The 72,089-nt window shown below is 52.0% G+C and overlaps 1 protein-coding gene across 1 annotated transcript; it reads left to right on the top strand.

Moving 5' to 3' along the window:
- The first annotated feature begins 2,343 nt into the window (after window positions 1-2,343).
- LOC120921670 (immunoglobulin superfamily member 2-like) lies at window positions 2,344-50,657 on the top strand. Its single transcript, XM_040334195.1, has 10 exons — window positions 2,344-2,386; window positions 4,458-4,835; window positions 10,364-10,771; window positions 13,906-14,271; window positions 16,355-16,753; window positions 23,885-24,280; window positions 25,892-26,284; window positions 42,519-42,899; window positions 46,565-46,957; window positions 50,000-50,657. The coding sequence occupies exons 1-10, from the start codon at window positions 2,344-2,346 to the stop codon at window positions 50,203-50,205; spliced, it is 3,363 nt and encodes a 1,120-aa protein (XP_040190129.1). The 3' UTR covers window positions 50,206-50,657.
- The last annotated feature ends 21,432 nt before the right edge of the window (window positions 50,658-72,089 follow it).

Below are 72,089 nucleotides of genomic sequence, written 5' to 3' on the forward strand. Positions count from 1 at the left end.
GGGTGATGGGTTGGGATCTATACTGGTATGGACTGGGTGATGGGTTGGGATCTATACTGGTATGGACTGGGTGATATGCTGGGATCTATACTGGTATGGACTGGGTGATATGCTGGGATCTATACTGGTATGGACTGGGTGATGTGTTAGGATCTACACTGGTATGGACTGGGTGATGTGTTAGGATCTATACTGGTATGGACTGGGTGATGTGTTAGGATCTATACTGGTATGGACTGGGTGATGTGTTAGGATCTATACTGGTATGGACTGGGAAACATGTTAGGATCTATACTGTATGGACTGGGTGATGTGTTAGGATCTATACTGGTATGGACTGGGTGATGTGTTGGGATCTATACTGGTATGGACTGGGTGATGTGTTGGGATCTATACTGGTATGGACTGGGTAATGTGTTAGGATCTATACTGTATGGACTGGGTGATGTGTTAGGATCTATACTGGTATGGACTGGGAAACGTGTTAGGATCTATACTGGTATGGACTGGGTGATGTGCTGGGATCTATACTGGTATGGACTGGGTAATGTGTTAGGATCTATACTGGTATGGACTGGGTGATGTGCTGGGATCTATACTGGTATGGACTGGGTGATGTGCTGGGATCTATACTGGTATGGACTGGGTGATGTGTTGGGATCTATACTGGTATGGACTGGGTAATGTGTTAGGATCTATACTGGTATGGACTGGGTGATGTGTTGGGATCTATACTGGTATGGACTGGGTGACGTGTTGCATGTGGGTTCACAAGAAGCCCCCACACTGCGGGACTATTATCCCGGGAGGGTGTCAGGTGACGTCTTCCCTCTCATGCATGTCCTAGGGAAGGGATCTGCAATTAGCGGACCTACAGCTGTTGCAAAACTACAAGTCCCATCATGCCTCTGTCTCTGGGTGTCATGCTTGTGGTTGTCAGAGTCTTGCTATGCCTCATGGGACTTGTAGTTCTGCAGCAGCTGGAGGTCTGCTGAATGCATATCCCTGTCCTAGGGAGCTGCGCAGCGACGCGATCTGTGATACACTGTGTCCACTGACAGATCATAGTACCAGGCCGGATCGCTGTGACCAATCACATGTCGGTTGTACACACTGGCCCGGATTCAGAGAGCAATTGCGCCTGCGTAACCATAGTTACGCAGCGCAATTGCTTACTTGCGCCGGCGTAACGAATGCTCCTGATTCAGGAACCTTGTTACGCCGACTGCAGCCTAAGATATGCGCAGCATAAGGCTCTTATGCCCTCATATCTTAGGCTGCATTCTTGCGATGGCCGCTAGGTGGCGTTCCCGTTGTGCTCAGCGTATAGTATGCAAATTGCATACTAACGCCGATTCACAACGTTACGCGAGCCCTGCGTACGCAGTTTACATCGTTTGCGTACGGTGGTTTTCGCGTATTGGCTGCCCCTATTAGCAGGGGCAGCCAATGTTACGTATACCCGTCGTTCCCGCGTCGCGAAATTTAAAATTTACGTAGTTTGCGTAAGTGAATCGTGAATGGCGCTGGACGCCTTTCACGTTCACTTTGAAGCAAATGACGTCCTTGCGACATCATTTACCGCAATGCATGTCGGGAAAGTTTCCCGTCGGAGCATGCGCTCTACGCTCGGCGCGGGAACGCGCCTAATTTAAATGATTCCCACCCCCTACGGGATCATTTAAATTGCGCGCGCTTTGCCGGAGTGCCCACGCAATTTACGGAGCTACTGCTCCGTGAATCGCGGGTAGCGCAGAAAATTTGCGGGGGCGCAGGGCAAAAACGTTGCCCTGCGCCTCCGTAAAAAAAAGCGCAAAGGGTACCTGAATCTAGCCCAATGGCTTTCATTCATGGTGTACTTTTTGTGATCTCTGTGATTGGTCACAGTGTTTCATGATACAAGGCCGATCACAGTGGACCTGTACCATGTGATAGCTGTGGCCAATCACAGCGATCACAATTGTATACAATGGCACGTGAATGGATGATTGCTTATAACAGGGATCATCAATCCCCCCCCCAGAACAGTAAAGTGTCATTTCTTCAGTGTTGTCACATGGAAGGATAGAAGAAAATATTGACACAAATGTGAGAGAGGAGGTGTACTTACTTTTGTGAGATCTGTTATATATAATGTTACATGGCGGGGGGGGGGGGGGACTGATCTATGGCGGGGGGGGCCGATCTATGGCGGGGGGGCGGGGCTGACACTGATCTGGCCAAGTTCTGCTTTGTGATCTGTGAGTTGTGAGTGAGGAGACAGTCTGCGGTTTCCTGTACACGGCGGGGGAGAGATAAGACGTGACAAGTTCTGTGCCAGACAACGCTGAGTGACATCGCACCATGCTGTCTCTTCACGGGGGGCTCCTGTGGCTCGCCATCTTAGGTAAGTGCCCGCTGCCCCCTGGTGATGCCCAGGCCTGGAGTGAGAGGTGACACCCGTCACATGGGCTTTGCAGTCTCTTTGCTCAGAGGGGGACCTCGTTCCTATAAAGCCTCCTATGATCTCCTCTACAATCAGCTGTTATATGTCCCCCCCCCCCAAGACTTCTGCCATTATTTACAGGCATTATAGTGCCAAACACCCGAGACTTCATCAGTGGGGGTCCACTTATTAGAGACTTCATCAGTTGGGGTCCACTTACCTGAGACTTCATCAGTTGGGGTCCACTTACCTGAGACTTCATCAGTTGGGGTCCACTTACCTGAGACTTCATCAGTTGGGGTCCACTTACCTGAGACTTCATCAGTTGGGGTCCACTTACCTGAGACTTCATCAGTTGGGGTCCACTTATTAGAGACTTCATCAGTGGGGGTCCTCTGACCCGAGACTTCATCAGTGGGGGTCCACTTATTAGAGACTTCATCAGTTGGGGGCCACTTACCTGAGACTTCTTCAGTTGGGGTCCACTTGTCTGAGACTTCATCAGTTGGGGTCCACTTACCTGAGACTTCATCAGTTGGGGTCCACTTATTAGAGACTTCATCAGTGGGGGTCCACTTACCAGAGACTTCATCAGTGGGGGTCCTCTGACCTGAGACTTCATCAGTGGGTGTCCACTTATTAGAGACTTCATCAGTGGGTGTCCACTTATTAGAGACTTCATCAGTGGGGGTCCACTTATTAGAGACTTCATCAGTGGGGGTCCACTTACCAGAGACTTCATCAGTGGGGGTCCTCTGACCTGAGACTTCATCAGTGGGTGTCCACTTATTAGAGACTTCATCAGTGGGGGTCCACTTACCAGAGACTTCATCAGTGGGGGTCCTCTGACCTGAGACTTCATCAGTGGGTGTCCACTTATTAGAGACTTCATCAGTGGGGGTCCACTTATTAGAGACTTCATCAGTGGGGGTCCTCTGACCTGAGACTTCATCAGTGGGGGTCATGTTACATAAGAGTGTCAGAGATTGGGGATGTGTTACATGAGAGTGTCAGAGATCGGAGACGTGTTACATGAGAGTGTCAGAGATCAGGGACGTGATACATGAGAGTGTCAGAGATCAGGGACGTGTTACATGAGAGTGTCAGAGATCAGGGACGTGTTACATGAGAGTGTCAGAGATCGGGGACGTGATACATGAGAGTGTCAGAGATCGGGGACGTGATACATGAGAGTGTCAGAGATCGGGGACGTGATACATGAGAGTGTCAGAGATCAGGGACGTGTTACATGAGAGTGTCAGAGATCGGGGACGTGATACATGAGAGTGTCAGAGATCGGGGACGTGATACATGAGAGTGTCAGAGATCGGGGACGTGTCACATGAGAGTGTCAGAGATCGGGGACGTGTTACATGAGAGTGTCAGAGATTGGGGACGTGTTACATGAGAGTGTCAGAGATCGGGGACGTGATACATGAGAGTGTCAGAGATCGGGGACGTGTTACATGAGAGTGTCAGAGATCGGGGACGTGTTACATGAGAGTGTCAGAGATCGGGGACGTGTTACATGAGAGTGTCAGAGATCGGGGACGTGTTACATGAGAGTGTCAGAGATCGGGGACGTGTTACATGAGAGTGTCAGAGATTGGGGACGTGTCACATGAGAGTGTCAGAGATCGGGGACGTGTTACATGAGAGTGTCAGAGATTGGGGACGTGTCACATGAGAGTGTCAGAGATCGGGGGCGTGTTACATGAGAGTGTCAGAGATCGGAGACGTGTCACATGAGAGTGTCAGAGATCGGGGACGTGTCACATGAGAGTGTCAGAGATCGGGGACGTGTTACATGAGAGTGTCAGAGATCGGGGACGTGTTACATGAGAGTGTCAGAGATCGGGGACGTGTTACATGAGAGTGTCAGAGATCAGGGACGTGTTACATGAGAGTGTCAGAGATCAGGGACGTGTTACATGAGAGTGTCAGAGATCGGGGACGTGTTACATGAGAGTGTCAGAGACCTCCATACACAAGTACAGAGATGATGACTCTCAGCCGTTGTCTCTCCTCACAGGTTTGTCTCGGGCTCAGCATGAGGTCACCATAGAGGAGGGGCCCCTCTTCCGCACCGTGCGCTCTCACGCCACCATCTGGTGTGAGGTTTCGGGGAACATGGGGGCCTCCAACCAGGAATTTGAGTTCTCCGTCCGTCTGCCGTCAGATCCAGAGAAGGAGATAAAGGTGGTGAGCACCAGTGACCCCCATTTCCCATATTCAGCCTACGCTGGGCGTGTCCGGAGCCGAGACATCTACATAGAGAAGGTCTCCAGGGGCCACACCGTCCTCCACATCATCAATCTGCAGGAGAAGGACACGGGCGAGTACGAATGTTACACACCCAATACCATCGCCACCTACCTTGGTACCTACAGTGCCAGGACCAACCTGACAGGTGAGAAAAGCCACCCTCGGTGCTTCTCTGCAACTCAACCAACCAGCAGCACCAACACGCCAATCTAATGCCTGTGCCCATCAAACGCAGCCACTGTGCCCATCAATATCCACCAGTTTTCCCCATCAATAGCCGCCAGTATGCCCCATTAATCGCCGCCAGTTTGCCCCATCAAACGCCACCAGTTTGCCCCATCAATAGCCACCAGTTTGCCCCATCAAATGCTACCATTTTGCCCCATCTATAGCCGCCAGTTTGCCCCATCAATAGCCGCAAGTTTTCCCCATCAATAGCCGCCAGTTTGCCCCATCAATAGCCGCCAGTTTGCCCCATCAAATGCCGCCAGTTTGCCCCATCAAATGCCGCCAGTTTGCCCCATCAAATGCCGCCAGTTTGCCCCATCAAATGCTGCCAGTTTGCCCCATCAAATGCTGCCAGTTTGCCCCATCAATAGCCGCCAGTTTGCCCCATCAAATGCCGCCAGTTACCCCCATCAATTGCAGCCAGTTTGCCCCATCAAATGCCGCCAGTTTGCCCCATCAAATGCCGCCAGTTTGCCCCATCAATTGCAGCCAGTTTGCCCCATCAAATGCCGCCAGTTTGCCCCATCAATTGCAGCCAGTTTGCCCCATCAATTGCAGCCAGTTTGCCCCATGAAATGCCACCAGTTTTCCCCATCAATTGCAGCCAGTTTGCCCCATCAATTGCAGCCAGTTTGCCCCATCAAATGCCGCCAGTTTGCCCCATCAAATGCCGCCAGTTTGCCCCATCAAATGCTGCCAGTTTGCCCCATCAAATGCTGCCAGTTTTCCCCATCAATTGCAGCCAGTTTGCCCCATCATTAGCCGCCAGTTTGCCCCATCATTAGCCGCCAGTTTGCCCCATCGAATGCCGCCAGTTTGCCCCATCAATAGCCACCAGTTTGCCCCATCAATTGCAGCCAGTTTGCCCCATCAAATGCCGCCAGTTTGCCCCATCAATTGCAGCCAGTTTGCCCCATCAATTGCAGCCAGTTTGCCCCATGAAATGCCACCAGTTTTCCCCATCAATTGCAGCCAGTTTGCCCCATCAATTGCAGCCAGTTTGCCCCATCAATTGCAGCCAGTTTGCCCCATCAAATGCCGCCAGTTTGCCCCATCAATTGCAGCCAGTTTGCCCCATCAATTGCAGCCAGTTTGCCCCATCAATCGCCGCCAGTTTGCCCCATCATTAGCCGCCAGTTTGCCCCATCAAATGCCGCCAGTTTGCCCCATCAATAGCCACCAGTTTGCCCCATCAATTGCAGCCAGTTTGCCCCATCAAATGCCGCCAGTTTGCCCCATCAATTGCAGCCAGTTTGCCCCATCAATTGCAGCCAGTTTGCCCCATGAAATGCTACCAGTTTTCCCCATCAATTGCAGCCAGTTTGCCCCATCAATTGCAGCCAGTTTGCCCCATCAATAGCCACCAGTTTGCCCCATCAATTGCAGCCAGTTTGCCCCATGAAATGCCACCAGTTTTCCCCATCAATTGCAGCCAGTTTGCCCCATCAATTGCAGCCAGTTTGCCCCATCAATCGCCGCCAGTTTGCCCCATCATTAGCCACCAGTTTGCCCCATCAAACGCCACCAGTTTGCCCCATCAATTGCCACCAGTTTGCCCCATCAATTGCCACCAGTTTGCCCCATCAATAACCGCCAGTTTGCCCCATTAATAGCCGCCAGTTAGCCCCATCAAATGCCGCCAGTTTGCCCCATTAATAGCCGCCAGTTAGCCCCATCAAATGCCACCAGTTTTCCCCATCAAATGCCGCCAGTTTGCCCCATCAAATGCCGCCAGTTTGCCCCATCAAATGCCGCCAGTTTGCCCCATCAAATGCTGCCAGTTTGCCCCATCAAATGCTGCCAGTTTTCCCCATCAATTGCAGCCAGTTTGCCCCATCATTAGCCGCCAGTTTGCCCCATCAATTGCAGCCAGTTTGCCCCATCAATTGCAGCCAGTTTGCCCCATCAAATGCCGCCAGTTTGCCCCATCAATTGCAGCCAGTTTGCCCCATCAATTGCAGCCAGTTTGCCCCATGAAATGCCACCAGTTTTCCCCATCAATTGCAGCCAGTTTGCCCCATCAATTGCAGCCAGTTTGCCCCATCAAATGCCGCCAGTTTGCCCCATCAATTGCAGCCAGTTTGCCCCATCAATTGCAGCCAGTTTGCCCCATGAAATGCCACCAGTTTTCCCCATCAATTGCAGCCAGTTTGCCCCATCAATTGCAGCCAGTTTGCCCCATCAAATGCCGCCAGTTTGCCCCATCAAATGCCGCCAGTTTGCCCCATCAAATGCTGCCAGTTTGCCCCATCAAATGCTGCCAGTTTTCCCCATCAAATGCTGCCAGTTTTCCCCATCAAATGCTGCCAGTTTTCCCCATCAATTGCAGCCAGTTTGCCCCATCATTAGCCGCCAGTTTGCCCCATCATTAGCCGCCAGTTTGCCCCATCGAATGCCGCCAGTTTGCCCCATCAATAGCCACCAGTTTGCCCCATCAATTGCAGCCAGTTTGCCCCATCAAATGCCGCCAGTTTGCCCCATCAATTGCAGCCAGTTTGCCCCATCAATTGCAGCCAGTTTGCCCCATGAAATGCCACCAGTTTTCCCCATCAATTGCAGCCAGTTTGCCCCATCAATTGCAGCCAGTTTGCCCCATCAATAGCCACCAGTTTGCCCCATCAATTGCAGCCAGTTTGCCCCATCAAATGCCGCCAGTTTGCCCCATCAATTGCAGCCAGTTTGCCCCATCAATTGCAGCCAGTTTGCCCCATCAATCGCCGCCAGTTTGCCCCATCATTAGCCGCCAGTTTGCCCCATCAAATGCCGCCAGTTTGCCCCATCAATAGCCACCAGTTTGCCCCATCAATTGCAGCCAGTTTGCCCCATCAAATGCCGCCAGTTTGCCCCATCAATTGCAGCCAGTTTGCCCCATCAATTGCAGCCAGTTTGCCCCATGAAATGCTACCAGTTTTCCCCATCAATTGCAGCCAGTTTGCCCCATCAATTGCAGCCAGTTTGCCCCATCAATAGCCACCAGTTTGCCCCATCAATTGCAGCCAGTTTGCCCCATGAAATGCCACCAGTTTTCCCCATCAATTGCAGCCAGTTTGCCCCATCAATTGCAGCCAGTTTGCCCCATCAATCGCCGCCAGTTTGCCCCATCATTAGCCACCAGTTTGCCCCATCAAACGCCACCAGTTTGCCCCATCAATTGCCACCAGTTTGCCCCATCAATTGCCACCAGTTTGCCCCATCAATAACCGCCAGTTTGCCCCATTAATAGCCGCCAGTTAGCCCCATCAAATGCCGCCAGTTTGCCCCATTAATAGCCGCCAGTTAGCCCCATCAAATGCCACCAGTTTTCCCCATCAAATGCCGCCAGTTTGCCCCATCAAATGCCGCCAGTTTGCCCCATCAAATGCCGCCAGTTTGCCCCATCAAATGCTGCCAGTTTGCCCCATCAAATGCTGCCAGTTTTCCCCATCAATTGCAGCCAGTTTGCCCCATCAATTGCAGCCAGTTTGCCCCATCATTAGCCGCCAGTTTGCCCCATCAATTGCAGCCAGTTTGCCCCATCAATTGCAGCCAGTTTGCCCCATCAAATGCCGCCAGTTTGCCCCATCAATTGCAGCCAGTTTGCCCCATCAATTGCAGCCAGTTTGCCCCATGAAATGCCACCAGTTTTCCCCATCAATTGCAGCCAGTTTGCCCCATCAATTGCCGCCAGTTTGCCCCATCAATAGCCACCAGTTTGCCCCATCAATTGCAGCCAGTTTGCCCCATCAATTGCAGCCAGTTTGCCCCATCAATTGCAGCCAGTTTGCCCCATCAATAGCCGCCAGTTTGCCCCATCAATCGCCGCCAGTTTGCCCCATCAATCGCCGCCAGTTTGCCCCATCAATTGCCGCAGTTTGCCCCATCAAATGCCGCCAGTTTGCCCCATCAAATGCCGCCAGTTTGCCCCATCAAATGCTGCCAGTTTGCCCCATCAAATGCTGCCAGTTTTCCCCATCAATTGCAGCCAGTTTGCCCCATCATTAGCCGCCAGTTTGCCCCATCAATTGCAGCCAGTTTGCCCCATCAATTGCAGCCAGTTTGCCCCATCAAATGCCGCCAGTTTTCCCCATCAATTGCAGCCAGTTTGCCCCATCAATTGCAGCCAGTTTGCCCCATGAAATGCCACCAGTTTTCCCCATCAATTGCAGCCAGTTTGCCCCATCAATTGCCGCCAGTTTGCCCCATCAATAGCCACCAGTTTGCCCCATCAATTGCAGCCAGTTTGCCCCATCAATTGCAGCCAGTTTGCCCCATCAATTGCAGCCAGTTTGCCCCATCAATAGCCGCCAGTTTGCCCCATCAATCGCCGCCAGTTTGCCCCATCAATCGCCGCCAGTTTGCCCCATCAATTGCCGCAGTTTGCCCCATCAATTGCCGCAGTTTGCCCCATCAATAGCCGCCAGTTTGCCCCATCAAATGCCACCAGTTTGCCCCATCAATTGCAGCCATTTTGCCCCATCAATTGCAGCCAGTTTGCCCCATCAATCACTGCCAGTTTGCCCCATCAATAGCCGCCAGTTTGCCCCATCAAATGCTGCCAGTTTGCCCATCAAATGCTGCCAGTTTGCCCATCAAATGCTGCCAGTTTGCCCATCAAATGCTGCCAGTTTGCCCCATTAAATTCCGCCAGTTTGCCCCATCAAATGCCGCCAGTTTGCCCCATCAAATGCCACCAGTTTGCCCCATCAATAGCCGCCAGTTTGCCCCATCAATAGCCGCCAGTTTGCCCATCAAATGCTACCATTTTGCCCATAAAATTCTGCCAGTTTGCCCCATCAATAGCCGCCAGTTTGCCCATCAAATGCTGCCAGTTTGCCCCATCAATAGCCGCAAGTTTGCCCCATCAATAGCCGCCAGTTTGCCCCATCAATAGCCGCCAGTTTGCCCCATCAATAGCCGCCAGTTTGCCCCATCAAATGCTGCCAGTTTGCCCCATCAAATGCCGCCAGTTTGCCCCATCAATAGCCACCAGTTTGCCCCATCAAACGCCACCAGTTTGCCCCATCAAATGACGCCAGTTTTCCCCATCAAATGACGCCAGTTTTCCCCATCAATTGCCGCCAGTTTGCCCCATCAAACGCCACCAGTTTGCCCCATCAAATGACGCCAGTTTTCCCCATCAAATGACGCCAGTTTTCCCCATCAATTGCCGCCAGTTTGCCCCATCAATAGCCGCCAGTTTGCCCCATCAAATGACGCCAGTTTTCCCCATCAATAGCCGCCAGTTTGCCCCATCAAATGACGCCAGTTTTCCCCATCAATAGCCGCCAGTTTGCCCCATCAAATGCCACCAGTTCTGGTCCTGATCCCTCTCCACCACGTTGTTCATCGACTGGTCACTAAATACTTGGAATTCATGAAAGTGTGTATATTATTATTATATCTGTCCCGGTTGTCGGGTGATTCGGATATTTTAGGTGATCGTATTGGATTCTCTCTTCCCTCCAGTCATACCAAACACTCTGCGGGTTCTGATGCCTCTCGGGGCCGTGGAGACGTCAGAGGGATCTTCCCTGGATCTGACCTGCCAGGTCTCTATGGCCTCCTCCCAGCACACCCACCTGTCCGTCTCCTGGATCCTCTCCACTGACCGGGAATCCGAGATCCTGACCTTGTCCCGGGACTTTGTCCTCCACCCTGGTGGGGCATTCCCTGAGAGAGTCACAGCTGGAGAGGTACGTATGGACAAGCTGAGCGAGACCACCTACAGGCTGACCATTGGGGCCCTCCGCCAGTCAGACCAAGGCGAGATCTTCTGCCGGGGATCCGAGTGGATCCAGGATCCCAGCGGAGTGTGGACGAAGATCGCCGAGAAGGACTCGGAGAAGACCACCGTGAAGGTGGCAACAGTGCAGGGTAAGAACCTCAAGTCTACTTCACATGAACCCAACATGTCCAGAGAGGGCAATCGTACACTGCAAGGTCCATGACACTCTTCAATACCGGACACTTTCACCCCCTTCCTGCCCCCGACAATACCGGACACTTTCACCCCCTTCCTGCCCCCGACAATACTGGTCAGTGGTCACTTCCACCCCCTTCCTGCCCCGACAATACTGGACACTTTCACCCCCTTCATGCCCCCCCAATACTGGTCACTTCCACCCCCTTTCTGCCCCCGACAATACTGGACACTTTCACCCCCTTCCTGCCCCCGACAATACTGGACACTTCCACAACCTTCCTGCCCCCCTAATACCAGACACTTTCACCCCCTTCCCCCCCCCCCCCCAATACTGGACACTTCCACCCCCTTCCTGCCCCTGACAATACTGGACACTTTCACCCCCTTCCTGCCCCCGACAATACCGGACACTTCCACCCCCTTCCTGCCCCCCCCAATACTTCACACTTTCACCCCCTTCCTGCCCCCCACAATACTGGACACTTTCACCCCCTTCCTGCCCCCGACAATACTGGACACTTGCATCCCCTTCCTGCCCCCCCCCAATACTGGACACTTTCACCCCCTTCCTGCCCCCGACAATACTGGACACTTTCACCCCCTTCCTGCCCCCAACAATACCGGACACTTCCACCCCCTTCCTGCCCCCCCAATACTTCACACTTTCACCCCCTTCCTGCCCCCCACAATACTGGACACTTTCACCCCCTTCCTGCCCCCGACAATACTGGACACTTGCATCCCCTTCCTGCCCCCCCCAATACTGGACACTTTCACCCCCTTCCTGCCCCCGACAATACTGGACACTTTCACCCCCTTCCTGCCCCCAACAATACTGGACACTTCCACCCCCTTCCTGCCCCCGACAATACTGGACACTTTCATCCCCTTCCTGCCCCCAACAATACTGGACACTTCCACCCCCTTCCTGCCCCCGACAATACTAGACACTTACACCCCCTTCCTCCCCCCCCCCCCCCCCAATTATGGATACTTTCACCCCCTTCCTGCGCCCCACAATACCAGACACTTTCACCCCCTTCCTGCCCCCACAATACCGGACACTTCCACCCCCTTTCTGCCCCCAATACTGGACACTTTCACCCCCTTCCTGCCCCCCAATACTAGACATTTTCACCCCCTTCCCCCCCCCCCCCCCAATACTGGACACATTCACCCCCTTCCTGCCCCCCAATCCTGGACACTTTCACTCCCTTCCTGCCCCCCTAATACCAGACACATTCAACCCCTTCCTGCCCCTCCCAATACTGGACACTTTCACCCCCTTCCTGCTCCCAATACTGGACACTTTCACCCCCTTCCTGCCCCCCTAATACCAGACACTTTCACCCCCTTCCTGCCCCCCTAATACCAGACACTTTCACCCCCTTCATGCCCCTCCCAATACTGGACACTTTCACCCCCTTCCTGCCCCTCCCAATACTGGACACTTTCACCCCTTCCTGCCCCCAATACTGGACACTTTCACCCCCTTCCTGCCCTCAATACTGGACACTTTCACCCCCTTCCTGGCAGGATCACCAGGTGAAAATAAAGGAAGGAAAGCCTTTGGTTCTTGGGTTTAATCAGTGGTGGCCAACTCAGTGTATATACAGGGCATCAGCTGTGGCCCCCAACATATCTGAAGGGCCACGCAATAACTTTTCTTTTTGTAAACTGACACACCCACAGGGGGTGTGTCCATGACAGCCTGGGCCCACGGGAAGTGGATTGGGTGATGATGGAAGTCAAGCAGCATTGGACATTGGAGCTCTAGCACTGTGTGGGGTATGGGGGGGGGGGGGACACAGTGAATAAGGTGGCAGCCCTCTACATCGATGACTCCTCCCCTTCCCACCGTCTAAAATGCTGTGACTCCACCTCCCTACCACCTTCCCTCCCTTCTCGAGTTCAGAGGCGGAGTTATGTAGATTCAATCAGAAAGAGACAGTCTGAAGGTAAACAGCTCATGCTCCAGTTTCTCTCCCTCCCCCCGGGGGTCCCGTGTTATGGTGCCCCCGGCTACATGCTGTGAAAACAGAATTTGTATGTGTAGTAACTCCATAGTAACTACACTATAATAAAACAACAAACACAAATGAGATGTGGTGTCCCTTAGTGGACGATGCGGTCCGGGGACTGTGGTGTGGCGTGTGGTCAGTTGGTTGAACTCGATGGACTTGTCTTTTTTTTTAATCAGACTAACAATGTAACTATGTACACTGGCCCAGATTCAGTAAGAATTGCGCATAAATTACGGGGGCACAGGGCAACGATTTTGCCCTGCGCCCCCGCAAATTTGCGCCGCTGCCCTCGATTCACGGAGCAGTAGCTCTGTAAATTGCGAGGGCGCGCCGGCAAAATTTCCCGGCATAAGCGCGCGCAATTTAAATGATCCCGCAGGGGGCGGGAATCATTTAAATTAGGCGCGTTCCCGCGCCGATCGTAAAGCGCATGCGCCGTCGGGAAACTTTCCCGACGTGCATTGCGGCAAATGACGTCGCAAGGACGTCATTTGCTTCAAAGTGAACGTGAATGGCGTCCAGCTTACGCTGGCGTCACTTACGCAAACGACGTGAAATTCAAATTTCACGACGCGGGAACGGCGGGTATACTTTAGCATTGGCTGCCTTTACGCTAAAGACGCCGTACGGAAACTCCGTAACTTGCGTACGCAGGGCTCGCGCAACATTGTGAATCGGCGTTAGTATGCAATTTGCATACTATACGCTGAGCACAATGGGAGCGCCCCCTAGCGGTCATCGCAAGAATGCAGCCTAAAATCTGCGTGGCATAAGAGCCTTATGCCACGCAGATTTTAGGCCGCAGTCGGCGTTACGATGTTCCTGAATCAGGAGCATTCGTAACGCCGGCGCAAGCAAGCAATTGCGCCTGCGTAACTATGGTTACGCAGGTGCAATTGCTCTCTGAATCCGGGCCAGTGTGTGTGAGTTCTATACCAGGACGAGGTCTCACCTCAGGACCTATAATAAGCTTCGGCACCCGGCCAGACGGCGTTTCCGGGGGGTTAGGTATGCGCTGATTTGTGTCTCTACAGTGGCTGATCAATGCAATCTCATTTCAGGTGGAGATTTTGGAGTCCAGCTGGAGGCGCCGGCCACGGTTCTCACCCCAGGACACCCCCTGGAGGTCATCTGCTCCATCACTAACACGAGTCCCGGGGGCGGGCAGTTCCGCGTTGTCTGGCTGCTCGGTGGAACCAAAACGGCCACCTGGGAGTCATCTGGAGTGGTCACATTCAGAAAGGAGTCTGGCTCCGCAGGGGCGGAGGGACGGCTGGTTGTGCACAGGCGGGACCTGACTACCTGGGTGCTCAGGATCAGTCAGGTGCGGATTGAAGATGGCGGCTCATACGTCTGCGAGGTCACCGACGAGCGGAGCAAGAAGACCCAGATCTCCAAACTGATGTCTGTGGAGGTGAAACGACCAGGTGGGCCCCACAACAAATATAATACATTGAATCTAATAATATTAAGGATGATGGGGGCTGGGCTCAGACATGTGTGGTCTCATTATATCATTTATATTTAATATTTACATTTATTTATGTAGATATTTATATTAATATTACTATTATAGTGCTATTAATTATTATTTAATATTAAATATTATTTTTATTATTTATATACTATTTATAAATACGATTTACTTATTTATTTATTTATGTATTTATATATTTAGATTTCTACTATTTTATTCATTTATATTTAAAATGTATATTAATGTATTTATATAGTTATATTATCATTATTATTATTGTTATTATTATTATTATTATTATTAATAATATTTTTTTTATTTATAAATTATATATATATATATATATATATATATATATATATATATATTATTCATTTATATTTATATTTATATTATTCATTTATATTTAATATTTATATTTATATTATTATTATTATTTATATATTTATAAATATTATTTATGCATTTATTAATATTTCTAATATTTTATTTATATTTATTCATGTATTTATTTATATTATTATTCATTTTATTATTATTTATATATTTATAAATATTAAGGGCCAGATTCACAGAAGAAATACGCCGGAGTATCTACTGATACTCCAGCGTATTTTCAAATTTGCCGCATCGTATCTTAATTTGTGATTCACAAACAAGATACGACGGCTTTTGGCTAAGATCCGACAGGCTTACGGCTTCGTACGCCTTCGGATCTTAGGCTGCAATACTTCGGCCGCCGCTGGGTGGAGTTCGCGTCGTTTTCCAGCGTCGGGTATGCAAATTAGCATTTACGGCGATCCACGAACCTACTCGCGTGCGTTACGTCGTCGCTCGTCATTTTTTCCGGTCGCAAAGGTAAGCCTGCTTTTTCATGGCTTAACTTTAGACGAGCCATGTTAAAGTATGGCCGTCGTTCCCGCGTCGAATTTGAATTTTTTTTTTTGCGTAAGTACGTTACGCACGTCGCCATTCACAAACACATCGGGGCGCCGTAATTTCACGCAAAGCACGACGGGAAATTTCCAAACGGAGCATGCGCAGAACGTTCGGCGTGGGAACGTGCCTAATTTAAATGGTACAAGCCCCATTTGAATTAGGCGGGCTTGCGCCAGACGGCTTTACGCTACGCCGCCGAAAGTTTACACGCAAGTGCTTGGTGAATCAGTCACTTGCGCTGAAAACTTGCGGCGGTGTAACGTATAGACGATATGTTATGCCGCCGCATTTGTACTTGAATCTGGCCCTTCGATTTCTACTATTTTATTCATTTATATTTAATATTTATATTAATGTATTTATATAGTTATATTATCATTATTATTATTGTTATTATTAATTATTTATTTATTTATAAATATTATTTATGTATGTATGTGTATATATATATATATATTATTTATTTATATTTAATATTTATATTATTATTATTATTATTATTATTATTATTTATATATTTATAAATATTATTTATGCATTTATTTATATTTCTAATATTTTATTTATATTTATTCATGTATTTATTTATATTATTATTAATTTTATTATTATTTATATTTATATATTTATAAATATTATGTATGCATGCATGTAGTCATTTATATTTCAAATATTTTATTAATATTTATATTTATTTATTTATATTATTATTGTTGTTATTATTATTATTATTATGTATATATTTACAGTATAAATAGTATTTAGTTATATTTCTAATATTTTATTTAAATTTTAATATTTATTATTATTATTATTATTATTATTATCATTATTTATAAATATTATTTATGTATGTATTTATTTATATTTCTAATATTTTATTAATTTATATTTAATATTTATGTATTTATTTATATTTCTAATATTTTATTTAAATTTTAATATTTATTATTATTATTATTATTATTATTATTATTACATTTATTTATATTTCTAATATTTTTATAATTTTATATTTATTTACTGTATCTGTTATTTAGATAACATTTGTATATCATTATATTATAATATATTGTGAGTTTGTTGCGTTGCAGAGTCGCGCGCTCCGCAGGTCTCGCTCACGGCGGTCACGTCTCAGCTCTATGAAGGGGATTCGTTGGGGTTTCGCTGTCTGGTCTCCTCCTCATCCTCCTCCTCGGCTTCTCTCGGTTGGTTCCGGAAGGCGGCATCGGGCGACTTGACGCAAATCGCGACCATACTGCCGGACGGTCGGCTGGTGATTGGTACAGATTATAAGAGCAAACATGATGAGGGTCACCTGGTGGTGGAGAAGGGAGATTCCGGGCTCTTTATTCTCAGGTTGGATGATCTGACGCAAAGCGACAAAGGAGACTATGTCTGCCGCTATACCGAGGGGACGCAGGGCGAGGGCAGAGCCTGGATAGATGTCACCACGGACAGTAACGGTGTCCAGATAGATGTCCAGCATCTGAGTAAGAGTCTCTGAGATAATGAATCAAAAATGTATGCCCCTGAAAACACCCGCTGTGCCCATTATGAGGGGTTCCCACCATCCCTGTGCTGAGTTCCCGGGTCTGTACACCCGCTGTGCCCATTATGAGGGGTTCCCACCATCCCTGTGCTGAGTTCCCAGATCTGTACACCCGCTGTGCCCATTATGAGGGGTTCCCACCATCCCTGTGCTGAGTTCCCGGGTCTGTACACCCGCTGTGCCCATTATGAGGGGTTCCCACCATCCCTGTGCTGAGTTCCCGGGTCTGTACACCCGCTGTGCCCATTATGAGGGGTTCCCACCATCCCTGTGCTGAGTTCCCGGGTCTGTACACCCGCTGTGCCCATTATGAGGAGTTCCCACCATCCCTGTGCCCATTATCAGGGGTTCCCACCATCCCTGTGCTGAGTTCCCGGGTCTGTACACCCGCTGTGCCCATTAGGAGGGGTTCCCACCATCCCTGTACTGAGTTCACGGGTCTGTACACCCGCTGTGCCCATTATGAGGGGTTCCCACCACCCCTGTGCTGAGTTCCCGGGTCTGTACACCCGCTGTGCCCATTATGAGGGGTTCCCACCATCCCTGTGCTGAGTTCTCGGGTCTGTACACCCGCTGTGCCCATTATGAGGGGTTCCCACCATCCCTGTGCTGAGTTCCCGGGTCTGTACACCCGCTGTGCCCATTATGAGGGGTTAATTTTGTTTATTGAAAAAATCTTACAAACAACAACTTATATCCAATAAAACCATTATAAATAAAACATATTTACAAAACAATTGAATATGACTATACAAAACAGAAACAAACACAAAAACATAATAAACGGTGCAAACCAAATTGCGCACAACATAATCCCTACGGGAGAGCCAGACTAAAGAGCATCACCATGCATGTCACCTTTTATATAAAGTGAGTGGGAACTGCCATTAAGGTGGCTGAGGCTGTTTCTCAGCCTGGCTACTCCCTCTCCCTGGAGAACCAGCGCGCTTCGTGGCACCCTGGCACTCTTCATCCATAGAGGATGCAGAACTGAACGAGTCCCATTCATAGTCATCCTCAGACAGTACCGTAAATGTAAAAGGCAAAACCTCAGGACTTAAGGTAACTGTACCTCCTTTTTTCCCCTTCTTTTTGCCTCTCCTCCTTTTATCCTCCAACCACTCCATATCATCCTTGGACAACCCGGAGTCAGCAGCCTCCCCACACCCTTCACCCCCCTCCCCCCCATACTCCCTTCCCTTATCTACCCCCAGGCCAGCCTCTTCACCATCCTCCCCACTCCTCTGCACCCCACGATCCTTAACAGGAACCCTGCAGCATCGAGGGAGGGGGACTGGCACCGCACCTGATGCACCAGCACCTCTTGCTGCCTCTGCGATTTTAGAAGACACAGAAGGATTGGACACATTCTCTGCAACTGACACCTTACTTACAGACTGGGAAGACACTGACACATTGGGAATTGGCACAGTCTGGGGCACCACGGACACTAGGGTGACCACATTTCCAAACTGCCATTCAGGGACACCCCCCCCCCCCCCCATTTTTTTGCAGATTTTTGGGGCAGGGGCGTATGAAATCAGCGGGCCCATGTGCGAGATCAAAAGTGGGCCCTAGGCATCAAGAAAAACAACTGAGTGGTCGGGGCACAGAGTAGTCAGAGGGGCAGTGGGATGGATAGAGGCACACCTCCCAACTTTCTGAGATGGAAATGAAGGACACCTATTAGCAAAAATATGTAGGAGAATTATAAACAAAGAAAAACTGGTTAAACCCACAGGTGCTTTTTTACCACTACTATTCTTTTATATTGGCTCCTTGAGGGACAAACAAGGAGGAAAGAGGAACAAAGGGGTAGAGGGACAATGCTCTAAATGAGGGACAGTTCCTCCAAATCAGGAACAGCACAGGAGGGGGGGGGGTGAAGAACAGCACAGGTGGGACCAGAGGACAGCACAGGAGGGGGGGACTGATGAACTGCAGGGGTGGGGGACTGAAGAACAGCACAGGTGGGACCAGAGGACAGCACAGGAGGGGGGGACTGATGAACTGCACCGGGTGGGGGACTGGAGAACAGCACAGGTGGGGGACTGGAGAACAGCACAGGTGGGGGACTGGAGAACAGCACAGGTGGGGGACTGGAGAACAGCACAGGTGGGGGACTGGAGGACTGCACAGGTGGGACCAGAGGACTGCACAGGTGGGACCAGAGGACAGCACAGGAGGAGGGACTGAAGAACAGCACAGGGTGGGACTGAAGAACAGCACAGGGTGGGACTGAAGAACAGCACAGGGTGGGAGCAGAGGACAGCACAGGAGGGGGGGACTGACGAACAGCACAGGAGGGGGGGGGGGACTGAAGAACAGCACAGGGTGGGACCAGAGGACAGCACAGGAGGGGGGGACTGAAGAACAGCACAGGAGGGGGGACTGAAGAACAGCACAGGTGGGACAGCACAGGAGGGGGGGGACTGAAGAATAGCACAGGTGGGACCAGAGGACAGCACAGGAGGGGGGACTGAAGAACAGCACAGGTGGGACCAGAGGACAGCACAGGAGGGGGGACTGAAGAACAGCACAGGTGGGACTAGAGGACAGCACAGGAGGGGGGACTGAAGAACAGCACAGGTGGGACCAGAGGACAGCACAGGAGGGGGGACTGAAGAACAGCACAGGTGGGACTAGAGGACAGCACAGGAGGGGGGACTGAAGAACAGCACAGGTGGGACCAGAGCACAGCAGGGGGTTGGTGAATGGAGGGTGAGGTGGGAGAGAGCAGAGAAGTTACTAGGGAAGATCAGCCAGGAGAGTGTTGAGGGACCTGTGGGCAGCAGAAGGAAACTGGATAGGAGGGGTGGCATATAGAGAAACTGATGCCCCCCATGTTCTTCTTGCAGCCACTGAATGCCCGCTTTTCCTCCTTTACCTTCTGCAGGCATTCAGTGGCTGCAAGAAGAATATGGGGGGCATCAGTTCCTCTATATGCCGCCCCTCCTATCCAGGTTTAGAGGGAAGCTGCATGGACCATCCTGGAGTATGAGGCTGGGTTGCAATGGCGCCCCCTGTAGTTACACCGCTGCAGTGGAGTAACTAAAACATTTCTGTCAGTTTGAAGGAGCAATGAATGGAATGCTGGCAGGATTCTGAGGTTGTGATAGTCGCTGATGAGCCACTACTGAGAGGATTGCTTGGTATACAGAGGGGGTAACAAGACTAGTAGGTGAAAAGGTGGCAGAACATGAAAGGCTGAAGGTGAGGGGGGAGGGGGGGCAGTGAGAGGCAAACAAGTAGTGGGAGAGAAGAGACATTGAGCAGCTGGACAGGACTGGCTGTGAGGAGTTATCATGTGTGCAGGGATGCAGGAAACATCTTCAGCTCTGAGGAGTTCATGCTGGGATCTGTAGTTCTTCACTTTTTTGGGGGGGGGGGTCACATCCCCAAAAGTGAAGGATTACAAGTCCCAGCATGAACCCTGCCCTGATATCTAAGGATGTTTCCTCCTTCCATCCAGGGTGTCATGTGTCATTGTCTTCTCCTGCCGACCCTTATCTGCCTTATCTTACTCAGCCTGGAGCAAGCCTCTGAGTGTCCTGTGCAGACACACACTCCAGCTTCTTACAAGTGCTGAACTCTGACTGCTGAGGGAGAGCCGACAGGATTATAACACGGATGGATCTGCTGGTCAGTGCTTTGCAATGTTACTTGCCTTAGTTTGTACCATCTCTCATCTGTACACTGCAGTCTGTCTCAGAGTCTGATGTTTCTTCTGGCTGCTGGCTGGACTCCAGAACATACACGAGGAGGTGGGTGGAGCTGAACAGAAGGCGCGGAGGAGGAAGTTAAACTCTCCTCCGCTGTGATAGGTCTCTGCCTCTCTCCTGCTCTGACGTCACTGGTTGCTACACGCCAAGCGGGAGGCAGCCAGGTAGCAACCAGTTTGGGCACTGAGCCAGGGGCGGTGAATAAAGAAAAAGGGGTCTCACTCTCTGTCAGCTAGGGGTCCACCACAGGCTGAGACAGAGATGATGTATACAAAGGCTATTTTAGGGGGCATTAGATCTGCCCAGGCCAATTCCGGGACTCTGTATTGTCCCGTAATGAGTGTGTCCGGGACACGGGACACAAGCATTAATTAAGGGACAGTCCCAGGCAATCCGGGACACGTGGTCACCCTAACGGACACATTGGGAATTGGCACAGTCTGGGGCACCACGGACACATTGGGAATTGGCACAGTCTGGGGCACCACTGACTGGGGCACCACGGACACATTGGGAATTGGCACAGTCTGGGGCACCACGGACACATTGGGAATTGGCACAGTCTGGGGCACCACGGACACATTGGGAATTGGCACAGTCTGGGGCACCACGGACACATTGGGAATTGGCACAGACTCAGATGGACTCACAGGCCCTCCAGCTGTTGAGCTCCGAGCATCCTCCATGTCCAGGCGGAAGAACTCCCTCATGAGCTCAGGCTTATTGTGCATTGCCTCAGGACACTGACTGTAAGGATGTCCCACCGCATTGCACAGATTGCACCTTATGAGGTTACAATCCTTAGCCAGATGTCCTATACCCTGGCACAGAGAGCACTTCATCACTGGACAGGAGGATGCAAGGTGACTCTTGTCTCCACATTTATTGCACAGCTTTGGCTGGCCCGGATAGAAGATGGTCAGCCTGTCCCTCCCCAGGAAAGCCGAGGATGGCAGATGCTGGACGACATGGTCAATGACTTTTAGTTTCAACTGAGCAGACCATCCCCCCGTCCATATTCCCCGGTCATCCAGAATCTTCTTTAGGGGGCCCAGGACGTCTCCATACCTCCTCAGCCATATACATAGATCCCCCGGTGGTATGGACTCATTACGGACCAGAATTGTGACAACTTTAATGAGTGGCTGGCGGGAGACAAGTTTGGGCATGAGCCCCTTCCAGTCCGGCAGGCCCCTACACACGTGTTCATATTTCTCCCAAAAAATGTCCAAAGACTCCGGGCGGAGAAAGGACAAATCATACTCATAGGAGCCTGCCGGACTGATCAGGGCGAAGATATCTGCGGGCGTGAACCCCATCTGTAGGATCTTATCCACCACCGCCCTCCTATGTGGGGGGATTCCACCACCGCCCTCCTATGTGGGGGGATTCCACCGCCTTCCCACCTCAGCTGCACAACATTCCTCCTTTTAAACAGGGAGGAAGACAACCCATTCCCATGCTCCTTCCCTGCTTGTTCCCCCTTCCCAGATCCTGCAGCAGCAACACCAGCATAGGATTTCCTTCCACCCCCAGTACTTGCAGTCCTGTCCTTAGACACATTCAAACCTGCCGGCAAAGCGTCTGATTCAGCTGGGATTGTATTAGCAGAGGCAGGACCCACCCCCTCCCCCCGCTCTGTACACACAGCTCCAGTCCTGTCCAATGCAGACTTCTGCTGAGTTGTGGCACCACTGCACCCAGCATCTCCTCCATCATTCATAGTTACAGCCGCTGTGCCTGGTCCAGGCAAAGTCACTGTATTGTCCATGGACCTTTCCGCAGACTGGCAGTTTTTATCAGGTGTAGGCTGTACATTGTCCATGGGCTGACTGCCTGCAGCACTACAACCCTCAGCAAGCTTATTGTCATTAATAAAGTTCCCACCACCATCCTGCACACACACTGTACCTGCTTGCTGGGTTGTCACCTGTGCGACTTTATGGCTGGGATCAGAGCTTCCCTCAGCTGCTGCAGACTCCGTGGTGGATCTTGCTCTCTCCACAGGACTAGAAACGGCGTCCATCTTGACATCACCATCCGGGGAAGCCGCATCTGGAGGGGATTCCAACTTGGTTATGAAATCCAGCATGGCAGGACCTTCACCCTCCTGAGACATTCCACATTGCTGGGGTGTGAAGGGGGCAGAAGGCTCAGCGAATGTCAGAGGTGCCTGTACCTGCATCTCCTCACTGGCTTCCCCATCCTCCATGCATGAAGCGGCTCCACTTCTCATGCGATTAAATCGCTCCTCATTCTTATATATTTTTTTAAATATTCCGCTCTTCTCCTTCAGAGAATACAGCAAATCCTTCTGTTTCCTCACAGCTTGTTCCAGGTCCTTCAGCTCAGGCCTCAGAGCTGGTCTTTTCTTACTGTATACTTTAGCACAGATCTGTTTTTTCTTTCTGAACTCGGCCATCAAAACCATCAATTTCTCCTCCTCCTTCTCAATCCGCTTCAACTTACTGACAGTCCTCTGTCTGAAGGCTGACAGGGACTCATCTTTCCTTTGGGTAGGCCCAGAATCTTCCACAGGCCTATCCAGGGGGGCCCCGCCCGGCTCTTCCCCAGGATCCAGCATCCCTCCTGGGGCAGAGAAGCCACTCTAGCCCCTGGTCTCTGGAGCACAGGAGCAAAGGAACCAGCAACCACACCCTTCACTGACAAGGAGTGGAATGGCAGTTTCCCACCATCCCTGTGCTGAGTTCCCGGGTCTGTACACCCGCTGTGCCCATTATGAGGAGTTCCCACCATCCCTGTGCTGAGTTCTCGGGTCTGTACCCCCCGCTGTGCCCATTATGAGGGGTTCCCACCATCCCTGTGCCCATTAAGAGGGGTTCCCATCATCCCTGTACCCATTATGAGGGGTTCCCACCATCCCTGTACCCATTATGAGGGGTTCACACCATCCCTGTACCCATTATGAGGGGTTCACACCATCCCTGTACCCATTATGAGGGGTTCACACCATCCCTGTGCCCATTATGAGGGGTTCACACCATCCCTGTGCCCATTATGAGGGGTTCCCACCATCCCTGTGCCCATTATGAGGGGTTCCCACCATCCCTGTACCCATTATGAGGGGTTCCCACCATCCCTGTGCCCATTATGAGGGGTTCCCACCATCCCTGTGCCCATTATGAGGGGTTCCCACCATCCCTGTGCCCATTATGAGGGGTTCCCACCATCCCTGTGCCCATTATGAGGGGTTCCCACCATCCCTGTGCTGAGTTCCCGGGTCCCTCCAATGGAAGAATCCAGGAAAAGTATTGATATTACAAGATGGACCTTCTATAAATTGTATCATTTTATTTTCCGCATGATAAGTGTCTCTCCTCTCTCCGCAGACTCCGCCCTCCAAGTCTCACTCATGACGCGGGACTCGAAGGCCATCTTGGGTCACACGGCCACCCTCTACTGCAGCGCCAAAGCCAGTTTCAGCCTGAGCGGTCGGCGCCTCGTCTGGTCCTGGTTCTTCCAGCCTAAACAGCGGGGGCCCTTCGAGAGCCTGGTGCGGGGGTCCGGGAATGGGGAGCTGGTGTGGGGAGAATCGTATCCCGACTTCAACGGAAAAACTCAGATCTCGCTAAATGCCGACAAATCCGTCCTGAGCGTCCATCGAGTCCAGAGATCGCGGCAGAGCGGAGCCTATCAGTGCAGAGTCACCATACCGACCACCCAGAGCGCGGCGACACCGGCTACCATCTCCTCCAATACTGTCTCTATACACGTCCAACTTCCAGGTACGTCATTATCCTTCCAGGTACATCATAACCCTTCCAGGTACATCATAACCCTTCCGGGTACCTCATTATCCTTCCAGGTACGTCATTATCCTTCCAGGTACATCATAACCCTTCCAGGTACATCATAACCCTTCTGGGTACCTCATAACCCTTCCGGGTACGTCACATCCCTTTTGGGTACGTCATTATCCTTCCAGGTACCTCATAACCCTTCCGGGTACCTCATAACCCTTCCGGGTACATCATAACCCTTTTGAGTATGTCATAACCCTCCCTGGTACATTATAACCCTTCCAGGTACGTCATAACCCTTCCAGGTACGTCATAACGCTTCCTGGTATGTCATAACCCTTCCAGGTACATTATAACCCTTCCGGGTACCTCATAACCCTCCCGGGTACATTATAACCCTTCCTGGTACATCATAACCCTTCCAGCTACGTCATAACCCTTCCAGGTACGTCATAACGCTTCCGGGTATGTCATTACTCTTCCAGGTACGTCATAACCCTTCTGGGTACATCATAACCCTTCCTGGTACGTCATAACCCTTCTGGGTACGACGTAACCCTTCCAGGTACATAATAACCCTTCCAGGTACATAATAACCCTTCCAGGTATGTTATTACCCTTCCAGATACGTCATAACACTTCTGGGTACATCATGACTCTTTGGGGTACGTCATAATGCTTCCAAGTACATCATAACCCTCCCGGGTACGTCATAACCCTTCCAGATGCACCATAACCCTTCCAGGTTAGTCATAACCCTTCTGGGTACGTCATAACCCTTCCGGATACACCATAACCCTTCCAGGTACCTCATAACCCTTCCACGTACGTCATAACCCTTCTAGGTACCTCATAACCCTTCCAGGTTAGTCATAACCCTTCCAGGTACATCATAACCCTTCCGGATACACCATAACCCTTCCTGGTACCTCATAACCCTTCCACGTACGTCACAACACTTCCAGGTACATCATAACCCTTCTGGGTACGTCATAACCCTTCCGGATACACCATAACCCTTCCTGGTACCTCATAACCCTTCTGGGTACCTCATAACCCTTCCAGGTACATAATAACTCTTCCAGGTACGTCATAACCCTTCCAGGTACATCATAACCCTTCTGGGTACCTCATAACCCTTCCACGTACGTCATAATCCTTCCAGGTACCTCATAACCCTTCCAGGTACCTCATAACCCTTCCAGGGGGTGTCTATGAATAGGTGGGTGTCAGTCTAGTAGGGTTGCCACATGTCCGGACAGTCCGGGTTTTGAATCATGTGTCTGGGTTTCAGGCGGACTGAAACCCGGAAGCATTATTCTGACTGGGCTGTGGCTCCCCGAGTAACCAAGATAGTCACACACAAATCTGTTGCCATCCATGAGCTGTGGGCAGCCATCTGGGGGCAGGTTCAGCATCACTGTTCGCTGTGGCACGCTACGCGCACCGCATTACTACTCTCTTTGGAGCCCCCAAAGGTGTCCCAGGCCCAAGTGTTCGGGTTAGTTCCCGCCATTACCAGAGTGATAATACACCAGATACAGACGTGTTATAGAATTATAATGACCGACACTGACCGCTGTCTCTCTCTCCCAGAAATGAAGCTGAGGCTAGGCTCCGCCCCTGGCGCACTGGCACTGACCGCAGGACAGGACGAGGCTGAGGTCACCTGTAGGATCCTGGAGCGCACCCCCAACGCTAAACTCAGCATCGTTTGGTTCTTTCGCCCGCCATCATCCGCTTCTTCAGTGGAGATCCTTAGAGTGGACCTCGAGGGCGTGACCAGCCAAGATCCATCACCCCGCCCCCGCTTCATCTCTGGACGCTCCTCCGCGGACTTCTTCCTCCTACGGATCCTCAGACCGGGCCTCCGGGAGGTGGGGTCCTACCACTGCATGGCGCAGGAATGGCTACTGGAGGAGACGGGCAACTGGACCCAACTGGGGGAGAAAAAATCCGGAGACACCCAGATCACCTTCATTGCCTCTGGTGAGATAACAACGCCACGGTCTATGTTGTCACTTCATTTATATGTCTTCTATAACCCGCCATACATCATAACTGACATCACATATACACTACTGGGGGGAGAACACCGCTGACCACCCATGGACATTCCCGGTGTTCTGTCAAGAATTGCCCCCCCATCAAATAGTGCCCGGGACAAACTGCGCATGCGCCATACGGAACAGCACAACAGCTGATTTGCCGCTCAGCTGGGCTGACGTAACCATGGCGCATGCGCACATTGTAAGAGGGTATCTCTTTATGGGAGATACAATTTCACAGCCACAATTTATAACCGGACCATCGGCACACTGTAAAGCCGCCCCGCAACAGCGAGGCGCAATGTGAGAACTACCCCCCCCCCCGCTGTTTGTATAGGTTTCAATTGTGCCCATGAAATGATATCTCCCATCAACAGATACCTCCTACGATGTGCGCATGCGCCCTGTTCACGTCACTTGGAGTGCAGTTCAGTCCTGCGCATGCGCGGGCACTAGTCGATGAGGGGGCACTTCTCGACAGAACACTGGAGCTCAGGATAATCTATGTTCTTGTGGGAGAGATTTGTCATCACTGATCCTGACGTGAAGTGAGGGAAAGTCTCCTGTGCAGAAAGACAATAAAAACCTGACAGCGGCTCCAACCCCACGCTGCTCCTTCCAAGATCAAATACCAGGAGGTTGAAGTCGGGTTTTAGGGCACAAAATGTATTTATCCCTTCTCATGGAAACAGAGAAAGGTCAGTGAGCCCCCCGGGGGGGTCCTTTCTCTGGTGATGTGTGTCCTCAGCTTCTCCAGCAGGGGGCGATGCGTCTATATGCAGCCATGTACAGTGGAACCTCGGATTGCGAGTAACGCAGTTAACAAGCGTTTCACAATATGCCATTAAAACATTTTTTTTCCTTCAGTTTAGGGCGATACGTATTCTTCTACCTATTTTTGGTAAAAAAAAAAAATCGCAATAAGCGTTATAAGTTATAGGGCGAGATTCAGGTAGGGGGACGTAAGGTTATGCGGGCGTAGCGTATCCTATTTACGCTACACCTCTGCAACTTAGACGGGCAAGTGCTCCGTAAGTTGCGGCGGCGTAGTGTAAATCTGCCGGCGTAAGTGCGCTGAATTCAAATTGTCAGGAGGTGGGCGTGTTTTATGTAAATAAAACATGACCCCCACGTAAATGACGTTTCTCACGAACGGTGCATGCGCCGGCCGTGAACGTATCCCAGTGCGCATGCTCCTAATCACGTCGCAAATAGTCAATGCTTTCGTGGGTCATTTACGTGGGTTCATGTTTTATTTACATAAAACACGCCCGCCTCCTGACAATTTGAATTCAGCGCGCTTACGCTGGCAGATTTACGCTACGCCACCGCAACTTACGGAGCAAGTGCTTTGTGAATAATGCACTTGCCCGTCTAAGTTGCGGAGGTGTAGCGCAAAGCCCTATTCGCTAACGACTTGCGCAAACGACATAACATTTTTAAAATTTGGCGCGGGAACGACGTCCATACTTAACATTAGCTACGCCTCATATAGCAGGAGTAACGTTACGCCGGAAAAAGCCTTACACAAACGATGTAAAAAAATCCGCTGGGCGCACGTACATTTCTGAATCGGCGTATCCAGCTCATTTGCATATTCTACGCTGAAATCGACGGAAGCGCCACCTAGCGGCCAGCGTAAATATGCACCCTAACATACGACGGCGTAAGAGACTTACGCCAGTCTGATCTTAGCCTAATTTCGGCGTATCTTGCTTTCTGAATACAGAAAGAAGATACGCCGGCGCAGCTTTGAATTTACGCGGCGTATCAATAGATACGCCGGCGTAAATTCTTTCTGAATCTAGCCCATAGCGTCTACAAAATAGGGGATAGTTTTATGGCATTTTTATTTTAATTTTTTACTAGTAATGATCAGCGATTTTTATCGTGACTGCGACATTATGGCGGACACATCGGACACTTTTTTGGGGACCATTGTCATTTATACAGCGATCAGTGCTATAAAAATGCACTGATTACTGTGAAAATGTCACTGGCAGTGAAGGGGTTAACCACTAGGGGGCTCAAGGGGGTAAGTGTGTCCTAGGGAGTGATTCTAACTGTGGGGGGGGGGGGGGCTGGGAATGTTGTACGTAGTGTGAACAACAGATCGCTCTCCTCACCCCTGACGGCATGAAGATCTGTCTGTTTACATTGATAGATCTCCATTCTGTCTCTGTGTGGAGCGATCGCGGGTGCCTGGCGGTTTAGCGACCGCCGGGCACGCGCAACTGCTCTGGCATCGCGGGGGCGCACCCCCTAGTGGTCAAAAGGCTAACCGATGTACAGCTATGTAGGTTCGCCCAGGGGAGCCAACCTGCCGCAGTATAACTGCGGCGGCTGGTCGGGTAAGTGTTAAATGTAACCATATTGCTACACTTAGAGGCGTCTCTCTTCTATTATATACTCAGTGGTGATATGACGCTACTTGTATATCAAGACATCGCTTGTATATCAAGACATCGCTTGTATATCAAGGCAACATTTATTAAAAAATGTTTCTTGTCTTGCAAAACGCTCTCCAACCAAGGTTTTACTGTATTATTATATGGCGTGGGTCTTCAGCTCGTCCAGCAGGGGGCGATGTGTGTCTATGGCCCAGATTCAGGTACGACTTGCGCTTTATTTGCGGAGGCACAGGGCAACAATTTTGCCCTGCGCCCACGCAAACATTTTGCGCTGCCCTCGATTCACGGAGCAGCAGCTCCGTAAATTGCGAGGGCGCGCCGGCAAAATTGCCCGGCGTAAGCGCGCGCAATGTAAATGATCCCGCCGGGGGGCGGGAATCATTTAAATTAGGCGCGTTCCCGCGCCGATCGTAAAGCGCATGCTCCGTCGGGAAACTTTCCCGACGTGCATTGCGGCAAATGACGTCGCAAGGACGTCATTTGCTTCAAAGTGAACGTGAATGGCGTCCAGCGCCATTCACGATTCACTTACGCAAACGACGTAGATTTTAAAGATCGCGACGCGGGAACGTGGGGTATCCTATAGCATTGGCTGCGCCTGCTATTAGGATGTGTAACCTTACGCGAAACCCGACGTACGCAAACTACGTAATTTGCGTACGCAGGGCTCGCGCAACGTTGTGAATTGGCGTAAGTATGCAATTTGCATACTATACACTGAGCACAACGGGAACGCCACCTAGCGGCCAACGCAAGAATGCAGCCTAAGATATGCGGGCATAAGAGCCTTATGCCACGCATATCTTAGGCTGCAGTCGGCGTAACGAGTTCTCTGAATCAGGAGAACTCGTTACGCCGACGCAAGTCAGCAATTGCGCTGCGTAACTATGGTTACGCAGGCGCAATTGCTACCTGAATCTGGGCCTATGTGTATATATATATATATTTACACATTATGATAGCAGTATTATTATATGGTGTGGGTCTTCAGCTCCTCCAGCAGGGGGCGATGTGTCTATATGAAGTCATATTTACAGACGCATCTTTTGATAGCGGGATTATCACATGGTGTCAGTCCTCAGCTCTTCCAGCAGGGGGCGATGTGTGTCTGTGTGCAGCCATATCTATTATTATTATTATACAAGATTTATGTAGCGCCAACAGATTTTTTGTTTTTGTTTTTACAATCAGGTTGTGTTCATTACCGGGCACTTAAACCCCCTTCGTGCCCAGACCAATTTTCAGCTTTCAGCGCTGACGCATTTTGAATGACAACACTGTACCCAAATTATATTTTCCCACAAATAGAGCTTTCTTTTGGTGGTATTTGATCACTTCTGCGTTTTTTATTTTTTGCGCTATATACAAAAAAAGACAGAAAAAAATAAAAACACAGGGCCAGATTCATAAAGAATCGCGGCGGCGTAACATATCGTCTTTACGTTACACCGCCGCAAGTTTTCAGCGCAAGTGCCTGATTCACCAAGCACTTGCGTGTAAACTTACGGCGGTGTAACGTAAAGCCGTCCCGGCGCAAGCCCCACCTAATTCAAATGGGGCGTGTACCATTTAAATTAGGCGCGCTCCCGCGCCGAACGTTCTGCGCACGCTCCGTGCGAAAATTTCGCCGCCGTGCTTTGCGCGAAATGACGTCGCCCCCGACGTAATGTTTTGAACGGCGACGTGCGTTACGTCGTTTCGTATTCCCGGACGTCTTGCGCAAAAAAAAAAAAAAATTTGAAATTCGACGCGGGAACGACGGGCATACTTTAACATGGATGGTCTAAAAGCAAGCCGTGAAAAAACAGGCTTATCTATGCGACGGGAAAAACCGACTAGCGACGACGTAACGAACGCGCGTACCTTCGTGGATCGCCGTAAAAGCTAATTTGCATACCCGACGCAGGAAAACGACGCGAACTCCACCCAGCGGGCGCCGAAGTATTGCATCCTAAGATCGGAAGGCGTACGAAGGCGTACTCGCTTTGTGGATCTGGCCCACAATGTTTTACTTTTTGTTATAATAATATCCCAAGTTTTTTTTAAAAGATTTTTTCCCTCGGTTTAGGCCGATACGTATTCTTCTACATATTTTTGTTAAAAAAAAAATCGCAATAAGCGTATAGTGATTGGTTTGCGCAAAAGTTATAGCGCCTACAAAATGGGGGATAGTTTTATGATTTAATTTTTATTTTTTACTAGTAATGGCGGCGATCTGCGTTTTTTGTCAGGCCTGCGATATTGCGGCGGACGTTTCGGACACTTTTGGCACAAATTTGGGGCCATTCACATTTATACAGCGATCAGTGCTATAAAAATGCACTAATTACTGTATAAATGTGACTGGCAGGGAAGGGGTTAACACTAGGGGGTGAGGAAGGGGTTAAATGTGTAGCCTGGGTGTGTTCTAACTGTGTGGGGGGAGGGGACTGACTGGGGGAGGTGACCGATCTGTGTTCCTATGTACAAGGGACACAGATCGGTCTCCTCTCTCCTCTGACAGGATGTGGAGCTCTGTGTTTACACCCCATCATTACACACAGAGCTCCACGTATCTGCTGTGTAACCGACGATCGCGGGTACCTGGCGGACATTGCAGCCGCCAGGCACGCGCATCGGCTTCCCAGCGGTGCGCCGGACACAGTGGCCCAGATTCTCAAAGGGCTTACGACGGCGCAACGCCATGTACGCCGTCGTAAGTCCTGATCTGGGCCGTCGTATCTATGCGCCTGATTCTTATAATCAGTTACGCATAGATAACCATTAGATCCGACAGGCGTAAGGCTCTTACGCTGTCGGATCTTAAATGCATTTTATTTTTCGCCGCTAGGTGTCGCCTCCGTCGTTTTCCCAGTCGAGTATTGCAAATTAGCAAAATACGCGAATTCCCGAACGTACGCGCGGTCGACGCAGTGAAGTTACGACGTTTACGTTAGATTTGCGACACGTAAAGTTGCCCCTGGGTATATGAGGAGCAACCAATGGTAAGTATGGCCGTCGTTCCCGCGTCGAAATTTTAAAATTTACGTCGTTTGCGTAAGTCGTACGTGAATGGGGCTGGACGCCATTTATGTTCACGTCGAAACCAATGACGTCCTTGCGACGTCATTTGGAGCAATGCACCCTGGGATATTTTCCGGACGGCGCATGCGCAGTACGTTCGGCGCGGGAACGCGCCTAATTTAAATGCTCCACGCCCCCTACCCGGCTAATTTGAATTAGGCGGGCTTGCGCCTGGTGATTTACGCTACGCCGCCGCAACTTTACAGGCAAGTTCTTTGTGAATAAAGCAAATACGTTACGCCCGCACAGTTTTACGCCCATATACGAGAATCTGGGCCAGTGTTTCCCCGCTGCGCGCCTTCAGCGACGCGCACGGGGAATGTAAACAAAAGGACGTCCAAAAACGTCCATTCGGCACTTGAGAGGCGCGCTGTGGACGTCTTTCGCCTGCAGCGCGGGTCCCAAGTGGTAAAGCAATTATGTATACAGTAACATAAAAACAGAGAACTCGGCTGACATAGCGACTGTCCTGACAAGACAACGGAGGGGCGCACAATTCCAACAACACAGCAGGCAGGGGCGGACTGACAACTCATGGGGCCCCTGGGCAATAGAAGATTATGGGGCCCCTCTGGCTTACAGATGACCACCACGCCAGGAGGTAGTGCAGAGGCGGGCAGCTGAAATCTTGGGATATTCACATTAAAAGCATGTCAGTTTTGGACATATCAGGGACAGATCTAAAAAAAACACAGATTTTTACATACTGTCCCTGGTTTTACTGAGCCTGGCAACCCGGATGGGGCCCCCTAGTGGCATGGGGCCCTCGGGCGGTGCCCGAGTGACTCAATGGTCAGTCCGCCCCTGACAGCAGGTTACAGTCACAAGGGACACATTGGAAGGGTGCCATGAGAGGGGTCCCAGGCCGGATCCAGAAATTATTAACAAAAAGTAAACTGAAATTTCCCTATATCCAAGGAGGTCCATGGGGTCAGTGGACCCACCAAACATAACCGTGGGGGGGGTGGCTCCAGGTCAGCCCTTCCAAGAAGGATCGGGTAGGTGGCATCGCAGCATCGATCATAGCCAGCCAGGAGGACTAGGAGATGACCACTTAGCCTTCTTCGCAGTTTGCAGTGGTGGGCCCGCTGCTCATCATCCGGTGCTCACCAAAAAGGGCCAGCTCTGGTGACGGGGGGAGTGCCAAATCCAGCCTGAGACTTCCTTCCAAAAGGCCTGTGTCTTAGGGCAGTCCCAATGCATGTGTATGAGGGGGGTACCCAGTTGGGTCCGGCCATGGCAGGGCTGGACTGGGACAGAAATTTGGCCCTGGACTTCATCCAGACTGGCCCACTTTGACAGGTCTCCCCCATGGCGGCCGGACAACTCCCGCACCCCCCCCCCCACGACCACCTGCACCCTCTCCCCCTTCACTAGCCACTAGTCATTCTACTTTATTAGAGTAGAACGGCTGGTACCGGTCCTCTTATAGGCAGTACCAGTGGGGAAGGTAGACATTTCACCCGGGGCAAAGGATCAGTTTGGTGCCCCCCTTATGGGACAAGATTAGGCAGAAGTGAGAAACTCCCAGGCCATAGCTGTTGAGTCAACTGTCTGTCCCCTCCCCCATGCTCCTCTATTGCCCCCCTGCACCTCTGGTCCTCCCCCTGCTTCTCTGTTCCCCCCCAGGTGAGCGATGCGTGGAGGGAGAGGAGGTGAGCGCTGCGGGAAGAGAGAGACAGAGGAGTGGGGGCGGCGGGGCCGGCTTCAGTGACAGCGGACCGCCGCCCCCCAAAAGGCTAACCGATGTACAGCTATGTAGGTTCGCCCAGGGGAGCCAACCTGCCGCAGTATAACTGCCGCGGCTGGTCGGGTAGGTATTAAATGTAACCATATTGCTACACTTAGAGGCGTCTCTCTTCTATTATATACTCCGTTGTGACATGACGCTACTCTTATATCAAGTCAACAAAAAAAAATGTTTCTTGTCTTGCAAAACATTCTCCAACCAAGGTTTTACTGTATTATTATATGGCGTGGGTCTTCAGCTCGTCCAGCAGGGGGCGATGTGTTGGAGGACGGGGGCGGCGGTCCGCTGTCACTGAAGCCGGCCCACCGAGCCATCGGCCCACCGGGAAACTCCCTGTAGTCCCAATGGCCAGTCCATCCCTGGGCAACGGGAGCAGTAGGGGTCCCTTTCTGGGTCGATCCTGTGGAACAATTTAACTTGGTAGAAGTTTATCCCGGGAAGAAATGACCAACTTAGGGCAGTTCTCTAACACAAGTCCTCCCAGTCCAGAGATGAGACAGTCTCTCTAGTTTCAGTGAGTCGGTCCTGAGCGGGGTCCCATACGGGACAGAGAGCGTTTTTTTTGGAGGTCTTCCAGCGATAAGACCGGCTCAACAGGATTTAGCTTAAAGCGGGAGTTCACCCTAAAAACTATTTTTAACTTTAGATTGAGGCTCATTTTGTCGAAGCCGTACTTACCGTTTTAGAGAGCGATCTTCTCCGCCGCTTCCGGGTATGGGCTGCGGGACTGGGCGTTCCTATTTAATGGACAGGCTTCCGACGGTCGCATCCATCGCGTCACGAGTAGCCGAAAGAAGCCGAACGTCGGTGCGCAGGCGCAGTATAGAGCTGCACCGACGTTCGGCTTCTTTCGGCTGCTCGTGACGCGATGTATGCCACCGTCGGAAGCCTGTCAATCAAATAGGAACGCAAAGTCCCGAAGACCATACCCGGAAGCGGCGGAGAAGATCGCTCTCTACAACGGTAAGTACAGCTTCGATTTAAAAAAAACACCCGATTCCCCTTCACAAATTGAGCCTCAATCTAATCTTCAATTTCTTTTGCGGGTGAACTTCCACTTTAAGCAAGGGGCCTAGTAGGAAATTGTGCTCTGGCCGCATGCCGAAGTTGAAGGTACCGAACGAGCATCCACCCCGGCAGCTGAAACTTATGACTGAGTTGAGCATACGGCAACGGCCCACCATCCATCCGCCATGATATCCCGCAGAGTCCTAACACCACATCCGGCCCAAACCTGTGGGTCAGGAATGGTTCTAAACTGGGGTAGATTGGGATTCCCCCGTAGAGGCTGGACCGGGCACCACCTATTTACTTGGGAGAAGCGTTTCCTAGCAGCACCCCAAACCCTAAGGGTAGGGGCCGGAACCCTTGTATACGCCCTTGCCCCCCTGTAAACCAGATTGCGTAGGTCCATCAACGAACCCAGACAGGCAGCCTTGAGGCGAGCGCCCTCAAACCACCAGTATGCCGTTACCAGGACAGCCGCCCAGAGGTATACCATGAGGTTGGGTAAAGCAGGAACCCCCCAGCAGCGTCAACAGATTTTTAGATGTATCTTATGTTCTCAGCTGCTCCAGCAGGGGGCGATGTGTGTCTATGTGTATATATATATATTTACACATTATGGGCCAGATTCACAGAGAGATACGACGGTGTATTATCTCCTGATATCTCCTGATACGCCGTCGTATCTCTGACTTAGGCCCGTCGTATCTATGCGCCTGATTCATAGAATTACGCATAGATATCCCTAAGATCCGACAGGTGTAACTGTGTTACACCGTCGGATCTTAACTGCAATTTAAAAATGGCTGCGGGGGGCGTTCTCGCTGATTTACGATGAGAAATATGTAAATCAGCGAGATACGGCAATTCACGAACGTACGCGGACCCCGACGCAGTGTTGTTACGACGTTTACGTAGCGGTTTTCCCGGCGTATACTTACCCCTGCTTCTATGAGGCGCAGCCAATGATAAGTATAGCCGTCGTTCCCGCGTCGATTTTTTTTACGTCGTTTGCGTAAGTCGGTCGCGAATACGGATGGCCGTAATTTACGTTAACGCCGAAAACAATGACGTCCTAGCGACGTCATTTGGAGCATGCGCACTGGGAAATTTCGCCGGCGGCGCATGCGCAGTTAAATCGGCGCCGGGGACGCGCCTGATTTAAATTGTACACTCCACCTAGCCGCGGAATTTGAATTCCGCCGGGGGATTTACGATCCGCCGCCGCAAGTTTGGAGGTAAGTGTTTTGTGAATTACCCACTTGCCACTCAAACTTGCGGCAGCGGATCTTAAATCGCATAGATCACGCGGATCTATGTGAATCTAGCCCAATATCAGTATTATTATATGGTGTGGGTCTTCAGCTCCTCCAGCAGGGGGCGATGTGTCTATATGAAGTCATATTTACAGATGTATCTTTTGATAGCGGGATTATCACATGGTGTCAGTCCTCAGCTCTTCCAGCAGGGGGCGGTGTGTGTCTGTGTACAGCCATATTTTTATAGGTATCCCGTGATAGAAGAATTATTATATGGTGTGTATACTCCGCTCTTCCAGCAGGGGGCGATGTGTGTCTGTGTGGGAGATACATTGGGGTAGATTCACGTAGCTGCGCGCCTAGTTACGGCGGCGCAGTGTATTGTATTTACGCTACGCCGACGCAACTTACAGGAGCAAGTGCTGTATTCACAAAGCACTTGCTCCGTAAGTTGCGGCGGCGTAGCGTAAATGGGGCCGGCGTAAGCCCGCGTAATTCAAATGTGGATGAGGGGGCGTGTTTATGCTAATGTGTGATGACCTGACGTGATTGACGTGTTTTACGAACGGCGCATGCGCCGTCCGTGGACATATCCCAGAGTGCATTGCTCTCAAGTACGCTGCAACGACGTATTGGTTTTCGACGTGAACGTAAATTACGTCCAGCCCTATTCGCGAACGACTTACGCAAAGGACGTAAAAAATTCAAATTTCGAGGCGGGAACGACGGCCATACTTAACATTGGCTGCGCCTTCTAATAGCAGGAGCAACGTTACGCCGAAAAAGCCTTAACGCAAACGACGTAAAAAACTACCGCCGGGCGCACGTACGATTGTGAATTGGCGTAATTAGGTAATTTGCATAACCTACGCCGAAAACAACGGGAGCGCCACCTAGCGGCCAGCGTGAGAATGCACCCTAAGATACGACGGCGTAAGAGACTTATGCGAGTCGTATCTTAGGCTAATGTCGCCGTATCTTGCTTTCTGAATACAGGAAGAAGATACGCCGGCGCAGCTTTGAATTTATGCGGCGTATCTATGGATACGCCGCGTAAATTCTCTCTGAATCTAGCCCTTTCTATCATATTCTGAGGATGCAATTATATATATATCTTTTTTTTTGCATGAACTCTATGGTAGTGCTGGGATAAGGATAGAAGAAGCCCTCAAAGGTTTTTATTTTGGTGCTACAGAAAATGTAAAAAACAAATAAATAAATATATACAGGGGAACCTCGGATTGCGCCCCCCCCCCCCCGCCTCTGGCCGCATGCTGTATTGCATGACATTGAAGTCAATGTGGAACACGTCGGGCAGCCGGTTGATTCCCATATCGCCCCCTGCTGGCGGAGATGAGGACGGGCATGATGTGGCAGCACGGTGAAGCCATGTACCGTGTCTGTCACTGGATGTTGTAGGGAGCAGGGCCACTGTTAAAAATCATGGGGCCCCATACAGCCCTCCTGATGGGGCCCCCAACCATGCCTACACCCCACCTACCCCCCCCAACCATGCCTACACCCCACATACCCCCCAACCATGCCTACACCCCACCTACCCCCCCCAACCATCCCTACACCCCACCTACCCCCCAACCATGCCTACACCCCACCTACCCCCCCAACCATGCCTACACCTCACCTACCCCCCCCCAACCATGCCTACACCCCGCCTACCCCCCAACCATGCCTACACCCCGCCTACCCCCCAACCATGCCTACACCCTACCTACCCCCCAACCATGCCTATACCCCAATTCCCCCCCAACCATGCCTAAACCCCCCAACCATGCCTACACCCCACCTACCCCCGAACAATGCCTACACCCCACCTACCCCCCCAACCATGCCTACACCCCACCTACCCCAAACCAAGCCTATACCCCACCTACCTCCCAACCATGCCTACACCCCCACCTACCCCCCCAACCATGCCCACACCCCACCTACCCCCCCAACCATGCCTACACCTCACCTACCCCCAACCATGCTGTGACGGTATCGGTATGATATCCCCGTCAACGTTCCCTTCTTCCCATAACGAAAATCACCCCAATATTCCACGAGGAGGGATATCCCTGGAATCGCCCAGAAAGCCACACATGAGACCAGCTTACTGCTTGAACAACACATACTTTAATGTTATAACACACAGCTTATATGTCATTTCCAAAACTGTTACAATGACAAATCTCCGCCCCCCTCACACTGGGGCTTCCATACAGATGGCTAGGTAGACACGACGGGGCCGATGCTGAAACACATTTTCTTTAGACAATGACATCAATGACGCTGAGCACTAGCTGTACTGAATACATCAACCAGACCGCTCGACCCCGCATATAATGAGATAATTACCACAATGAAGCAATCAGAATAATTAACCCAAGCCACTTAAACCCAGCTCTCCTTCACACAACACAATAGATCAATTAACCTTTAGAAATAGTGAGGGGACATTAGCACATCAATAACCTGGCTAGCAGGGAGCAGTAAACTGAGACATATAGGCAAATGTATCACAATGGCCCCCCTTTTGCTCCCTGCTCCGGCAAACCCGGTTGGACCTTCCCTGGTCCAGTAGGGTTGACGGGTTCAGAGCTATTAGTCAGAGGTTAACTCTGTTTGGCATGACTGACCTCCCTTGGCAACTGCTTCAGACTCAGGTATGTCACCGGGTCGTCAGATCACACGCCGGTCAGTCCCCAAGTCTTTGTGCGATCTGCAAAGTCACCAGAAGTCAGTGTGAAGACAGCGAATGGGTCTGTGCGCCGCCGTCTAGGTGTCCCGCTATGGGAGGGGCAGGTTATGGCTCTGAAGTGACAATCCCAGGAGATTCATAAAAAGAAAAAGTTATATTTGTTGAAATGCTGTAGCACTGGTGCTCAGAGTCCGGGGGGGGGGGGGGGGAGGGGAATCGGAGCCCCATAAGGTCAGCCACCCCCTGCTCCCTCCGCAGCCGCCGGTTCTCCTCTTGGAGCTTCTCCAGCTCCATCTCCAGTTCATGCTGCTGTGACCTCAGGTGGTTGTTCTCCTCCTCCATGCGGCTTATGCACTCCTCCAGCTCTATGTACTCACGGATCAGCTCCTGCTTGCTCATGTCCTGCAGGCTCTCCACGTGGTCCTTCATCATCAGGAACTGGGTGGTGGTGTAAGGGGCCACCGGTGGGCCCTTGGCGAACATCTCGGCACGCATCTGGGACGCCCGCTGCGACTCCCTCTCCTCCAGTCGCTTCTTCTCCTCCCAGGTCAGCTTGTTATATGGCTTCCAGGACCTCTTCTTCTTGAAGGGTGGCCGGCGGTGCCTCTTTCTGCCCAGCTCCCTCCAGGGCCCCTCCGGCTCAGGGCTGTCGCCCATGACCAGCTGACAATGGTGTTCCCTGTTGTCCGTAATAACAGATTGTACCATGAGGGCTTCGTAAGGGGTGCCCAATGGTTCTTCCTGACCCAGCTCCTTTGGATCCCAAGCCGAGTCTACACAATGGGCTGCTGCTGGTGGGCGGTACCCAGGTTGAGACCAATTTGACCTGGTGTTGTCATTCATGGGGCAATTCTGCTTGAAGTGACCCAGCTGTTTGCACCGGAAGCAGCGTTGTTCGTTGCCCTCCTGGCGATGATAGCGAGGGCTAGATGTCACCGGTCTGTTAGGAGGTTGGTATCTAGCGGTTGGTGGGTGTGAGGGCACCGTTTGTGGTGGAGGTTGTTCCTGTGGTGTGACCTGGTTCGTCTTGCGAGTATCTGCATATTCATCCGCCAACTTAGCGGCCTCTGGTAGAGTCATGGGCCTGCGATCTCTCACCCAATCTTTGACGTCCGTCTGGATGTGATTGTAAAATTGCTCCAGGAGCATTAGTTGCAAAATGTCCTCTGCGGTGGTGGCCTGGCTGCTGTTAGCCCAGTTAGAGGCCGACCGGGACAATTGGCATGCCCATTCCGCATAAGAGTCTTTCGTGGTTTTGCGTGAGTCCCTGAACTTCTGTCGGTGGGACTCTGGGGTTACTGCATAACGAGCCAGGAGCACTTCTTTAACCCGGGCGTAGCTATGAATATCCTGATCTGGCACGGTCCGGAAAGCATCAGAAGCTTTGCCTGACAGTTTGCCTGACAATATTGCAACCCAGTCTCCTCTAGCTATTCGGTGCAGGTTACATTGTCGCTCAAAATCTGCCAGGAAGTTATCAATCTCACAGTCCTTTTCATCAAAAGCTTTAAAAGCGCTAAACGGAATCTTCCTTGCGTCTGCTGTGCTGTACTCACTGTTCGTAGAAGGTGCGGCTGCTTGTTGGACTGCTGCCAGTTTTAACTGTAGTTCTGCGTCTCTTATTTGTTTATCCTTCTGTAGCTCTGCGTCCCTTATTTGTTTAGCCTTCTGTAGCTCCGCGTCTCTTATTTCTTTAGCCTCCTTCGCTAACAGGTCCATCACTTTCAGTACCACATCTGGCGTTGGGTTCGGGCCGAACCACGCTAGCTTCTCTCTCATTAGCTTGTTGGCTGGCGATTCCTCCTCCTGAATCACTGGTGTCTCCATCTCTTGTACTGCTGGCGTTGCTGCAATCCCGTCCTCCTGGTCTAGCTCCATTGATTCTGCCATGATGACCCGCTTGGTTTTGTTGCTAGCAATCCTTCCACGAACTTCCAGTAGTTCTTCCAGTGTCTGCTTGGAATCCGGGTGTGAAGGGGAATAGAAGGGAAAAATCCCACTGCTGCCACCAATTGTGACGGTATTACAATGATATCCCCGTCAACGTTCCCTTCTTCCCATAACGAAAATCACCCCAATATTCCACGAGGAGGGATATCCCTGGAATCGCCCAGAAAGCCACACATGAGACCAGCTTACTGCTTGAACAACACAGACTTTAATGTTATAACACACACAGCTTATATGTCATTTCCAAAACTGTTACAATGACAAATCTCCGCCCCCCTCACACTGGGGCTTCCATACAGATGAGTAGGTAGACACGACGGGGCCGATGCTGAAACACATTTTCTTTAGACAATGACATCAATGACGCTGAGCACTAGCTGTACTGAATACATCAACCAGACCGCTCGACCCCGCGCATGCCTAAACCCCACCTACCCCCCCAACCATGCCTACACCCCACCTACCCCCAACCATGCCTACACCCCACCTACCCCCCCAACCATGCCTACACCCCCACCTACCCCCAACCATGACTACACCCCACCTACCCCCCCAACCATGCCTACACCCCACCTACCCCCCCAACCATGCCTACACCCCACCTACCCCCAAACCAAGCCTATACCCCACCTACCTCCCAACCATGCCTACACCCCACCTACCCCCCCAACCATGACTACACCCCACCTACCCCCCCAACCATGCCTACACCCCACCTACCCCCAAACCATGCCTACACCCCACCTACCCCCCCAACCATGCCTACACCCCACCTACCCCCCAACCATGCCTACACCCCACCTACCCCCCCAACCATGCCTACACCCCACCTACCCCCCCACCATGCCTACACCCCACCTACCCCCCAACCATGCCTACACCCCACCTACCCCCCCAACCATGCCTACACCCCACCTACCCCCCCAACCATGCCTACACCCCACCTACCCCCCCCAACCATGCCTACACCCCACCTACCCCCCCAACCATGCCTACACCCCACCTACCCCCCCACCATGCCTACACCCCACCTACCCCCCCAACCATGCCTATACCCCACCTACCTCCCAACCATGCCTACACCCCACCTACCCCCCCCCCAACCATGCCTACACCCCACCTATCCCCCCAAACCATGCCTACACCCCACCTACCCCCCCAACCATGCCTACACCCCACCTACCCCCCAACCATGCCTACACCCCACCTACCCCCCCAACCATGCCTACACCCCACCTACCCCCCCACCATGCCTACACCCCACCTACCCCCCAACCATGCCTACACCCCACCTACCCCCCCAACCATGCCTACACCCCACCTACCCCCCAACCATGCCTACACCCCACCTACCCCCCCAACCATGCCTACACCCCACCTACCCCCCCAACCATGCCTACACCCCACCTACCCCCCCAACCATGCCTACACCCCACCTACCCCCCCACCATGCCTACACCCCACCTACCCCCCCAACCATGCCTATACCCCACCTACCTCCCAACCATGCCTACACCCCACCTACCCCCCCCCCCCCCAACCATGCCTACACCCCACCTATCCCCCCAAACCATGCCTACACCCCACCTACCCCCACACAAATGCCTACACCCCACCTACCCCCCGCACAGGGTGCAAAGGAAAAGCAGCACTGACTTTATCCGCCAAAACCTCAAAATAGAAAAAAAAGTCCCTCGTCTGCTCCCATCTCCTGGGGTCCCTCTGTTAACCTGATGGGGCCTGGGGGGATTTAATTTCAGCAAGTAGGAGTGGGGGGTGTGGTCTAGTAAAAGCCCCCCCTGTTTAGCTGGTGGGCGGGGCCCAGTACAACAGGACTGGCTGTACTGCCTTATCAGCGGCCTTGGTATGGAGCATGCTCAGTTGCACACCCCCAGCTTTGTGACCACAGAGAGCTCCTAGTCGCAGAGAAGCTACCAAAAAATAAATATATACAGTGTATAAAAAGACTTTGATAGGCAGGATCCCACATTTCTTGAACCCTCCCCCATTTTCATTTCTCGTTTTCTTCCTTCCAGATCAGACCCTGAGGCTCCCTAAGCAGAATGTCAGCTCTTCCGTCAAGCAGGGAGAGGATTTGGCGCTGCGCTGCACCCTGGAGGCGGGACTTAGTTCTTCATCACTCCTCTCCATCTCCTGGTATCTGCAGGGGTGGGACTTCCGTCCTCCCCGCCTCCTGTGCCGGACTGATCGGGAAGGGGTGACGGAGTACGAGGACAGCCGCCTGCGTATGGTGGCCCCCGGGCGGGGGGATTACCGCCTGGTGCTCCAGAGGGCGGAGCAGGAGGACTCGGGGAGGTACTTCTGCCAGGTGGAGGAATGGAGAATGCAGGAGGGGGAATGGAAGATGGCCGCCTCTGACCAATCCGGATTCCTGAAGATCAGCGTCACCCCGCCTGGTATGTAGTTATTACCCCCGGGGGTCTCTTCTCTCACCATCTCTGGGGGTAACTCTTGGGGGGCTCTGATTGGCTGCTATGGGAGAAGTAGACTGCCTGGGACCAGAACAGCTCCACTCTAATCTGCCTAGATTTGAAGAATTCGGAAATTCGTATTATTGGGGGAGTGGCTAATGAACACCCCCCCCCCCCCTATACCTGACACACTGGGGTGGATTCAGTAAGCAATTGCGTCTGCGTATCCATAGATACGCAGCGTAATTGCTTAGTTGCGCCGGCGTATCGACTTTTCTGTATTCAGAAAGCTCGTTACGCCGACTGCAGCCTAAGATATGACTGGCATAAGGCTCTTATGCCGTCGTATCGTAGGCTGCATTCTTATAATGGCCGCTAGGTGGCGTTCCCGTAGTGGTCAGCGTAGAGTATGCAAATTGCATACTCACGCCGATTCACAACCGTACGCGCGCCCTGCGTTCGCATTTTACGTCATTTGCGTTCGTCGGTTTTTGCGTAAGGCTGCTCCTGCTATTAGCAGGGGCAGCCAATGTTACGTATACCCGTCGTTCCCGCGTCGCGATTTAAAAAAATTACGTTGTTTGCATAAGTGAATCGTGAATGGCGCTGGGCGCCATTTACGTTCACGTTGAAGTAAATGACGTCCTTGCGACGTCATTTACCGCAATGCACATCGGGAAAGTTTCCCGACGGAGCATGCGCACTACGTTCGGCGCGGGAACGCGGCTAATTTAAATGATCCACGCCCCCTACGGGATCATTTAAATTACGCGCGCTTACGCCGGGCAGTTTTCCGGAGCGCACACGCAAATTACGGAGCTACTGCTTCGTGAATGAAGCGTAGCGCAGGCAATTTACGGAGGCATAGCGTAAAAACGGTACGCTGCGCCTCCGTAGTAGTGCGCGCCCCTACCTGAATCCACCCCCCTGTGTGCTCCCTGCATCACACTGATCGATGGCAGAGCTCATGCAGGAGCAGAGCAAGATCCCGCTGCATCATGGGAGGTAGACATGTTCAATTTGTTTAGTTCCGATTTGTTTTTTAACAAATTTTGTCAAATTCGTTAATTCCGAACTTTCCGAGTTTTTCAATTACCGAATTTTCAGATTTCCGAAATTTCAACCTTCCCGAATTTCCAAAATGTTGAATTTGCGAATTTCCAAAATTACGAATTTTGAAATTTCTGAAATTTTGAAATTCAAAAATTTGAAATCAGGTTAATACAAAATTTCGAAAAATTCGAAATAATCGGAGATAAGAAAATAAAAAAATAGAAAATCAGAAATTCAAAATATCCCAAAATTCGAAATCCCGAAATTCGAAAAATTCAAAAATTCTAAATGTCGAAATTTCGACAATTCGGAAATTCGGAAATTCAAAATGAGTAAAATTGGAGATAAGAAAATCAGAGCATAGAAAATCAGAAATTCTAAAATTCTATATTCGGAAATTCAAAATTAGGTAATTAAACATTTCGAAAATTCTAAATTCCAAAATCGGAGAATAGAAAATCAGAAATTCGAAAATTCGAAAATTCTAAATTCCGAAAAATTTCGAAATTCCGTAAATAAGAAAATTCAGAAATTTGAAAATCGGAAAAATTGGGATTTTCGAATTTCCAAATTTCCGAATTTTCAAATTTCCGCATTTTCAAATTTCCGAAAAAAGAGAAAAAAATGTAATGAAAATGAACGAATTTTTCGGCAGTGCACATGTCTAAGGAAGGTGAGCTCTTCATGTCCTGCTCCAGGAGCTGAAATGTAAATGTACCCGGAGACCAGTACAATGGGGGCAGAGGGGGGTTGTAGCAGGGCCGATCCTAGGGTCACAGACGCCTGGGTGCAGAAATATTTCTGGCGCCCCCACATGGGTAAGTTCATCTTACTAACTCCTCCCCTTTACACATGTTTCTATGGCTACAACTCAAACACAGAGCTGCTCCCCTAAAAAGTCTTCATTAGTGTCCCCCATCAGAGCCCCCCCACAGCAGGTGTCCCCCATTAGAGCCCCCCCCCCCACAGCAGATGTCCCCTATCAGAGCCCCCCCACAGCAGATGTCCCCTATCAGAGCCCCCCCACAGCAGGTGTCCCCCATCAGAGCCCCCGCAGCAGGTGTCCCCCATCAGAGCCCCGCTACAGCAGTTGCCCCCCATCAGAGACCCCCGCAGCAGGTGTCCCCCATCAGAGCCCCCCCACAGCAGGTGTCCCCCATCAGAGCCCCCCACAGCAGGTGTCCCCCGTCAGAGCCCCCCACAGCAGGTGTCCCCCATCAGAGCCCCCCCACAGCAGGTGTCCCCCATCTGAGCCCCCCCCACAGCAGGTGTCCCCCATCAGAGTCCCCCCACAGCAGTTGCCCCCCATCAGAGACCCCCGCAGCAGGTGTCCCCCATCAGAGCCCCGCTACAGCAGTTGCCCCCCATCAGAGACCCCCACAGCAGGTGTCCCCCATCAGAGCCCCCCACATCAGGTGTCCCCCATCAGAGCCCCCCACAGCAGGTGTCCCCCGTCAGAGCCCCCCACAGCAGGTGTCCCCCATCAGAGCCCCCCCACAGCAGGTGTCCCCCATCTGAGCCCCCCCCACAGCAGTTGACCCCCATCAGAGACCCCCGCAGCAGGTGTCCCCCATCAGAGCCCCCCCACAGCAGGTGTCCCCCATCAGAGCCCCCCACAGCAGGTGTCCCCCATCAGAGCCCCCCACAGCAGGTGTCCCCCATCAGAGCCCCCCACAGCAGGTGTCCCCCATCAGCGCCCCCCCACAGCAGGTGTCCCCCATCTGAGCCCCCCCCACAGCAGTTGCCCCCCATCAGAGACCCCCGCAGCAGGTGTCCCCCATCAGAGCCCCCCCACAGCAGGTGTCCCCCATCAGAGCCCCCCCACAGCAGGTGTCCCCCATCAGAGCCCCCCCACAGCAGGTGTCCCCCATCAGAGCCCCCCCACAGCAGGTGTCCCCCATCAGAGCCCCCCCCACATCAGGTGTCCCCCATCAGAGCCCCCCCACAGCAGGTGTCCCCCATCAGAGCCCCCCACATCAGGTGTCCCCATAGATCAGTACCTGTCCAATAGATCCCTGTAGCTCGGGCGCGCTAGGAGCAGAAGCACATTACAGGGGGGCGGTGCATACGTGGCATCTTTGGTCACTAGGAGGGTGGCACTCGGAGAGCATTTCTGGGAGTGCACGGGATGATTGACAGCAGCTCCGGCCAACCCAGAAGCCTCTCATCACACCGCCTATGGGAGATGAGCCGACACATGTAGAGGGGGCGGGGCATACGGGAGGCTGCTCCACGTGCACCGGACAGAGTTAGTTAGTGGAGCCTGGTTCCCGCAACGTGTTTCGGTACTAGGCTCCGCTGTGGTACCCGACCCAGATTCCAGGGACAGCGGGAGGTGTGCGCTCTTGTCAGTTGCCAGCGGAGAGAACAAGCGGGATAGGGAACCACAGCGCCCGCTACATACGCTCCGCCTCTGGACACAGAAAAGGAGGAGGGAGGGGAGCACTTTGGAGCTTCGACGCCCCCACCTCTGCGGCGCCTGGGTGCGGAGCACCCCATGCACCCTGCCTAGGATCGGCCCTGGGTTGTAGTTTGGAGAACGGGGTTGTTTTAGGCGGAGTTCTTCATTATCACGATTTTGTGTCTCTCCTCTACAGAAGATCACCTGAGTTTGAATCTCACCGAATTAACCCTTGTGGTGGCAGAACAGTCCACTATCACCCTCCCCTGCCAGGTTTTGGCGGTGTCCATGGCCAGCTCTCGCCTGTCGGTCTCCTGGTGGAAGGCGGAGGGCCCCGGGGCCCCACACATGCTCCTGTTTGGAGTCAACCACACGGGTGAGTTTCTTTATTCCCAGGAGAAGAGAGACCGGCTCCAGTATGAGCGTCCATCAGAGCTGACCTTCCATCTGAGGATCCACGGGGGTCACATGACTGACAGAGGCACCTATTACTGCCGGGTCCAGGAGTGGCTGCTGAGCCCCCGCGGAGTCTGGGAGCCAATAGGAGAGCACCAATCCAAAAACATCTCTGTCTACATCCAGACTGCAGGTACAGATGGGTCAATGATGTCCAGTTTCACCTGTAGAGATTTGTGGTCGGGGGACCTCTGAGGGCCAGGAAGATGGGGGTGGAGGCTGGAAAGGGGTCCATGTGAGAGCCGAACCCTGAGGAGGGGAGTGAATAATAAACATTGGGGGGGTGACGGAGGAAATGTGTGGGCCAAACAACTGGGATGGTAGAGAATTTGCAGTTTGAAGATGGGTGGAGGGGTATAATGTTTATAGGAAGAATAAGGGGGAGGAGTAAAGAGGTGTGGGGTGAGAATGGGGTAGTTTAGGTTAAATATGGGGGGAGGGAGTGAAAGTTTGTAAGTTGAACATGTAGAGTGTACAGATTGGATATGGGGGGTGGGGGGGGGGGCAGAGTGTGCAGGTTGGATATGGATGGGGGAGAGTGTGTGGGTTGGATATGGGTGGTGGGGGGCAGAGTGTGTGGGTTGGATATGGATGGGGGGGCAGAGTGTGTGGGTTGGATATGGATGGAGGGGGGCAGAGTGTGTGGGTTGGATATGGTTGGAAGGGGGGCAGAGTGTGCGGTTTGGATATGGGAGGGTGGAGGAGGGGTAGAGTATATAAGTTGGATATGGATGGAGGGGGCCAGAGTGTGTGGGTTGGATATGGATGGAGGGGGCAGAGTGTGTGGGTTGGATATGGTTGTAAGGGGGGCAGAGTGTGCGGGTTGGATATGGAAGGGGGCAGAGTGTGTGGGTTGGATATGGGTGGAGGGGGGCAGAGTGTGCAGGTTAGATATGGGTGGAGGGGGGCAGAGTGTGCAGGTTGGATATGGGTGGAGGGGGGTAGAATGTACAGACTGGATATGGGTGGAGGGGGGCATAGTGTGCAGGTTGGATATGGGGGGTGGGGGGGGGCAGAGTGTGCAGGTTGGATATGGATGGGGGAGAGTGTACAGGTTGGATATGGGTGGTGGGGGGCAGAGTGTGTGGGTTGGATATGGTTGGAAGGGGGGGCAGAGTGTGTGGTTTGTATATGTGAGGGTGGAGGAGGGGCAGAGTGTGTGGGTTGGATATGGATTGAGGGGGCAGAGTGTGTGGGTTGGATATGGATGGAGGGGGCAGAGTGTGTGGGTTGGATATGGATGGAGGGGGCAGAGTGTGTGGGTTGGATATGGATGGAGGGGGCAGAGTGTGTGGGTTGGATATGGTTGGAAGAGGGGCAGAGTGTGCGGTTTGGATATGGGAGGGTGGAGGAGGGGCAGAGTGTGTGGGTTGGATATGGATGGAGAGGGCAGAGTGTGTGGGTTGCATATGGATAGAGAAGGGGAAAGGTGTGTGGGTTGGATATGGGTGGAAGGGAGGGCAGAGTGTTCAGGTTGGATATAGGTGGGGGGCAGAGTGTGTGGGTTGGAGGGGGGTAATGAAGGAAATGTGTGGGGTGAATATGGGGGTAGTATAGGTTAAATATGGGGGGAGTAAGTGAAGGGGAACAGAGTTTGTAAGTTGAACATGGATAAGGTTGAGTAGAGAGTGTACAGGTTGGATATGGGTGGTGGGGGGGCAGGGTGTGCAGGTTGGATTATGGGTGGAGGGGGGCAGAGTGTGCCGGTTGGATATAGGTGGAAGGGGGCAGAGTGTGTGGGTTCCTCTGTGTCCTCGGTGTGTTTGGTCGGAGTTCCTCTGTGTCCTCGGTGTGTTTGGTCGGAGTTCCTCTGTGTCCTTGTTGTGTTTGGTCGGAGTTCCTCTGTGTCCTCGGTGTGTTTGGTCGGAGTTCCTCTGTGTCCTCGGTGTGTTTGGTCGGAGTTCCTCTGTGTCCTCGTTGTGTTTGGTCGGAGTTCCTCTGTGTCCTCGTTGTGTTTGGTTGGAGTTCCTCGGTGTCCTCGTTGTGTTTGGTCGGAGTTCCTCGGTGTCCTCGTTGTGTTTGGTCGGAGTTCCTCTGTGTCCTTGTTGTGTTTGGTTGGAGTTCCTCTGTGTCCTCGGTGTGTTTGGTCGGAGTTCCTCTGTGTCCTCGTTGTGTTTGGTCGGAGTTCCTCTGTGTCCTCGGTGTGTTTGGTCGGAGTTCCTCTGTGTCCTCGTTGTGTTTGGTTGGAGTTCCTCGGTGTCCTCGTTGTGTTTGGTCGGAGTTCCTCGGTGTCCTCGTTGTGTTTGGTCGGAGTTCCTCTGTGTCCTTGTTGTGTTTGGTTGGAGTTCCTCTGTGTCCTCGGTGTGTTTGGTCGGAGTTCCTCTGTGTCCTCGTTGTGTTTGGTCGGAGTTCCTCTGTGTCCTCGTTGTGTTTGGTTGGAGTTCCTCGGTGTCCTTGTTGTGTTTGGTCGGAGTTCCTCGGTGTCTTTGTTGTGTTTGATCGGAGTTCCTCGGTGTCCTTGTTGTGTTTGGTCGGAGTTCCTCGGTGTCCTCGTTGTGTTTGGTCGGAGTTCCTCTGTGTCCTTGTTGTGTTTGGTCGGAGTTCCTCTGTGTCCTTGTTGTGTTTGGTCGGAGTTCCTCGGTGTCCTCGGTGTGTTTGGTCAGAGTTCCTCGGTGTCCTCGTTGTGTTTGGTTGGAGTTCCTCTGTGTCCTCGTTGTGTTTGGTCTGAGTTCCTCGGTGTCCTCGGTGTGTTTGGTTGGAGTTCCTCGGTGTCCTCGTTGTGTTTGGTCGGAGTTCCTCGGTGTCCTCGTTGTGTTTGGTCGGAGTTCCTCGGTGTCCTCGTTGTGTTTGGTCGGAGTTCCTCGGTGTCCTCGTTGTGTTTGGTCGGAGTTCCTCGGTGTCCTCGTTGTGTTTGGTCTGAGTTCCTTGGTGTCCTTGGTGTGTTTGGTCGGAGTTCCTCGGTGTCCTTGTTGTGTTTGGTCGGAGTTCCTCGGTGTCCTCGTTGTGTTTGGTCGGACTTCCTCGGTGTCCTCGTTGTGTTTGGTCTGAGTTCCTTGGTGTCCTTGGTGTGTTTGGTCGGAGTTCCTCGGTGTCCTTGTTGTGTTTGGTCGGAGTTCCTTGGTGTCCTTGTTGTGTTTGGTTGGAGTTCCTCTGTATGTCTTGTCCTGTATTAGGGTGTTGGTGGCCCCAGTGGCCTCCAGGTAGGTTCATGACTCTGTTTTGCCCCTCCCCCTAGGTTCCTCCTCACCGATCTGCACCTCGCCATCCCTCTTCCACTTCCTGTTGTTATTCACCATCCTCTTCATCATCCTCGTCCTCTCGCTCATCGCTCTGGCATTGTGGCGTTGTAGAGGTAGCGGGGGGCAGCGGAGGGCCCCGGGGGGTCTGTGGTCCTCTGTGAAGATGTCTGAGATGGAGAAGGAAGATGGAGGACAAACTTGATGATGAAATGACCCCCCCGCCACACCGCCAACCACGTTATCCGGTAAAGGGAACCTGTATAGTCCACGATGAGCCGTATCTGAGGGGGTGACCCCCCAACTTACCGGAGAGCCATTGATGGAATCCTCCAAGAAGTAAATGAAGTCAGTAGATGACCACCAACCTCCACCTATACCGGGGATATCCCTCTTGGGTGGATGGGCCCCGGGGCCGAGCGTGTCTACATTCCTCCTCTGTGGTGGCCCTTATGAGGACGATCAGATCTCAGGACATACGTGGCCCGCGGGGGTCACATTCCTAAGATCCTCAATCTTCTCAGCACTCTCAATAAACCAACATTGTCTACGTCCTTCTTATTTATTGATGTTTCTGAAGTAAGAACTGTCTGTGTTGCTCAAAGCTTTTCCTGTTACATGGACCCCAATAATACATAAAATACAATAATAAATCATTTTGTGTTCTTGTCCTGTGTGGTTGAAGCATTATTATCTGCCACGTCCTGAATACAACTTCCCCTTCCACCCTGCAGAGGGACACTATGAGCTCCTCAGGGGAGGGTCCTAGAGAAAGAGAGGGTGTAGCCATTAGCAGTGCAGCATTGCTGATACCTACCAGCTTCACCTATGGTGGCTCTTCCTCCAGAGGAGTCCAACAAATCCCAGTTGGGTCTGGCCAGGGGGTAGGCAGAAGAGGCAATGGCCTTGGGTGGGGGGAACCGAAGAGGACGGGACCTGCAGCCTATACTGATGAAGTAGTCACAGCTCATGGGGGCAGTTTGGATGTTTTGCTGTGTCCCAGCATCCTCTGCTCCTGTATTGGGAGATGGATGGGTGGTGTACAGAAAATTGAATGCCATCAGATCTCTGCATATCTATTGTGCTATAGGGCCACGGGGTATACTGGGTGGATATTAGTAATGTAGGGCCACGGGGTATACTGGGTGGATATTAGTAATGTAGGGCCACGGGGTATACTGGGTGGATATTAGTAATGTAGGGCCACGGGGTATACTGAGTGGATATTAGTAATGTAGGGCCACGGGGTATACTGGGTGGATATTAGTAATGTAGGGCCACGGGGTATACTGGGTGGATATTAGTAATGTAGGGCCACGGGGTATACTGGGTGAATATTAGTAATGTAGAGCCACGGGGTATACTGGGTGGATATTAGTAATGTAGGGCCACGGGGTATACTGGGTGGATATTAGTAATGTAGGGCCACGGGGTATACTGGGTGAATATTAGTAATGTAGAGCCACGGGGTATACTGGGTGGATATTAGTAATGTAGGGCCACGGGGTATACTGGGTGGATATTAGTAATGTAGGGCCACGGGGTATACTGGGTGGATATTAGTAATGTAGGGCCACGGGGTATACTGGGTGAATATTAGTAATGTAGGGCCACGGGGTATACTGGGTGAATATTAGTAATGTAGAGTCACGGGGTATACTGGGTGGATATTAGTAATGTAGGGCCACGGGGTATACTGGGTAAATATTAGTAATGTAGGGCCACGGGGTATACTGGGTGAATATTAGTAATGTAGAGCCACGGGGTATACTGGGTGAATATTAGTAATGTAGGGCCACGGGGTATACTGGGTGGATATTAGTAATGTAGGGCCACGGGGTATACTGGGTGGATATTAGTAATGTAGGGCCGCGGGGTATACTGGGTGGATATTAGTAATGTAGGGCCACGGGGTATACTGAGTGGATATTAGTAATGTAGAGCCACGGGGTATACTGGGTGGATGTTAGTAATGTAGAGCCACGGGGTATACTGGGTGGATATTAGTAATGTAGGGCCACGGGGGATGCTGGGTGAATATTAGTAATGTAGGGTCATGGGGTATACTGGGTGGATATTAGTAATGTAGGGCCACGGGGGATGCTGGGTGAATATTAGTAATGTAGGGCCACGCGGTATACTGGGTGGATATTAGTAATGTAGGGCCACGGGGTATACTGGGTGGATATTAGTAATGTAGGGCCACGCGGTATACTGGGTGGATATTAGTAATGTAGGGCCACGGGGTATACTGGGTGGATATTAGTAATGTAGAGCCACGGGGTATACTGGGTGGATATTAGTAATGTAGGGCCACGGGGTATACTGGGTGGATATTAGTAATGTAGGGCCACGGGGTATACTGGGTGGATATTAGTAATGTAGGGCCATGGGGTATACTGAGTGGATATTAGTAATGTAGGGCCGCGGGGTATACTGGGTGGATATTAGTAATGTAGGGCCACGGGGTATACTGGGTGGATATTAGTAATGTAGGGCCACGGGGTATACTGGGTGGATATTAGTAATGTAGGGCCGCTGGGTATACTGGGTGGATATTAGTAATGTAGGGCCACGGGGTATACTGGGTGAATATTAGTCATGTAGGGCCACGGGGTATACTGGGTAAATATTAGTAATGTAGGGCCACGGGGTATACTGGGTGAATATTAGTAATGTAGGGCCACGGGGTATACTGGGTGAATATTAGTAATGTAGGGCCACGGGGTATACTGGGTGGATATTAGTAATGTAGGGCCACGGGGTATACTGGGTGGATATTAGTAATGTAGGGCCACGGGGTATACTGGGTAAATATTAGTAATGTAGGGCCACGGGGTATACTGGGTGGATATTAGTAATGTAGAGCCACAGTGTATACTGTATTGGGTGGATGTTAGTAATGTAGGGCCACGGGGTATACTGGGTGGATATTAGTAATGTAGGGCCACGGGGTATACTGGGTGGATATTAGTAATGTAGAGCCACAGTGTATACTGTATTGGGTGGAGTATTGTGATGTACAGCTATTAGGTATCCTGCATAGAGTAAAAGTGGTGTAGGGCCACAGGGTATACTGGGTGGAGTATTAATGGTGTAGGGCCATGAGCTATACTTGGAGTATTGTGATATAGGGGTATACTGGTTAGAGTGTTGGGGTGTAGGGCTATGGGGTATACTGGGTAGAGTGTTGGGGTGTAGAGCTATGGGGTATACTGGGTAGAGTGTTGGGGTGTAAGACTATGGGGTACACTGGGTGGAGTGTAGGACTTTGGGGTATACTGGGTGGAGTGTTGGGGTGTAGAGCTATGGGGTATACTGGATGGAGTGTTGGGGTGTAGAGCTATGGGGTATACTGGGTAGAGTGTAGGGCTATGGGGTATACTGGGTAGAGTGTTGGGGTGTAAGGCTATGGGGTACACTGGGTGGAGTGTAGGACTTTGGGGTATGCTGGGTGGAGTGTTGGGGTGTAGGGCCATGGGGTATACTGGGTGGAGTGTTGGGGTGTAGAGCTATGGGGTATACTGGGTGGAGTGTTGGGGTGTAGGACTTTGGGGTATGCTGAGTGGAGTGTTGGGGTGTAGGGCCATGGGGTATACTGGGTGGAGTGTTGGGGTGTAGAGCTATGGGGTATACTGGGTGGAGTGTTGGGGTGTAGGACTTTGGGGTATACTGGGTGGAGTGTTGGGGTGTAGAGCTATGGGGTATACTGGGTAGAGTGTAGGACTTTGGGGTATACTGGGTAGAGTGTTGGGGTGTAAGGCTATGGGGTACACTGGGTGGAGTGTAGGACTTTGGGGTATGCTGAGTGGAGTGTTGGGGTGTAGGGCCATGGGGTATACTGGGTGGAGTGTTGGGGTGTAGGGCCATGGGGTATACTGGGTGGAGTGTTGGGGTGTAGAGCTATGGGGTATACTGGGTGGAGTGTTGGGGTGTAGGACTTTGGGGTATGCTGAGTGGAGTGTTGGGGTGTAGGGCCATGGGGTATACTGGGTGGAGTGTTGGGGTGTAGAGCTATGGGGTATACTGGGTGGAGTGTTGGGGTGTAGGACTTTGGGGTATACTGGGTGGAGTGTTGGGGTGTAGAGCTATGGGGTATACTGGGTAGAGTGTAGGGCTATGGGGTATACTGGGTAGAGTGTTGGGGTGTAAGGCTATGGGGTACACTGGGTGGAGTGTAGGACTTTGGGGTATGCTGAGTGGAGTGTTGGGGTGTAGGGCCATGGGGTATACTGGGTGGAGTGTTGGGGTGTAGAGCTATGGGGTATACTGGGTGGAGTGTTGGGGTGTAGGACTTTGGGGTATACTGGGTGGAGTGTTGGGGTGTAGAGCTATGGGGTATACTGGGTAGAGTGTAGGGCTATGGGGTATACTGGGTAGAGTGTTGGGGTGTAAGGCTATGGGGTATACTGGGTGGAGTGTAGGACTTTGGGGTATGCTGGGTGGAGTGTTGGGGTGTAGGGCTTTGGGGAACACTGGACTGGTGAAGTATTTGCACTATACACACCACTGTATATGTGGGCGCTATAACCCCCCCTCCCCCACTGATCCGGTGATATTCGGATCACATTTGTCTTTCAGAAGATTCCGCTGAGCGGTACAATAATATCTCCCGGGGGATCAGCGGGATTCATGGCGGAGTTCCCCTGTAATGATTCCGCTCTGCGGTCAGCTGACTCCGGATAATGCCGGTAATGGGGGATTAGTGATCCTCCGGTGTGCCGAGCGCCGTCTCTCCAAGTGATTTTCCCTCTCCGCCGCGGGATGTGGTCAGAGGTCTCATCTCTACAGCTGGATATGTCGTATATCTCTCCCCCCACTCCACCCCCCCCACTCCACCCCCCCCATCATCTCCCCCCACTCCACCCCCCCCATCATCTCCATCCAGTCCACCCCCCCATCATCTCCATCCACTCCCCCCCATCATCTCCACCCCCCATCATCTCCATCCACTTCCCCCCCATCATCTCCATCCACTTCCCCCCCATCATCTCCATCCGCTCCCCCCCATCCTCTCCATCCAGTCCCCCCCATCATCTCCACCCCCCATCATCTCCATCCACTCCCCCCATCATCTCCACCCCCCCATCATCTCTACAGCTGGATATATTGTATATCTCTCCCCCCACTCCACCCCCCCACTCCACCCCCCCCATCATCTCCCCCCACTCCCCCCCCCATCCAGTCCCCCCCCATCCGCTCCCCCCATCATCTCCATCCGCTCCCCCCATCATCTCCATCCACTCCCCACCATCATCTCCATCCAGTCCCCCCCCATCCGCTCCCCCCATCATCTCCATCCGCTCCCCTCCATCATCTCCATCATCTCCATCCACTCCCCCCATCATCTTCATCCGCTCCCCTCCATCATCTCCATCCACTCCCCCCCATCATCTCCATCCAGTCCCCCCCATCATCTCCATCCGCTCCCCTCCATCATCTCCATCATCTCCATCCACTCCCCCCATCATCTTCATCCGCTCCCCTCCATCATCTCCATCCACTCCCCCCCATCATCTCCATCCGCTCCCCCCATCATCTCCATCCACCCCCCCATCATCTCCATCCACTCCCCCCACCATCTCCATCCACTCCCCACCATCATCTCCATCCACTCCCCCCATCATCTCCATCCACCCCCCCATCATCTCCATCCACTCCCCCCACCATCTCCATCCACTCCACCCCCCATCATCTCCATCCACTCCCCCCACCATCTCCATCCACTCCCCCCATCATCTCCATCCACTCCCCTCCATCATCTCCATCCACTCCCCCCATCATCTCCATCCAGTCCCCCCCATCATCTCCATCCAGTCCCCCCCATCCGCTCCCCCCATCATCTCCATCCGCTCCCCCCATCATCTCCATCCACTCCCCACCATCATCTCCATCCACTCCCCACCGTCATCTCCATCCACTCCCCCCCATCATCTCCATCCACTCCCCCCATCATCTCCATCCAGTCCCCCCCATCATCTCCATCCACTCCCCCCATCATCTCCATCCACTCCCCCCATCATCTCCATCCACTCCCCCCCATCATCTCCATCTACTCCCCCCATCATCTCCATCCACTCCCCTCCATCATCTCCATCCACTCCCCCCCATCATCTCCATCCGCTCCCCCCATCATCTCCATCCACCCCCCCATCATCTTCATCCACTCCCCCCACCATCTCCATCCACTCCCCCCATCATCTCCATCCACTCCCCTCCATCATCTCCATCCACCCCCCCCCATCATCTCCATCCACTCCCCCCATCATCTCCATCCACCCCCCCATCATCTCCATCCACTCCCCCCATCATCTCCATCCACTCCCCCCCATCATCTCCATCCACTCCCCCCCCATCATCTCCATCCACTCCCCCCATCATCTCCATCCAGTCCCCCCCATCATCTCCATCCAGTCCCCCCCCCCATCATCTTCATACACTCCACCCCATCATCTCCATCCGCTCCCCCCATCATCTCCATCCAGTCCCCCCATCATCTCCATCCACTCCCCCCATCATCTCCATCCACTCCCCCCATCATCTCCATCCAGTCCCCCCCCATCATCTCCATCCACTTCCCCATCATCTCCATCCAGTCCCCCCCATCATCTTCATCCACTCCCCCCATCATCTCCATCCAGTCCCCCCCATCATCTCCATCCACCCCCCCCCCCCATCATCTTCATACACTCCACCCCATCATCTCCATCCGCTCCCCCCCATCATCTCCATCCACCCCCCCATCATCTCCATCCACTCCCCCCCATCATCTCCATCCACTCCCCCCATCATCTCCATCCACTCCCCCCCATCATCTCCATCCACTCCCCCCCATCATCTCCATCCACTCCCCCCCATCATCTCCATCCACTCCCCACCATCATCTCCATCCACTCCCCCCCATCATCTCCATCCACTCCCCCCCATCATCTCCATCCACTCCCCCCATCATCTCCATCCACTCCCCCCCATCATCTCCATCCACTCCCCCCCATCATCTCCATCCACTCCCCCCCATCATCTCCATCCACTCCCCACCATCATCTCCATCCACTCCCCACCATCATCTCCATCCACTCCCCCCCATCATCTCCATCCACTCCACCCCCATCATCTCCATCCACTCCCCCCATCATCTCCATCCGCTCCCCCCATCATCTCCATCCAGTCCCCCCATCATCTCCATCCACTCCCCACCATCATCTCCATCCACTCCACCCATCATCTCCATCCAGTCCCCCCCATCATCTCCATCCACTCCCCACCATCATCTCCATCCAGTCCCCCCCCATCATCTCCATCCACTCCCCCCCATCATCTCCTTCCACTCCCCACCGTCATCTCCATCCAGTCCCCCCCATCATCTCCATCCTCCCCCCCACCATCTCCATCCCCTCCCCCCATCATCTCCATCCACTCCCCTCCATCATCTCCATCCACTCCCCCCCATCATCTCCATCCACTCCCCCATCATCTCCATCCACCCCCCCATCATCTCCATCCACTCCCCCCACCATCTCCATCCACTCCCCCCATCATCTCCATCCACTCCCCTCCATCATCTCCATCCACTCCCCCCCATCATCTCCATCCACTCCCCCCCATCATCTCCATCCACTCCCCCCCATCATCTCCATCCACTCCCCCCATCATCTCCATCCACTCCCCCCATCATCTCCATCCACTCCCCCCATCATCTCCATCCACTCCCCCCATCATCTCCATCCACTCCCCCCCATCATCTCCATCCACTCCCCCCCATCATCTCCATCCACTCCCCCCATCATCTCCATCCAGTCCCCCCCATCATCTCCATCCAGTCCCCCCCCCCATCATCTTCATACACTCCACCCCATCATCTCCATCCGCTCCCCCCCATCATCTCCATCCAGTCCCCCCCATCATCTCCATCCGCTCCCCCCATCATCTCCATCCAGTCCCCCCATCATCTCCATCCACTCCCCCCATCATCTCCATCCACTCCCCCCCATCATCTCCATCCACTCCCCACCATCATCTCCATCTACTCCCCCCCATCATCTCCATCCAGTCCCCCCCCATCATCTCCATCCACTTCCCCATCATCTCCATCCAGTCCCCCCCATCATCTTCATCCACTCCCCCCATCATCTCCATCCACTCCCCCATCATCTCCATCCAGTCCCCCCCCATCATCTCCATCCACTCCCCACCATCATCTCCATCCACTCCCCCCATCATCTCCATCCACTCCCCCCCATCATCTCCATCTACTCCCCCCATCATCTCCATCCACTCCCCACCATCATCTCCATCCACTTCCCCCCCATCATCTCCATCCACTCCCCCCCCATCATCTTCATCCACTCCCCCCCCATCATCTCCATCCAATCCCCCCCATCATCTCCATCCAGTCCCCCCCATCATCTCCATCCAGTCCCCCCCATTATCTCCATCCACTCCCCCCATCCTCTCCATCCAGTCCCCCCCATCATCTCCATCCAGTCCCCCCCATTATCTCCATCCACTCCCCCCATCATCTCCATCCACTCCCCCCCATCATCTCCATCCACTCCCCCCCATCATCTCCATCCACTCCCCCCCCATCATCTCCATCCACTCCCCCCATCATCTCCATCCACTCCCCCCATCATCTCCATCCAGTCCCCCCCCCCATCATCTCCATCCAGTCCCCCCCATCATCTCCATCCACTCCCCCCATCATCTCCATCCAGTCCCCCCCCATCATCTCCATCCAGTCCCCCCCATCATCTCCATCCACTCCCCCCATCATCTCCATCCACTCCCCCCATCATCTCCATCCAGTCCCCCCCATCATCTCCATCCAGTCCCCCCATCATCTCCATCCACTCCCCCCCATCATCTCCATCCAGTCCCCCCCATCATCTCCATCCTCCCCCCATCATCTCCATCCAGTCCCCCCCATCATCTCCATCCAGTCCCCCCCATCATCTCCATCCTCCCCCCATCATCTCCATCCAGTCCCCCCCATCATCTCCATCCAGTCCCCCCCCATCATCTCCATCCTCCCCCCCATCATCTCCATCCACTCCTCCCCATCATCTCCATCCACCCCCCCATCATCTTCATCCACTCCCCCCCCATCATCTCCATCCAATCCCCCCATCATCTCCATCCACTCCCCCCCATCATCTCCATCCACTCCCCACCATCATCTCCATCCACTCCCCCCATCATCTCCATCCACTCCCCCCATCATCTCCATCCACTCCCCCCCATCATCTCCATCCACTCCCCTCATCATCTCCATCCACTCCCCCCCCCATCATCTCCATCCACTCCCCCCCATCATCTTCATCCATTCCCCCCCCATCATCTCCATCCACTCCCCCCCATCATCTCCATCCACTCCCCCCATCATCTCCATCCACTCCCCCCCATCATCTCCATCCACCCCCCCCCATCATCTCCATCCTCCCCCCATCATCTCCATCCAGTCCCCCCCATCATCTCCATCCACTCCCCCCATCATCTCCATCCAGTCCCCCCCCATCATCTCCATCCACTCCCCCCATCATCTCCATCCACTCCCCCCATCATCTCCATCCACTCCCCACCGTCATCTCCATCCACTCCCCACCGTCATCTTCATCCATTCCCCCCCCATCATCTCCATCCACTCCCCCCCATCATCTCCATCCACTCCCCCCATCATATCCATCCACTCCCCCCCATCATCTCCATCTACTCCCCCCATCATCTCCATCCACTCCCCCCCATCATCTCCATCCAGTCCCCCCCCATCATCTCCATCCACTCCCCCCCATCATCTCCATCCTCTCCCCCATCATCTCCATCCACTCCCCCCATCATCTTCATCCACTCCCCCCATCATCTCCATCCACTCCCCCCCATCATCTCCATCCACTCCCCCCCATCATCTCCATCCACTGCCCCCCATCATCTCCATCCAGTCCCCCCCATCATCTCCATCCACCATCATCTTTGTGACGGGAGTCACTTTGGGCGGGGGGGCTTCTCATGGAGAGCTCTGGAAACTCATTGTTCAGCTCCCCAGGCCCCTCCTATGTGTAAGTTACCCCGTATCTATTAGGGGCGCAGGGTGACCGGGAACCCCAGTCTGATCTCAAGAATATATAAAGATAAAGTCCCCCTTTCATCAGAGACTATTGCTAGATAATTTGAGGTGGGGTCAGGAGTGTGTCATGTACAGCGTGCAGGGGTCAGGAGTGTGTCACGTACAGCGTGCAGGGGTCAGGAGTGTGTCACGTACAGCGTGCAGGGGTCAGGAGTGTGTCACGTACAGAGTGTAGGGGTCAGGAGTGTGTCACGTACAGTGTGCAGGGGTCAGGAGTGTGTCACGTACAGTGTGCAGGGGACAGGAGTGTGTCATGTACAGCGTGCAGGGGTCAGGGGTGTGTCACGTACAGCGTGCAGGGGTCAGGAGTGTGTCACGTACAGCGTGCAGGGGTCAGGAGTGTGTCACATGCAGGGGTCAGGAGTGTGTCATGTACAGCGTGCAGGGGTCAGGAGTGTGTTACGTACAGCCTGCAGGGGTCAGGAGTGTGTCACGTACAGCGTGTAGGGGTCAGGAGTGTGTCACGTACAGTGTGCAGGGGTCAGGAGTGTGTCACGTACAGCGTGCAGGGGTCAGGAGTGTGTCACGTACAGCGTGCAGGGGTCAGGAGTGTGTCATGTACAGCGTGCAGGGGTCAGGAGTGTGTCACGTACAGCGTACAGGGGTCAGGAGTGTTTCACGTACAGCGTGCAGGGGTCAGGAGTGTGTCACGTACAGCGTGCAGGGGTCAGGAGTGTGTCACGTACAGCGTGCAGGGGTCAGGAGTGTGTCACGTACAGTGTTCAGGGGTCAGCAGTGTGTCATGTACAGCGTGCAGGGGTCAGGAGTGTGTCACGTACAGTGTTCAGGGGTCAGCAGTGTGTCATGTACAGCGTGCAGGGGTCAGGAGTGTGTCACGTACAGCGTGCAGGGGTCAGGAGTGTGTCACGTACAGCGTGCAGGGGTCAGGAGTGTGTCATGTACAGCGTGCAGGGGTCAGGAGTATGTACAGTAATGTTATGTACAACACAATGCAGAGGTCATCAGTATGAGTCATAGTGTCCCGTGTATTGCTGGTCAGGAGGAGGTCTGTGGTCAATGGGAGAAAAACATGACATCAAGGGCACTGGTACTCTGCGGCCAATGGAGAGGAGGGCACTGGTACTCGGCCAATGGAGAGGAGGGCACTGGTACTCGGCCAATGGAGAGGAGGGCACTGGTACTCTGCGGACGGAGAGGAGGGCACTGGTACTCGGCCGATGGAGAGGAGGGCACTGGTACTCTGCGGACAGAGAGGAGGGCACTGGTACTCGGCGGATGGAGAGGAGGGCACTGGTACTCGGCGGATGGAGAGGCGGGCACTGGTACTCGGCGGATGGAGAGGAGGGCACTGGTACTCGGCCAATAGAGAGGAGGGCACTGGTACTCTGCGGACGGAGAGGAGGGCACTGGTACTCGGCGGATGGAGAGGAGGGCACTGGTACTCGGCCAATAGAGAGGAGGGCACTGGTACTCTGCGGACGGAGAGGAGGGCACTGGTACTCGGCCGATGGAGAGGAGGGCACTGGTACTCTGCGGACAGAGAGGAGGGCACTGGTACTCGGCGGATGGAGAGGAGGGCACTGGTACTCGGCGGATGGAGAGGCGGGCACTGGTACTCGGCGGATGGAGAGGAGGGCACTGGTACTCGGCCAATAGAGAGGAGGGCACTGGTACTCTGCGGACGGAGAGGAGGGCACTGGTACTCGGCGGATGGAGAGGAGGGCACTGGTACTCGGCCAATAGAGAGGAGGGCACTGGTACTCTGCGGACGGAGAGGAGGGCACTGGTACTCGGCGGATGGAGAGGAGGGCACTGGTACTCGGCGGATGGAGAGGAGGGCACTGGTACTCTGCGGACGGAGAGGAGGGCACTGGTACTCGGCGGATGGAGAGGAGGGCACTGGTACTCTGCGGACGGAGAGGAGGGCACTGGTACTCGGCCGATGTAGAGCAGGGCACTGGTACTCGGCCGATGGAGAGGAGGGCACTGGTACTCGGCGGACGGAGAGGAGGGCACTGGTACTCGGCCGACGGAGAGGAGGGCATGGTATTCGGCGGATGGAGAGGAGGGCACTGGTACTCGGCCGATGTAGAGCAGGGCACTGGTAATCGGCCGATGGAGAGGAGGGCACTGGTACTCGGCCGATGGAGAGGAGGGCACTGGTACTCGGCCGATGGAGAGGAGGGCACTGGTACTCGGCCGATGGAGAGGAGGGCACTGGTACTCGGCCGATGGAAAGGAGGGCACTGGTACTCGGCCGATGGAGAGGAGGGCACTGGTACTCGGCCGATGGAGAGGAGGGCACTGGTACTCGGTGGATGAAAAGGCGGGCACTGGTACTCGGCCGATGGAGAGGAGGGCACTGGTACTCGGCGGATGGAGAGGAGGGCACTGGTACTCAGTGGATGGAGAGGAGGGCACTGGTACTCGGCGGATGGAGAGGAGGGCACTGGTACTCGGCGGATGGAGAGGAGGGCACTGGTACTCGGCTGATGGAGAGGAGGGCACTGGTACTCGGCGGATGGAGAGGAGGGCACTGGTACTCGGCCGATGGAGAGGAGGGCACTGGTACTCGGCTGATGGAGAGGCGGGCACTGGTACTCTGCGGATGGAGAGGAGGGCACTGGTACTCGGTGGATGGAGAGGAGGGCACTGGTACTCGGCCGATGGAGAGGAGGGCACTGGTACTCGGCGGATGGAGAGGCGGGCACTGGTACTCGGCGGATGGAGAGGCGGGCATTGGTACTCGGCGGATGTGACAACTGTCTGAGAGGGAGTTGGAGGAACCATCAATAATAACAGGGAGGAGCTTATGTGTATAATGAGGGGTCCATCATCTTTCCTTTAATCCCCAATGTGAAGATATCAGTACAGAAGGTTGCTCCGCCCATATTTACTTATTCATGGCTTTGAAATCTGAAAAACACCTTCCATGACCATTTCCTCCGCTGAACACTTTATATGTATAATTCATCAGCCGAACCCTCCCGTCCATTAGAAGACTTTCCACGGCACTAATACTCCGTAATCCCAACCGAGAGACAATGACCGCATTCCAACAAAACGCAAACACCTGAGAGACGCTGACCTATTCCACCGAAACTCCGCCCACTGAGAGATGCTGACCTATTCCACTGAGACTCCGCCCACTGAGAGACGCTGATCCTATTCCACCCCCAACCAGCAGAAGCTGAATGTTTTCCACTAAAACTCAAACACCTGAGAGACACTCACCATATGCAACCGCAACCCAAACACCTGGGAGACACTCACCATATTCAACCGAAACTCAAACACCTGAGAGACACTCACCATATGCAACCGCAACTCAAACACCTGAGAGACACTCACCATATGCAACCGCAACCCAAACACCTGGGAGACACTCACCATATGCAACCGCAACTCAAACACCTGAGAGACACTCACCATATGCAACCGAAACTCAAACACCTGAGAGACACTCACCATCTGCAACCGCAACCCAAACACCTGAGAGACACTCACCATATGCAACCGCAACCCAAACACCTGAGAGACACTCACCATATGCAACCGCATCCCAAACACCTGAGAGACACTCACCATATTCAACCGAAACTCAAACACCTGAGAGACACTCACCATATGCAACCGCAACCCAAACACCTGGGAGACACTCACCATATGCAACCGCAACTCAAACACCTGAGAGACACTCACCATATGCAACCGAAACTCAAACACCTGAGAGACACTCACCATCTGCAACCGCAACCCAAACACCTGAGAGACACTCACCATATGCAACCGCAACCCAAACACCTGAGAGACACTCACCATATGCAACCGCATCCCAAACACCTGAGAGACACTCACCATATTCAACCGAAACTCAAACACCTGAGAGACACTCACCATATGCAACCGCAATCCAAACACCTGGGAGACACTCACCATATGCAACCGCAACCCAAACACCTGAGAGACACTCACCATATGCAACCGCAATCCAAACACCTGAGAGACACTCACCATATGCAACCGCAACCCAAACACCTGAGAGACACTCACCATATGCAACCGCAACCCAAACACCTGGGAGACACTCACCATATGCAACCGCAACCCAAACACCTGAGAGACACTCACCATATGCAACCGCAATCCAAACACCTGAGAGACACTCACCATATGCAACCGCAACCCAAACACCTGAGAGACACTCACCATATGCAACCGCAACCCAAACACCTGGGAGACACTCACCATATGCAACCGCAACTCAAACAACTGGGAGACACTCACCATATGCAACCGAAACTCAAACACCTGGGAGACACTCACCATATGCAACCGAAACTCAAACACCTGAGAGACACTCACCATATGCAACCGAAACTTAAACACCTGGGAGACACTCACCATATGCAACCGAAACTCAAACACCTGGGAGACACTCACCATATGCAACCGAAACTCAAACACCTGAGAGACACTCACCATATGCAACTGCAACCCAAACACCTGAGAGACTCTCACCATATGCAACTGAAACTCCAACAGTGACTTGAGAGACACTTGCCGTTTTCCACCACCAACCAGGAGACACTGGGGTAGATTCAGGTAGCAATTACGCCTGCGTATCCATAGATACGCAGCGTAATTCCTAAGTAGCGCCGGCGTATCGAGTTTCTCTATTCAGAAAGCTTGATACGCCGACTGTAGCCTAAGATATGACTGGAGTAAGGCTCTTATGCCGTCGTATCGTAGGCTGCATTCTTACGCTGGCCGCTAGGTGGCGTTCCCGTAGTGGTCAGCGTAGAGTATGCAAATTGCATACTCACGCCGATTCACAACCGTACGCACGCCCGGCGTTCGAATCTTACGTCGTTTGCGTTCGTCGGTTTCTGCGTAAGGCTGCTCCTGCTATTAGCAGGCGCAGCCAATGCTAAGTATACCCGTCGTTCCTGCGTCGCGATTTTTGAAAATTACGTCGTTTGCGTAAGTGAATCGTGAATGGCGCTGGACGCCATTTACGTTCACGTTGAAGCAAATGACGTCCTTGCGACGTCATTTACCGCAATGCACGTCGGGAAAGTTTCCCGACGGAGAATGCGCACTACGTTCGGCGTGGGAACGCGCCTAATTTAAATGATCCACACCCCCTACGGGATCATTTAAATTACGCGCGCTTACGCCGGCCACTTTTACGGAACGCCCCCGCAAATTATTTAGCTACTGCTTCGTGAATGAAGCGTAGCGCAAGTAATTTACGGAGGCGTAGCGTAAAAACGGAACGCTGCGCCTCCGTAAGAGTGCGCAGCCCTACCTGAATCTACCCCACTGACTATTAGCTAGAGTCAGTAAGAGTTAGGCCGGCGTATCAGTAGATACGCCGACCTAACTCAGAATCTGCGCCTACCTAAGTTTAAGTGTATTCTCAAACAGAGATACGCTTAAACATATCTAAGATACGACGGCTTGCGCTGTCCTATCTTAGGGTGCAATATTTAGGCTGGCCGTTGGTGGCGCTTCCATTGCGGTCGGTGTAGAATATGTAAATCACTACATACGCCTATTCACGAACGTACGCCCGGCCGACGCAGTAAATTTTACGTCGTTTCCGTAAGACATAGGCCGCCTAAAGATAAAGCTGCCCCTGGGAGGCGTAGTCAATGTTAATTATGGCCGCCGCTCCCACTTCGAAATTTGAAATTTTTACGTTGTTTGCGTAAGTCGTCTGCGAATAGGGATTCACGTCGTTTACGTCCACGTCTAAATCAATAGGCCCATGCGGCGGACTTAGCCGCAATGCACACTAGGAAATGTAGGCGCCTGGCGCATGCGCAGTTATAAGGAAAAGTCTATCATGTGTGGTCAAGCCTCATTATCATAAAACACGCCCCCTCAGACAAATTTGAATTGGGCGCCCTTACGCCCGCCCGCTTTAGGCTACGCCGCCGTAACTTAGCAGGCAAGTACTTTGAGAATCAAGTACTTGCCTCGCTAACTTACGGCGGAGTAGCCTAAACACGCTAAGCTACGCCGCCTTAAAGTTAAGGCAATCTTGCTGAATCTACCTATATATTTCATCAAAACTCCCCCAATCGAGAGATGCTTGCCGCATTCCACAACCAACCAATAGATGTAAAAAAGGGAAAAAAACTGCGCTAATCTGGAAATATAAAGTAAGCAGCTACACAAGCAATATAACAAAAATTGAAATGGAAACAGTGAAAAAAATAATATGCAGCGCTGAAAATTCTTACAAAGATACAAATTATGCGTCAATGTGATAGGATCACAGTGACCTGTGAATGAGTGTCCATTTGAAATGAAAAACACAAAAGAAAACATAAAACAAAAAGTCCATCAATAGGGGGTGTATGACCACATCCTCATCATTGGAAAAACTTTCTGCACGATAAAATCAGGAGTAGATGGAATACTCTTACCAGAAGACGTGGATCTGCTTGTCAGCGACAACAGATCGTAAACGCATGGAAGGACTCCACTCGAATCTGCTCGGCTGGACGATGGCACAATGGTAGACTCACCACGGGGTATCCTGATGGATGGCTGTAAGCCTGGACTGGAACCTCACCGTAGGTGTACTTGCTCCAACTCCGATTCGTGAACAGGAACAGAAGGTCAGCTTCTTTCAAGCGACAAATGATGATATGAACAGTGGTGTCCACTGATGCAAGGTGCACACAAACATGGAGTTTGAAAAACTTTGTATCCAAGCAGGTCATGCAGGGGGAAGAAAGAAAACAATGCTCCGGATGGTGCAGGTAAAAGAGGATAGGTTTTATTGTAATAAAACCAAAAACATAAAAGTGATCACTTCGGTATAAAAAGAGAATAAAAGCAATATGGGGTGCAGGTATAGCAAGCCCGACGCGTTTCGTCCAAGTGGACTTCAACTGGGGCATCTACCTTCACCCCCATATTGCCACATATATATAATAAAAGTACTTAATCAAACTGAGTGGGCGGACCAATCAAGCAAACTCAGTGATTAGTCGATGTGATTGGATGTAACGGGTCACATGATAATGTGGCCTGTGACCCATCTATATAGCCAATCGGATCAGGCAGTACTCCTGACTCAAATGGTTACCAATCATCAATCGATTTTTAAAAGGACAGGGGATGGATCATGTATCAACAAAACCTTATCACAAAACATAACAATAAAAGGAAAAAGAAAAATATTCCACCGTTCCTAGTATATGACCTATATCATTCTTGTGTTATAAAGGTTGTTTTAAACATAAACCGGAGGAGGGGGGGTGGAGAGTGAGAAGGGGTGTTGACCACCTGCATCAAGGCTGTCCTCAGTGCTCGCCACCTTTTTGTTACATCCGCCTAGATTTATCTATATTAGATCTCCACTTGGAGCCAGGCTGGCCTACAGCGGTGCAGGAAGCATCCAGAAATGTTCTGTCTGGGGACACAAGCCAAAGCGCCGCTCGATCCTCCATGCAGTGCAAGCCTGGCGTCCCCAGACGTCCAGGGACCACCCTGGAACGCAACGCCACTGTGCAAGTCGCGCCGCGCATGACGTCATCGCGCGACGCGAAAGCACATGACGCTTGATGGCCAATAGGAGCGCGCCATGTCCGGCGTACGGATCTGACTCCAAGACGCCGCACGTCCGCGCTCATTGAGACCCAGTCCTGTCTCGATGTACTGGCAATACTGCCAGGCAATCAGCAGACAGGGCGGAGAGATGGAAACATGAAGTTTCGTTTATATATATGGCCAATGGGATAGCCACCCCTGTGTGCTCCTGACGTGCAGCACACAAGGGGAGTCAAAAGAGGAATGTCGCCCTCAAGGGGGGAAGAAAGGGCAACACACCACCAAGACACATTAAGCCATAAATGGGGAAAGATATCTTTAAATGCAAAGAAATGTACATAAATCTATGGGCTAAAAATGTATAGCCCAAAAAAGACAAAACATAGTTCCTGGATCCATTTGAGGTCCCAATTAGGTTGGAAAAAGTATGTCTGTAATTTACATTGCGGGGGAAAAATAAAATCAAAAATATCTCAATCAGTAATTACGTTAGGCCTTGTTAATAAATGAGTTTATATCCTGGTTTGCAAATAAAAAGTGTTTTGAAACCAAAAATAATTATGCTGAGCTGCAAAAATGAGGAGCTGCATAATAAAGTTACGTTGTATCACCGATAGGGTAGTGCTTAGGGACAGATAGTACTCCACTGCATCAAAACCCAATTGGTGGGGAATACACGTATATAGTGCAGTCACATCTGCAGTGGCCAGAATCATACCATCACTAAAGGAAACTGATTCCAATAACCTAATAGTGTCACCCGTATCCTTAAGGTAGGATGGCATGAGTCTGACCAATGGTTGAAGATGGAAGTCCACATATTTGCCTATCCTGGATGTGACCGAATCAATCCCGCTAACTATCGGGCGGCCGGGGGGATTGATTGGGTCTTTGTGGACTTTAGGGAGGTAATATATAGCTGGAATCCTGGGTACAACTGGTATCAGGAAATCACGCTCTTTTTTATTCAAAATCCCCAGGGAGAAACCCTCATTGACCAACTCAATGAGGCACTTCTTATACTGGGAAGTAGGATTGGTATGGATCCGAGAATATGTCTCGGAGTCCCCCAATATTTTGTCCATTTCTTTGACATAGTCAGCCTTGTCCAGCACGACTAAGGCTCCCCCCTTGTCGGCTGGACGGATGATTAAGTCTTTTTGTTCACAGAGCTTTTTTAGGCCTCTCTTAATTTTTGGATCAGTGTGTATTTTTTTGTTTTGAAGTTTGTCCAGGTCTTCCAACACCAAACTCCGGAAGACATTAATTGCTGGAGCAATGTTTCCCGGGGGGTTGAATAGGGAAGGGTTAGCTAACCCCGTATGAATATGGGCATCAGGGGGCTTAGGAACAGTAGGGGCAGTGATAAACGGGGGGGATAGAAAATGTCTCTGAATGCTCAGCTTGCGGGTAAATTTTTGTACGTCTATGAATGTGGAGAATTTGTTGAGTGTCCGTGGAGGGACATACTTTAAACCTTTATCTAAGATAAATTTCTCTTCATCCGTTAGAACCACTGAGCTGAGATTAAAGACACCTGCCCCACTCACACCTTTCTTTTTTTTGCTCTGGACCCTGTGACCCCCTCGGGTGCCTCTTCTCCTGGGTAATCTTGCATCACCCTGTGAAAACCCTCATTGTAAGAGGGCCCTGAATGGCCCTGATTGTAATTATATGGGGACCGGGATGTCCAATCGTCATCTCTGTTATGGTGATGGCTATAGTATTCCCCGTTTCCATAGTCCTCTCTTATAGGGAGGAATCTGTTATGAACCTGAGTAGGTGTTCTGTATTGATATTCGCGATTGTCTCGATGGTAATCCCCACGACCATCCCGGTAATCAGACGATCTCCTGGGACTCTCGTAGTATTGAATGTCACCTGACTGTCCCCGGAAAGAACCTCCACCCCTTCCTCTGAAGCTCCCACCCCTGGTGGGGGGAGGGCGTACAGGGTAGGGTTTGGGTTTAAAGGGTTTATTCTGTTGTCCAGAGGGCTTGGGGGGTCTATTTTTAGGTAAGAGAGAGCCATTAGATGCCCGATTAGGGCCATCCTTGGCCAAAGGGGCAAAGGTGAGGGTTCTCTCTATGTTCTGACTTGCAGATGCAGTGACTTCCATTCCTGATATTTCAGCATCGGAGGTCAAAGATTGGGAAATTTTCTTCTGCCAAGTAAAAACTGAGCTAGATCTATAATCAGTCACATCCCTGTTATATTTTTTCTGTTTTTTTAGTCTTTGGTCCTTCTCCTCTTTTTCCAAGTGATTTTTAAGGCTTGTAGAAAGGGAGATATATTCCGCAGAATGTTTGTATGGAGTCAATTTTTCTTTTAAGTCTTTAATCTCTTTGTCAATGAGTGTGAGTCTAGTACGTTTCTTGTCAGTTAGAAAGCCTAGTAGTTTGATACCCACTTCATTGAAATATTGATACCATGACTCGATATCCGAATCACCTTGTTGGGGGGACACATCCCAACGCAGGCCTCTTGGAACCATGTGTTCCTTCACATATTGTTCCAAAAAGGCCATATCCCACTGTAAATGGACCTCTGTGGTCATCAGATTTTTCAACCTGATGAAAAGACCACTTATCTCAGTGTCTGGTCCAATGGTGACAAATACACCATCTACACTAAAAGTTTTTGAGAGTCTGTACTCAAACACATCCATATTAATGAAAAATTGGATAATAAAGATAGCAGCAATAAATAATAAGTCAAAATGTGAAAATGTAAAAAAGGGAAAAAAACTGCGCTAATCTGGAAATATAAAGTAAGCAGCTACACAAGCAATATAACAAAAATTGAAATGGAAACAGTAAAAAAAAATAATATGCAGCGCTGAAAATTCTTACAAAGATACAAATTATGCGTCAATGTGATAGGATCACAGTGACCTGTGAATAAGTGTCCATTTGAAATGAAAAACACAAAAGAAAACATAAAACAAAAAGATCCAACAACCAATAGATGCTGACCGGTTTCCAACAAAACTCCCCCCACAGACAGCCATTCATCAAATAGATTTCGAATTTGAAACGTTTTCCACTTTCCGAAGAGAATAAAATAGAATAGAAAATAAAGGAATAGAATAGAAAAACTATTCGAATTAGGAAACGATTTGAAAACATTTTGAAAACTATTCGAAAATTATTCTAATTTGAATTACGTCCGAATTCGAATTTCATTATTTTGGATTTGTTTACATTCGGTACGATTCTAATTGGGAAATTCGGACACATCCGAATAACGACAATTCATCTGAATTTTAACGAAACAAACCGCACATTTCTAGTCGGCACAGTTTCTGTTGTGACCTCTCGCTGTAGAAGGGGGGGCCCCTCAGTTTTTCCCCAAAAGCCTCCGATGATCAGCAATGGGAAGCAGAGGGCGAGTGGACACTCCAGTCTCCCTGCTGCAGCACTGTAGGTGCTGTGATGTGGGTGGTGCTGTGCTGCTCCCGGGTGTCCTCACTCCTAGTCTCACGCTCGGATGTCCTCACTCCTAGTCTCAGGCTCGGATGTCCTCACTCCTAGTCTCATGCTCGGATGTCCTCACTCCTAGTCTCATGCTCGGATGTCCTCACTCCTAGTCTCAGGCTAGGATGTCCTCACTCCTAGTCTCAGGCTCGGATGTCCTCACTCCTAGTCTCAGGCTCGGATGTCCTCACTCCTAGTCTCAGGCTCGGATGTCCTCACTCCTAGTCTCACGCTTGGATGTCCTCACTCCTAGTCTCAGGCTCGGATGTCCTCACTCCTAGTCTCACTCTTGGATGTCCTCACTCCTAGTCTCAGGCTCGGATGTCCTCACTCCTAGTCTCAGGCTCGGATGTCCTCACTCCTAGTCTCAGGCTCGGATGTCCTCACTCCTAGTCTCAGGCTCGGATGTCCTCACTCCCAGTCTCATACTTGGATGTCCTCACTCCCAGTCTCATACTTGGATGTCCTCACTCCTAGTCTCATGCTTGGGTGTCCTCACTCCTAGTCTCATGCTCGGATGTCCTCACTCCTAGTCTCAGGCTCGGATGTCCTCACTCCTAGTCTCATGCTTGGATGTCCTCACTCCTAGTCTCATGCTTGGGTGTCCTCACTCCTAGTCTCATGCTCGGGTGTCCTCACTCCTAGTCTCAGGCTCGGATGTCCTCACTCCTAGTCTCAGGCTCGATTGTCCTCACTCCTAGTCTCAGTCTCGGGTGTCCTCACTCCTAGTCTCAGGCTCGAAAGTCCTCACTCCTAGTCTCAGATGTCCTCACTCCTAGTCTCAGGCTCGGGTGTCCTCACTCCTAGTCTCACGCTTGGATGTCCTCACTCCTAGTCTCACGCTTGGATGTCCTCCTAGTCTCAGGCTCGGATGTCCTCACTCCTAGTCTCAGGCTCAGATGTCCTCACTCCTAGTCTCAGGCTCAGATGTCCTCACTCCTAGTCTCAGGCTCAGATGTCCTC

The sequence above is a fragment of the Rana temporaria genome, assembly GCF_905171775.1.
Source record: "Rana temporaria chromosome 2 unlocalized genomic scaffold, aRanTem1.1 chr2q, whole genome shotgun sequence".
In the NCBI taxonomy this organism is placed as follows: Eukaryota; Metazoa; Chordata; class Amphibia; order Anura; family Ranidae; genus Rana; species Rana temporaria.

Bases quoted from the DNA above. Each gene is read 5' to 3' on its own strand.
- LOC120921670 (XM_040334195.1), top strand. From the start codon at position 2,344: ATGCTGTCTCTTCACGGGGGGCTCCTGTGGCTCGCCATCTTAG. The intron at 16,754-23,884 runs GTAAGAGTCTCT...CTCTCTCCGCAG, and splicing joins GATAGATGTCCAGCATCTGA to ACTCCGCCCTCCAAGTCTCA. The intron at 26,285-42,518 runs GTGAGATAACAA...TCTTCCTTCCAG, and splicing joins GATCACCTTCATTGCCTCTG to ATCAGACCCTGAGGCTCCCT.